A 72,089-nucleotide genomic window follows, 5' to 3' on the forward strand; every position below is an offset into this window, starting at 1 on the left:
ATGGTGATTTGGGACTACGCTACCCAAATCCTAATCGAATACAAAAGCAAGATCTTCTAAGCAACCTAGCCAAGATCTCTAATCCCCAAGCTTACCCGAGCCGCCAAGCATGCGATCCTATAAAAATATCAACAACGAGAGGGTAAGCTAATGCTTAGTGAATGATAATATACTACATACATATATATGTATAAAATGGACACGCCACACAAATATCAAATACCGCATACCGAAACATCCAAGTGTAAAGGCAAGCTAAGCTAGGCATACCATACGATCACTAAGCAACAAGTTAAAGATATCAACAAAGTATAAGTTCACCAACGACGATGTGAACAACGCCAATAAGCTACACCCAGAGGGTTAGCTACAACACAACATTACATTAATATATATATATAACAATATACAACGAATAAGGTTAACCCCTTAACCCATTACCGAATACCAAACGCCACAATGAAGATTGGCCGAACTACACGAGCCTTAGTAATCCGAACCCACACGAGATTACTATTTTCACAACATCGAGGTTGGCCGAACTACACGAGCCTTAGTAATCCGAAACCACACGAGATTACTACCTCAATAAGATGACCGAACTACACGAGTCATCGTGAATCCGAACTACACGCGATTCACTTCTCAACATCAAAACCCATGGTCACGGGATTATAAAATCCACCACATCGGGGTCATCCACATCACAACCAAGTGTGATGACGTACACATATAGTGTGCACCTCGCCAAAGGTAGTCAACCAAAACGCACAACCGTGCCAATTGGACCTATACACAAGTCCATCAAAACCACCTATATGTGAAGTGAGCTCTATAACCGAGAACTACTTCACCCGACCCGCACCCATCCTACACATACATATGCATATAGGATATTAACACTCACCTTGTCGCCTTGATGAATGCTTCCAAGTAATCCGCAACTCGTCAATGGAAAGTACCTAATCCATTATCACAAATTCAACAACACACTTAGATTGGATCTACAAACCAACCCAATTAGACACTTAGTGCAATTTCGACCCAAATGCACTTCCAAGGACAAACCGCGCCCAAACTACCCAATAATCACTAATCACAAGTGATAATGGTCCTAATATGCCAATTAAACCCGAACACAAGTGTTAAACACTTATCGTTCTCAAAATTGCCCATAAACCTTAATTTTGACCCATAAGGTCAAAATCTCACCATTTACAAGTTTTGACACCAAAACATGTTTAACTCAGTTTTATACTTCAACTTAATCCATTTTAAGTTTACAAACCTCATAAAATCGACATTCGGGTCATAATCCTCAACAAACCCTAATTTTGACTCTAGTCAAAATTAGTCAACCACGAAAACCCTAAAAGTCTCCAAAACACCAATAATCACTAATGCTAGTGATTGTACACCATTTACAAGTCTTAAACATGGTTAAATCATTGACCAACCCAAAACCCGCCTTTAACAACAATAAACCCGAATATTGGTGTTAATCTCCAATTAACAACTAAATGGGTTTCACCTATGAATCATACAATCAAAAGCCCCAAATTTGAATGATGAACACGAAAATGAAATTCGGAGTTAGTGCTTACCACTAGTATCACCGTGTAGCTACGAACGAGGAGAACAACCTAGTCAACTACGCCAAAGATCAGATCCTGCTTCTTCCTTTCCAAAAATCCCTTTGAAATCAAATGGGTGTTTGAGTTTTGAGAGAAAAATGAAAAGAAAAGGAAAATGAAATTAGGAAAATGAATGAGTGGATGAGGTTAAAGCCTCAAATCTGGCTCAAATGTGAAAAGACCAAAATGCCCTTGCTTCTCATGTAATATTACAAAAATCTGGTGCCAGTTCGTGCAGTATGCCGCGCCGCGGCATTAATGGTCGCGTCGCGACCGTTGCCTGAGTCTGGTGCCTTCTTTACCGCACTTTCTGATCTGAATTCTAGTTGATTGCCACCGCGACCTCATTTGTCGCGCCGCGACACACGGCGTGATCTGAGTCATTTTCTTGCATACAAGACCTCAACACCCGAACATGTCCCGAACCCTTCATACGCCTATCGTACATACACAATACACCTATAAATCATGTACGGAGAAAAACGGGGTGTTACAACTCTCCCCCACTTAGATTCGATTACGTCCTCGTGATCCTAGTCACGAACCCAAACGGACCCACACTCAATTGTCGTCGAATCATGCATTTCAAACCGACTTCTACCACAAATTCGCTAACCCGATGGTTAATCCAATGACAAATTACACACTTGATCGCATCCCGAGACGTACTATACACGCAACAACCGAAGTCTACAACGATCCCTTAGACAATTCTTCTCAAAGAGTTACCCTTAACAGCTAAATCGTCACCCGCGATTTATCAAATTCTACAATTTTCGAGCATTAACACTAACTCAATCCCTCATAGCGGGAAAACTCAACCAATCTCGTATCGAGATATCAATTCTTTAGCATACCCTTACCGAGTACGACGCTAAAAACAACCAAGTCTCAACCTAAGGTCAACAACTCGAAGCGATGAAGACCGAACCAAACGAATCCTTACGGATAACACCAATCACTATACATCCATTGTAATGCGCAATACGACCAATACGCAACTACCGTAACATCATAATCCAATGGCTAAAACCGATAGCGCCCAAACGACTATGGAAACGCAAATCCCAAGGTGTACCAAATCGACTATTGTCACACCCGTAACAACATGTGAGCGAAACATGTAAAGACCCGTCCTAATCCATCCGGACGAAGTCCATACGATTATAAACGATTCACAACAGTTGATTACATCGCGAGATACTTGACCTCTATATGATACATTTTACAAACATTGCATTCATTTTTGAAAAGACAATCTTTCATTACATCGAAAGTTGACAGGCATGCATACCATTTCATAATATATCCAACTATAATTGACTTGATAATAATCTTGATGAACTCGACGACTTGAATGCAACGTCTTTTGAAATATGCCATGAATGACTCCAAGTAATATCTTGGGCATATTCGATTTCGATAATTCAACCATATAATGTAGTTTCGATTACTTTGGTCTATTTCGTAAAACATTTATAAAAGCAGCGCATGTATTCTCAGCCCAAAAATATAAAGGGTAAAAAGGCAAATGAAACTCACGCGTATAAATATTGTAAAACAGTTAATAAAGCATTTGCATGTATTCTCAGCCCAAAAATGTAATGAGTAAAGAGGGATTAAATGAAACTCACAATACTGTATTTTGTACTAAAAATACATATGACGACTTTGAACAATTGAACAATGCAGGGTTGGCCTCAGATTCATGAACCTATATCATTTGTATATATATTAATATACATAGTTGTAATTGGACAAATATATATATATATATATATATATATATATATATATATATATATATATATATAAATTTATTAGTTATATCCTTTTTATATTAATAATTTATATATGTTTCATATATTCAATTTGCTATATACAAATATTAATTTTTGTTATGTTATATGTATTATATATATATATATATATATATATATATATATAAATAAATATATGTACATCATTTGTACATTAATAATAGTAGTTATAATAATACCAACATAATACTAATAATGGTAAATATAGTAATAGTTATAATACTTAATATTACTTAATAAGGTGATAATAATAATAATAATGATATTAATATTTATAGTCGTAAAAATATTAAATTTTTCTGTTAAAGACAGTTTTGATAATGATTTTTGGTAATTATGTAATAGTAATACTCATGTTAATATTATTAGTTATACTTATGTCAATATTAACAATACTGAATATTATAAAATGATACAAATACTAATAATAATAAATTGTATTACTTTAGTAATAATAATGATAATAATACTATAATGGTAAGATTTATATTTTTAGTAGTACTATTATTAATAATAATATTAGTAATAATTATTCTTACATAATCCTAAAAATAATAATAAGTGATAACTAATAATAATAATTATAATACGATTTGATATTACAGATAATAAATGATATTCATGATATCTATTAATAATAATAATACCAATAATAACACTAGTACTTATTATTAATACTAATAATAACAATAACAATAATAATAAGAACAATAATTGATAATAATAATAATAATAATAATAATAATAATAATAATAATAATAATAATAATAATAATAATAATAATAAAAATATTAATGATAATAAAATTGATTACTACCTTTATAAAGCTATTTTAAAAAATAATTGCACCAAGCCGGGATCGAACCCGAGACCACTCGCTAACCAACAAACAACCTAGACCATCCCTCCGGTTCTGCGTTTCTGCTTAAATTCTCCAGTTTAGTTTATATAACCCGTATTCTTTATATCTTTTTCTTCTTCAAAACATAACGACCGGAATCAATACAAATTCAAAACAGTAATTGCCATTTTGATTTTTTTTTTTTGGACTTGGAACCTAAATATAATCAGTCTATTTTAAATCTTGAGGTAATTAAAAGCTAAAAAAAATATAGAAAAAGAAACAGCAGGCTGTGTGCCGTCGCTGATTACATAAAAAAAATTGATTTCATTTTTGAGAACTTTTTAGAACATACCTATAACATAAAAGAAGTTGTAATTAACTCCTTGAAACTATTGGTGTCATTAATTGCAGTTTATTCGTAACAACAAACTCGAATTTCCCTCAAGAACGAATCTGTAGACTTTTGAATTTTATCTTTGACTACTAAATTCGAATTGAATATTATGAATTGAAAGACAAGATTTTGCAGAAAGATTAGGTAGAGGATTCCTAACAACTTTGCTTTAACAAATTTTGAAATTTGAATCAAATTCGAGTTTTGGTTAAAAAGTGGATGAACAGGGCTTATCGAGCTGTTACCTTCATAATCCTGTTTAATTCACTATTTGAATTATTTAAAATTGATAATTGATACTGATGAATAAATATTTGACTGGTTCCTCCCTAATAACGTGTACAATTGAATTGTTTTATAGTGAAGACTTCAACAGATTAAATGAATCAGATAAAGAAATAAACAAAATAAAATGAAAAGTGGATATGGACTACTAACAGAATCGTACAATTAATTGTTGTTGATTGTTGACAAAATCATACAAGAACAAAATTAAAATATGGATAGAAAGGAACTAGCAATTTACTCTGATTTCTTAGTTTAAATAAACAATTTTATTTATAAAACTTAATTTTAATAAAAATAACTCTATCATTATTAAATAATAAAAATTCAGATTATTAATAATAATATTATTATAATAATAATAATATTAATAACAATTATCCTAATAATAACAATTTTAAAATAATAATACTAATAGTTATAATAATGTTCTTAATAGTATTGTTAATAATAATATTAATAATGATTTTATTAATATAAATAAAATTATTACTACTGAGTTTGATAACAATTATAATAACATGTATAACAATAATATTGCTAGTAACAATAATGCTAATATTAATTAATATTATTAATAATAATATTGATAATAGTAATACTATATCAATATATATATATCAAATTCATATCATTAGATTATATTTTAATAATATTAATAACACTAATACTGATATCATTATTGGAATAACAATATTTATATAACAATTATATTCATACTTATATTATATATATGTATCATTTCTTATTTTATATATCATCTTTTGTTGAATATTTATTTCTTATCAATTTTATTTATCTTATCATATATATATATATATATATATATATATATATATATATACATATATATATATATACATATATATATATATATACATATATATATATATACATATATATATATATATATATATATATATATATATATATATATATATATATATATATATAATAGTAATTATCTACAGAATCATATATTTAATATATATTCCTATTAAGTACTAATTAACGATTTTATGTTTTATTTTACATATTTAGTTTTTAATGTTTAAATTATATTTTAAAATTTAAAGTTATTATGTATATACTTACATTTATATATAATTACATATTTATTTACAATCATTGGTTCGTGAATCGTCGGGATTAGTCAAGGTCAATTATATACATGAATATAGTTCAAAGTTTTCGAGACTCAACATTATAGACTTTGTTTATCGTGTCGCAAACATATAAAGATTAAGTTTAAATTTGGTCGGAAATTCCCGGGTCATCACAGTACCTACCCGTTAAAGAAAATCTTCGAAATCTAAAAGATTTGATTCTTCGGCGAGTAAGGAAATTAAGAACTCTATAATTAAATACGGTGATCTGCCTCGATTACTCTGTCTGATATTTCCATTATAAATTAAACTCTTCCGTTCCATTATTTTCCACCACTTCCCTACCTTCTTTCTCAGTTCCTATATCCAAAAGGTTATAATAATGCTTAATCCGGTTCTAATCCTTATTCTTATTCTGATTATCGCAATGATCGTTCTTCTTTTCCAACTCCCACCAGAAAGATTTTTTTACTTCTACTATTACCTTGAAATGATACTATTCTTAATTCTACTGTGTCTTTATATTGCTATTCGTATTAATATCCACGGTTTGTAATTTCTGAGTTGTTGGATTTTATATTTTCCTTTATACTTTGAAGTCCCCGCTTCCGTCTTCTATAATCATCGTCATTCACAGTTAATGCTCTCTCTTTTTGCTGCGATTTATACCCCCATTCTATTTCGGGGCTTCATGCTTTTGTTTTCTTTTCGCAAGTAATGGTCCAGAATTCATAGGTATGGAGTTTCGAATGAACTTAATGTTCTAACCAAGAAAGAATGAAATCGTACGATTTGATTTCTCAAATTATTAGAATCATTGAGAATAGAACTATCAAGAATATACTTTCTTGATATGTTCAGAAGTTAAACAGAATGAAAAAGTTATGTAACATGACACATGATGACGTTATAATCTGTGAATCATCATGTTCCATTTAGAAACTTAGCATGACTTACTGTAATATAATCACGTTGATCAAGTGTCATTATATTATACTAACTCATACATCAATTTCCAACACTACTTCAAAATCATTCATAATTTAAACTTGAAGGTTTACAGAATATAGAAACTAACAGTTTCTATATGATGTAACACTGATAGCACGAAGAGATTAATGATTTCCGATAAGATTAGTTATGAAAATATATTCAGAAATATCGAGGATATTTATAATGAGAGATACGATAATATCTCAGAATATCTAAGATCAGAGGATGATAGAACTATTGTCCGCAAGGGTTTAGAGTAAGGAGCAAGATATTCACTAAAGACTTTAGCAGACATTGAATCATTTGAATTCTTTGAAGTCAAACCTATTCTTTGTTATTTGTCCACTGCTTTCTTCATAGTTTTGCATAATCTGCTTTTCGGTACTAAATTTTCTATTGAATGTTTCCAACATAATGATACACAGGAAGCACGAAGAGGTATATAATTTCAGACGAGAATATTTATGAAAATATCCTCTGAAATATCGAAGATATTGATGATGATATTTTGGAATTTCTAAGTTCGATGGTTGATGAGGAAAATTTTCCGCAAGATTTTAACATGAGTACAGAGCAAGATATTCGTTGAAGGTTTCATCGGATCTATAATTACCTAGATTCTTTGAATATATGGTATGGTCCTTGTATTTGGCCTTGGTCTCCTTCATGGTTTGCTCAATCTGTTTTCCAGTACCAAATTTTCTATCGAGCGTTCCTAACACTCTCTTCTTTATCATCAAACTTTTGACCGTTTAGACCATCTACAACTTTTCTGCTTCCTCTGCATTTAATGCTACGATATCTGAATCATCAGTTATTATTCCGAAGTGGTTTTAAGAGAATTGTGTTTTTAGATGATTAAACGCTGATGGTAACATGGTGGAATATGAAAGGTTCCCTGGTAACAATAAAAGAGCACGCATATATATCAAGGTTATAATAAGGTTGTTTTGAACGAAAAGTCAAAGTTGACTTGCTGGAGCTGTGACAAAATTTGCTACTTTGAAAGGGATTACCAAGTTATTTTGGGTAATAATAACACTAAGAAATTAGCACAGCTACATGTTAAATATTTACTCCATTGCCGAGAGTTTCTCAGGTGCATAACTATATGCATAAATCTTTCCTTCTTTAGATGAAGTGCGGTTGGTTCATCCTCTCGATTGAGGTGTTTTCAAGAATCATGAAAGGTTTGAACGTAGATTGGAATCGTCAAGATACAAATGAGGTTTAAGATGAAATCAAGTGGCAAACTTGAAGAAATGTTTAGTTTCATATGTTATAATCAATATTTTAATTCATTTTAATTGTCCAATGTCATTAGTCCACACTCGATATCCACAGTTAACAGTCCAATAATTCATATATAATTTAATATATAGTATTCGAATTAATTAATACGTGTCGTGACCCGTATACGTCTCAGACTCGATCACAACTCAAAGTATATATATTATTATAGAATCAACCTCAACCCTGTATAGAGAACTCGATCATTACTACATATAGAGTGTCTATGGTGATTCCAAATAATATATATAGATGCGTCGATATGATATGTCAAAACCTTGTATGCGTGTCCCGATATTTAAAGTACGTAAAATAAATAACAGAAATTAAATGACGATAGATTAAATGCGTAAATTAAATGATAGAAATTAAATGACGATAAATAAAATTGCGAGAATATAAATTGCGATAAATAAACTGCGATAATAAATTGCGATAATTAAATTACGATAAATAAATTACGATAAAATAAAATGTAATACGGAATTAACAGTTAACTAGGAAAAGTTAGCTAGGATCTTGTTAGCGTGGTTTCTTAACAAAATTTCATATTGTTAATTAGTCTGTTTCTAATCAAATTTTATTGTGTCCATTATTTCTTCATTATGCCACTTGTTGGATTCTGATAAGTCAAAATCCAAATATGAAATTGAATTTAAATGAAAATAGTTATTCTTCGGTGAACGAATACGTATATCGGTGGTTGTAAATAGGATAGTAAATGACTGTTGAATCAGATTCGAAGAATGTACAGTGTAACTTATTAATGCGAAATCCAAATATTTCTAGGGTATTACCTACCCGTTAAAATATTTTTTTTTACCATTAACAGTTTGTACAAAAGAATTTTTAGTAACAATCTTTATGAAAATATACTTACATAAATATATTTTCTTCAGATGTAATATAGATTTAATGAGTTATTATGATATTAAACTCATTTGATTTACTGTTAGAACTAGAATATATAATCTCTAAAATATTTAGAGATTACTTAATCGCCATGAAGAATGAAGATAATCGATGTAGAATGATACGTAGAACGATGATTATACTCGAGGTACAAAATGAGATATTGAGGCATGGATTGTTGATGGCACTGGTGCTGTTACTGATGGTACTGTTGGTGCCGGTGATGTTGCTGAAGCTGGTAAATTTTGCACCACGTTTTCCAAATTGATTTACTCGAGCGTGAATTTCGTTGACTTCTTTGATTACTCCGGGATGATTGTCGGTAAGAACGAGCGAATGAATGAGACCCAAAATTTGAGATAGTATATAATCATGACAAGATACTATGGAAATGAGAGTGAAAATGATGTTTCGGACTAGTTTACCGGTAAGTGTGTCAGGTTCTTCGCCAAGAGAGAAATGTGCGGGATGGAAGGGATCGCCTTCTTCGCGTCTCCATTAATTAAGTCGACTACAAACTCATCATATAATTTAGGGATGAATGATTGGTCGATTCATTCTAGTGACGCATGCTTTCGGAACTCAGGTGGATATCCATATCGAAATAGCTGTCGGAATAACTATCAGAATAGTTATCGAAATCTGAGGGACTCGAACTGGTTGAGGGATTCATCTCGTACGATCAGATGAAGGATTTTCGATAAGAAATATATTATAGGATGTAGATTAGTACCCTGCAATACATAATTTACATATGCATGTATCATACTAAAATCCCATAAGTTACGGAGGAATCTACGGAAGCTGTCAGGCAAAGGTAACAATAACAGATACGCTAAGATATGAATTTATCTATACACTGTCTATGCAATAGAGGCAGTAAGACGTGTCTAGACTTTAAGGATGATAAGCAAATAATTTTCGACACTAATGATAAGCAAAACTTTTGACATGCAGACACGGTCGAAGTCCAGACTCACTAATGTATCTTAATGACTTATCAGTTATACACACTAATGCAGACCTGGTTCGCTAAGACCACCGCTCTGATACCAACTGTGAAGACCCATCCTAATCCATACGAAAGAAGTCCATATCGATTATAAACGATTCACAACAGTTGATTACATCGCGAGGTACTTGACCTCTATATGATACATTTTACAAACATTGCATTCGTTTTTGAAAAGACAATCTTTCATTACATCAAAAGTTGACAGGCATGCATACCATTTCATAATATATCCAACTATAATTGACTTAATAATCTTGATGAACTCGATGACTCGAATGCAACGTCTTTTGAAATATGCCATGAATGACTCCAAGTAATATCTATAAAATGAGCAAATGCACAGCGGAAGATTTCCTTCGTACCTGAGAATAAACATGCTTTAAAGTGTCAACCAAAAGGTTGGTGAGTTCATTAGTTTATCATAACAATCATTTCCATTATTTTATGGATTGAACACCTGGTAACCGACATTCACAAGATGCATATAAGAATATCCCCTATCATTCCGGGATCCTCCTTCGGACATGATATAAATTTCGAAGTACTAAAGCATCCGGTACTTTGGATGGGGCTTGTTGGGCCCGATAGATCTATCTTTAGACTTCGTGTCAATTAGGGTGTCTGTTCCCTAATTCTTAGATTACCAGACTTAATAAAAAGGGGCATATTCAATTTCGATAATTCAACCATATAATGTAGTTTTGATTACTTGTGTCTATTTCGTAAACATTTATAAAAGCAGTGCATGTATTCTCAGCTCAAAAATATAAAGGGTAAAAAGGCAAATGAAACTCACGCGTATAAATATTGTAAAACAGTTAATAAAGCATTTGCATGTATTCTCAGCCCAAAAATGTAATGAGTAAAGAGGGATTAAATGAAACTCACAATACTGTATTTTGTAGTAAAAATACATATGACGACTTTGAACAATTGAACAATGCAGGGTTGGCCTCGGATTCATGAACCTATATCATTTGTATATATATTAATATACATAGTTGTAATTGGACATATATATATATATATATATATATATATATATATATATATATATATATATATATATATATATATATATATAAATTTATTAGTTATATCCTTTTTATATTAATAATTAATATATGTTTCATATATTCAATTTGCTATATACAAATATTAATTTTTGTTATGTTATATGTATTAAATATATATATATATATATATATATATATATATATATATATATATATATATATATATATATATATATATATATATATATATATATATATATATATATATATATATATATATATATATATATTTATATAAATATATGTACATCATTTGTACATTAATAATAGTAGTTATAATAATACCAAAATAATACTAATAATGGTAAAAATAGTAATAGTTATAATACTTAATATTACTTAATAAGGTGATAATAATAATAATAATGATATTAATATTTATAGTCGTAAAAATATTAAATTTTTCTGTTAAAGACAGTTTTGATAATGATTTTTGGTAATTATGTAATAGTAATACTCATGTTAATATTATTGGTTATACTTATGTCAATATTAACAATACTGAATATTATAAAATGATACAAATACTAATAATAATAAATTGTATTACTTTAGTAATAATAATGATAATAATACTATAATGGTAAGATTTATATTTTTAGTAGTACTATTATTAATAATAATATTAGTAATAATTATTCTTACATAATCCTAAAAATAATAATAAGTGATAACTAATAATAATAATTATAATACGATTTAATATTACAGATAATAAATGATATTCATGATATCTATTAATAATAATAATATCAATAACAACATTAGTACTTATTATTAATACTAATAATAACAATAACAATAATAATAAGAACAATAATTGATAATAATAATAATAATAATAAAAATATTAATGATAATAAAATTGATTACTACCTTTATAAAGATATTTTAAAAAAAGAATTGCACCAAGCCGGGATCGAACTCGAGACCACTAACTCACCAACAAACAACCTAGACCATCCCTCCGGTTCTGCTTTTCTGCTTAAATTCTCCAGTTTAGTTTATATAACCCGTATTCTTTATATCTTCTTCTTCTTCAAAACATAACGACCGGAATCAATACAAATTCAAAACAGTAATTGCCATTTTGATTTTTTTTTTTTTGGACTTGCAACCTAAATATAATCAGTCTATTTTAAATCTTGAGGTAATTAAAAGCTAAAAAAAATATAGAAATAGAAACAGCAGGCTGTGTGCCGTCGCTGATTACATAAAAAAAAATTGATTTCATTTTTGAGAACTTTTTAGAACATACCTATAACATAAAAGAAGTTGAAATTCACTCCTTGAAACTATTGGTGTCGTTAATTGCAGTTTATTCGTAACAACAAACTCGAATTTCCCTCAAGAACGAATCTGTTGACTTTTGAATTTTATCTTTGAATACGAAATTCGAATTGAATATTATGAATTGAAAGACAAGATTTTGCAGAAAGATTAGGTAGAGAATTCCTAACAACTTTGCTTTAACAAATTTTGAAATTTGAATCAAATTCGAGTTTTGGTTAAAAAGTGGATGAACAGTTCTTATCGAGCTGTTACCTTCATAATCCTGTTTAATTCACTGATTTAAAGTATTTAAAATTGATAATTGATACTGATGAATAAATATTTGACTGGTTCCTCCCTAATAACGTGTACAATTGAATTGTTTTATAGTGAAGACTTCAACAGATTAAATGAATCAGATAAAGAAATAAACAAACTAAAATGAAAAGTGGATATGGACTACTAACAGAATCGTACAATTAACTGTTGTTGATTGTTGACAAAATCATACAAGAACAAAATTCAAATATGGATAGAAAGGAACTAGCAATTTACTCTGATTTCTTAGTTTAAATCAACAATTTTATTTATAAAACTTAATTTTAATAAAAATAACTCTATTATTATTAAATAATAAAAATTCAGATTATTAATAATAATATTATTATAATAATAATAATATTAATAACAATTATCCTAATAATAACAATTTTAAAATAATAATACTAATAGTTATAATAATGTTCTTAATGGTATTGTTAAAAATAATATTAATAATGATTTTATTAATATAAATAAAATTATTACTACTGAGTTTGATAACAATTATATTAACATGTATAAAAATAATATTGCTAATAACAATAATGCTAATATTAATTAATATTATTAGTAATAATATTGATAATAGTAATACTATATCAATATATATATATCAAATTCATATCATTAGATTATATTTTAATAATATTAATAACACTAATACTGATATCATTATTGGAATAACAATATTTATATAACAACTATATTCATACTTATATTATATATATGTATCATTTCTTAGTTTATATATCATCTTTTGTTGAATATTTATTTCTTATCAATTTTATTTATCTTATCATATATATATATATATATATATATATATATATATATATATATATATATATATATATATATATATATATATATATATATATATATATATATATATATATATATATATATATATATATATATGATAGTAATTATCTACAGAATCATATATTTAATATATATTCCTATTAAGTACTACTTAACGATTTTATGTTTTATTTTACATATTTAGTTTTTAATGTTTAAATTATATTTTAAAATTTAAAGTTATTATGTATATACTTACATTTATATATAATTACATATTTATTTACAATCATTGGTTCGTGAATCGTCGGGATTAGTCAAGGTCAATTATATACATGAATATAGTTCAAAGTTTTCGAGACTCAACATTATAGACTTTGTTTATCGTGTCGCAAACATATAAAGATTAAGTTTAAATTTGGTCGGAAATTCCCGGGTCATCACAAAACACGGCTATCGCATCACTAATCAGACAACACGGTCCTCACGACCCCACCATCGGCGTATAAAACAACCGATAGTTCACACAACATGGTCCTTACGACCCCACCATTGGTGTATCAAACAACCAATAGATCACACGACATGAAGGCTGGCCAAAAACACACGCGCCTTAGTGAATCCGAACTACACGCGACTCACTACCTTCACCACAACAACAATTGGGATTGGCCGAACTACACGCGCCTTAGTGAATCCGAACTACACGAGAGTCACAATCCCAGAGGAATGACCGAACTACACGAGTCATTTGTGAATCCGAACTACACGAGACTCACTCCTCAATACAATGACCGAAACCACACGAGTCATTTGTGAATCCGAACTACAAGCGAGTCACTTCCACAATAAGATGACCGAAACCACACGCGTCATCGTGAATCCGAAACCACACGCGATCCACTACCATGATGAAGTCAGCGGACCCGAAGATCATGCTTCACCAATCTCAACACCGGATGAAGTCAGCGGACCCCGTCAACGGTCATGCTTCACCGATATTACACCTCGCTCATGATGAAGTCAGCGGACCCCGAAGGTCATGCTTCACCAATCACATACTCCCATGATGAAGTCAGCGGACTCGAAAGTCATGTTCCACCAATTAATAACCATGATGAAGTCAGCGGACCCCGAAGGTCATGCTTCACCAATCAACGCCCTTTTGGCCTCGAACAACGAGTAGCGAAACATCGCGCTCTGCTACACTATAGTGAACCCTAACGGATACCACTAATCATCCACATAATCGAGCAAGAACCACCTATATCAAACATAGGCACATAACAAAAGTTCTCTAGAAGAGAATCTGATACGCACATCCCTTAATTGAGGGATTTCACCTTTCTCGTCAAACACGTCCATTATCTCTCAACGAGATTTATCACATTACCACATCTGATGTTTTAGCAGAGTAGTATATAAAATAGCTTATATTTTTGCAGGAAAATACTATTAAATACGATACAATTTTACACAAGATATTTATTTATTTAGAGAACGGATATACTTAAACCTTGCTACAACACTTATAGGCAGTGTACCTAATCGTACAGTAGTGTAGTTTTTAGTAAGTCCGGTTCGTTCCACAGGGAATCTTTTTAAACAAAGATTAACGCTATATTAGTTTACTTTTATAGAAATACAAATATATATAAGTAATATTATTATTATAAAGGGGGGTTTTTACCGTTTAATGACCGGTTTGTCGATTTTAAAACTTTAATCGCAGTTAAAACCTAATGTAAAATATTAAATAAATAAAAGACTTAATTTAAAGTGTAAAATAAATAACGATAATGAAATTGCAATAAATAAAAGTGCGATAAAATAAAATTGCGATAATAAAAAAGTACGATAATTAAAAGTGCGATTAAATAACAATAAATAAAAGTGCGATAATTAGAAGTGCAATTAAATATAAAATAAAGGAAATTAAATATGAAATAAAAGAATTATGCTTATTTAAACTTCCGTAATCATGATGTTTGACGTGTTGATTTTAGTTTTATGCCCATGGGTTAATTGTCCTTTGTCCTGGATTATTTAATATGTCCGTCTGGTTTTTGTCCATAACAGTCCATCAGTCATAAATATAAAGTGCGAGTGTCCTCGTCAAATTATTCTTATACCCGAAGTTAAATATTCCAACTAATTGGGGATTCGAATTGTAACAAGGTTTTAATACTTTGTTTAATGAATACACCAGGTTATCGACTGCGTGTAAACCAAGGTTTTACTACTTTGTTAACAATTACACCAATTACCCTTGAATGTAATTCACCCCTGTTTCAACAAGTTTATTAACTATTAATCCAGTTCCGTATCCGGTAAAATGAATAATTATTGGTATTTATAGATATCCCGCCCACCGTACCCAGTCAAGCGTATGTGGTTATATATAAATACGTCAAATTATAAGTTTGTATATTAAATTAACAAGGTATTGTTTAGTTAATATAAAACTCATTAATAGCCCATAGTCTAATTTCCACAAGTGTCGTTCTTTTGTCCAAACCCCAATGATGGTACAAAGCCCAATTACCCAATTTTAGTAATTAGCCCAACATCATGATTACTTTGGATTAAATAAGCATAATAATAACTTAGCTACGAGACATTAATATAAAAAGTTTGAACATAACTTACAATGATTAAAAATAGCGTAGCGTTACACGGACAGAATTTCGACTTACACCCTTATAACATTCGCTAACATACCCTTATTATTAGGATTAAAATTAAAATTAAAATTAAAACTAAAATATAAATATAAATATATACGATATAGATAGAGAGATGGATGGATTTTTTTTGGTCATTTTTGCGATCAGAATTCGTTTGCTTTTATAGGGATTTTTGACTTTTGAGGCTCCGCGACTCGCGGCATTTTTGCCTTCAAACTCCGCGAGTCGCAGAGTTTGAAATTACAGCTCAGAGGAGTTTGGCTCTTTGTTTACCGACGGTTTTAAATAAATATAATATATTAAATAATTATAAGAATTATTTAAATATTATATTATATTTATGTGCATAGTTAACTTGTAATTTTTAGTCCGTTGCGTCGAGCGTTGAGAGTTGACTCTGGTCCCGGTTCCGGATTTTCGAACGTCCTTGCGTACAATTTTATATTTTGTACTTTGCGTTTTGAATCTTGTACTCTTGTAATTTCGAGACGTTTCTTATCAATAATTGGAACCTCTTTGATTGTCTTTTGTACTTTTGAGCTTTTTGGTCGTTTACGTCTTCAATTCGTCGAATCTGTCTTTTGTCTTCACATTTTATTATTTAAACGAATATCACTTTTAAATAGAACAATTGCAACTAAAAGCTTGTCTTTCTTGAGGAATAATGCTATGAAATATATGTTCGTTTTTAGCATTATCAAATATTCACACACTTGAGCGTTGCTTGTCCTCAAGCAATATCGTCTTGAAATACTAGAATCACTTCTTTATTCTTCACACTTTGTACATCAGTGATTTCTATACGGTGGTATGAACAATGGTAGTAACGATATGGTTTACAGTCCCACATGACTATAAAAATTTAGATCCATTAAGGAAATTGGATCTTTATGAAAACATTTGATCTTTTAAAAATTAAATCTAGTTTTTACCCTAGATAAGTTTTCCGGAATAACCCTTTACCGGTGTTTGCAAAATATTTTTGTGGGTTTGGTGGGTTTCAGATTTGAAAATTTTAGCTCAAAACTTATGGTTTTGTGTCACCCACTTGCTAACCTTGTATTTGGAAAGCAACACGTCCAGTTTACTTGTCCCGTATATTACCTTTCGGTAAACTACCGTCCGGTTGAAAAGGAAAGCGTTGAACAAGCAACTGTTAAGGCAATGTCCCCTGACATGCTTTTAATTATGGTCTATAACGTGTCGGACGCAATTACTATCCTTGGTAGGAGCAATAGTAAAGCTCACCCTTATAATTTTTCGGTCTGGCATAAGGTCCTGTCTTCGACCACTATGCAACCACCGTTCTTACGGTTGACACCCGATTTAGTTCAGGTGACCTGATGAATTCCAGGTGAATTCCTAGGATTTTACGTTCAATGGTAATGAATGCATTGAAAATAGGGTTTTCAGAAAACAAATCGGTTTGTAATTTTTGATCAAAATATTTTCTCGTTCAAGCTCGAGTTTAGATATCATTGAATTCCATGAGTTTGTAATTCTCAATCTTTAAGGTCAATCTCAAGGATTGAGTAATATCAGTCTTAAAAGCTGATTTTTAATCTTTAAGGAGATTATCCTTTCTGGGGATCTGATTCATTAGTCTTATCCAGCTAATTTGCATGGTACCCCCCCATTGTACAAGATAAATCCTTCTCATGGTTAGGATAAATCTGACCACTTGGCGACCCTGTTTAATGCTGAGGTCCGTGGATTTCCTGCTGATTTTAGTGATGACTTTTCTAGATTTTTCGTCAACCTACAACTGGTCTGGACGACAACTTCATGACCTAAATCAAGAAGCGCGTTTCTTTTTCGGAAGACTTTACTTCCTTTTAATGATGGAATTGATTCATCGTGTAGATCCATCTCTTCTTTTCTTTCATCGGGTAAAACAGTTTAGTTTAGTCCAAAGCAAAAGTATTTTCAGTTATTTGTTACAGATATATGTGACATATGTTTAAGATAACTTGGTAAATATTCCCACACTTGGCTTTTATTTTCCTTTTTATCGTCCTCTATTCCATTTTAAATGAATTTTAACATTTTGGTTTGTTTCTCAATTTATGTCCTTTTTGAGGTAACAATAATTTCGGTGTTAAAACCTAGTTTTATCGTTCATAAATATGTATAAACATGATTTTGAGTTCATTTAATTGAAAATTTTTAAAAATTTTACTAGAATTGGGTAGTCAGTATATAAGACTAGGGCTGTTCTTTATTATCAGAGAGCACTAGATTCTAATACAACTACTGCTTTACTAGTATTTTTAATGGTAACCAAGTGTATAAAGTAAAAAATTTTAAAATCCGAAAGAATTTAACCCCTTCCCACACTTAAGATCTTGCAATGCCCTCATTTGCAAGAAATCAGTAACAATTTAAATTATTGAGGGTGATTTGTGTGAAATTGATTAAATTTTACCAAAGTTTCCAAACATATTGGCATTTGTTTGCTGAATGATAAATGGTGCACATCATTTGTTCATTCCGTCTTGTTGTTATTTCACATATATTTTGCATCTTGTCGTCAAAATTAGTTGCTTTTGCTGAACTTAATGCCAGTCTTTGAAAATGCGTTGTTTTACCCTGTTGTGTACATAAGATAAACTGCAAACATATATACATATTTTTGAAGTTTGGTATATTACCCCACATTCAAAAATTATTAAAATCTAAGAATAAAAGTTAGACAATTATAAAAACTATTACAATATTAACAAAAGTATTAAACGTATCAATCATTACAAATTACAAAATAAAAAAAACTAAGTATACTAGGGATGATACTGGTACCAATAGGGGTTCCAGGCATAACCATAGGTGCTATAGAATGCTTCGGCAGGGTTATACGTAGGATACGGTAGCTGCATCTCTATAGACCAGGGAGGGAAGATGGGTTTTGGTGTAGGAATATAGTTTCGACCTATATGTTGGCAATGAGCTATGATTTGGTTCTGATGAACTTGCCAATCTTCAAATGCTCTATGTCTAGCATTTTCGTATTCCTGAGAAGCTATAAACCTTTGCATTTCTTGCATCTCATTCCCCCCTCCTACATTACCTTGCTGTTGGTTTCTCTCAACCTGTGGATGTCTACCATGGTATTGTACTGCGGCGTTATTTCGCCTTTTCAAAACTTTCGCACCATGGTATACATTTAAACCTATAGTATCGCGGGGTTCTGGTTCTTCTACTAATAATCCCCCCCGACTTATATCCACACCGAGATATTCACCAATCAAAGTAATAAAAATAGGGTCAATCACCAAAATACCCATTTTTTTGGCCTTTTCTGAGCTAGAACCCCCTTTTTTTTTTTGAGAATTTGCCCGCGCAAGGCGCAAGTATCTTTAGACCTTGCGACCTTGCGGCTTGCGCCTTTGCGTGTAAACGCAAGGCGCAAGGATAAGGGCTTGCGTCCTTGCGTCCTTGCGCCTTGCGCCTTATCAGAATGGATTTTTCCTGATTTCTGGATAAGATTTTTTTGGATTCTTTGTACCTTTACGGATAAGATTATGTACCTGTCTATTTAATGAGGCTAGAACTCCAGATTAATAATTTTATTTTACTTCATTTTCAAAAAGATCAAGTCATTAGAGCATCGTTAAGGTACCAACTTTTATCTATTTTTTCACTAATTTGTGTCTTAATGAGCTGTAGTAATAATGAAGCATTTGTTGTTCATGTATGTTGTGGAGGTAATTTTGAATTTGTTAACAACATACCTATGTATCTGCCTCTTGACTGTTTTAGAACCAGATTAAAACTACCACTTGCTCCACAAAAACCAATAAATCGAAGAGTATTGTTAAGGAAAATTCTCAAAAAAATTGAATTGCCACCTAATGCACCTGTTTCGCTAAGATATATTGATAATAATCATATTTTTGATATTACTGATGATCATGAAGATTTTTTTGAGTTTTTAAAACACGCTGTCACAAACGAGCCTATTGATATTTATGTTGTCGACAAAGTTAGAATGCTTCAACCCGGACAAAATTCACAAACACACCAGCCCCAACAAAATCCACAAACACACCATCTCCAACAAAACCTCCGGATTCTCGAGTCTCAACCAAACAAACAAACTCACCATCTGCAAAAAGAACAGGATGAAATACACAATTCCGAACCAAACCTCGAAACACACTATTCAGAAGAAAAACAGGCTGAAATACCACCTCCAAACATAGAAGAATTTGACTTCTTCAACCATGGCGCCGAGAACGTGTGTAAAATAAAAAAAATAGAGAACCCGTTTATACCTGTTGTTGGGTCTAGTGAATCGGATGAAGCAAGTGACGAGGAAGATGAAGATGAAGAAGATGAAGAAAAACAAGATGTATTCTGGAATATGCCAACTCTACACAGTCAGCAAGATGAAGAAAACCCAGAATTTACGACCCCAATTCCAACCACGTATCAGGTATCTGATTTGGTCAAAGTTCGTCAAACGTTTTCGAACAAGGAAGAATTCCTAAACCAGCTATTTACAAAATGCCTTGAAGAAAACTTTCAAATAAAGCCTGTAAAGTCAGACAAATCTCGGTACACCGCTAAATGTGTGTTGCCAAATTGTGAGTGGAAATGTAGTGCATACAAAATAAGACACACTGAAAACTTTATGGTTAAAAAGTTGCATGACGTACACACTTGCTCACGCACACAAATTATGGGAAACAATAAACATGCTACTAAAAAGGTGTTGGGTAGTATTCTTATGGATTCGTTCAAGGCTGCTAATCGAGAGTATAAACCAAAAGATATACGTGATGATGTAGCTAATCGGTTTAGAGTGAGTGTATCATACAATCAAGCATGGAGGGCCAAGTGTCAAGCAATAGAGATGTTACGTGGCAGTAGTGATGACTCCTTTAGAATGCTTCCCATTTACCTTCATAACCTTAAGATCCACAACCCGGGGACCATCACCAATTTGGTTACCGATAAAGAAAATAAATTTGTGATGTGTTACATGTCCATTGGAGTAGTTGTAAGTAAATATATTTTAGCAAAAACCACCTTTTAATATGTACACCATACGCAAAGGCGCAAGGGTCACCTTGCGCCAACTAATACGCAATGACGCAATAAAAACCTTGCGCCTTGCGTATGGTGTATGAGGTCTTTATTAATAATATTTGATTTACTGTGAAAATTTCATGCAGATTCGATCATTTGTGCAACATGTCCGCCCGATAATCATCGTCGATGCTGCACATTTAAAGGGTGGGTACCTGGGTACTAATTTAGTTGCTGTTGCGATGGATGGCAATAATGGAATTTTGCCATTGGCTTATGGAATTGGTGAAGGCGAGACAAAAGTGTTTGGTCATGGTTTTTTGGTAACCTAAGAGATCATTTAATGAGTTATGGTATGGTTGATCGTATGTCAGAGATTACTTTTATTTCTGATCGTGCTGCTTCAATAGCACACGGCATTGCAAACGTGTTTCCGGAAGCGTTTCACGCTCATTTTGCACGTCATTTATTCATGAACATCAAAACTAAATCCAACAAGATGAAATTCTTCGAATGGCACTTTTGGAAAATGGTTAAGGCGTACCGTGCGTCGGATTTTCATGATCATCTGGATGTATTTCGAAGGAGATTGAAAGCGTCTTATAAAGTTCTATGTGAGGATGGTATCAATAGATGGTCCAGAAGTCAATCTACTCATATTAGGTATTCATACCTTACAAGCAACAGTGTAGAGTCTATAAACTCTCTATCAAGACATGCTCGTAAACTACCCGTTTGCATGTTGTTCGAATTTTTTCATTGTTCAATACAGGATTGGTATTTCAAACATCGCAACAAATCAGTTAGTCTTACTTCACCGGTTACTCCATATGTTGAACGTAAGCTAGCTAAGAGGACGGACAAATCAAGAAGATGGCGAGCATTTCCATCGACAAATGATCTAATAGAGGTACATGATGGACGAAAAAATAGGTTGGTTAATCTACAAGATAGAACTTGTTCATGTGGTCAATGGCAATTATCAGGCATACCCTGCGGTCATGTGATTGCATCAGCACGACACTTCGGAGTGGAGGATATTAGTTGTTATGTATCACATTGGTTCAGCACTCAAACATACATAAATACGTATTCCGAACACATTCTTCCTCTCCCCCATCGGTCTGAATGGTCGGATCTGGTTCCCGGGATTTTGCAACTTGTACACCCCCCAGTTCTAAAGAAAAGACAACCTGGACGTCCTAAAGGTAAAAAACGCATTCCTTCAAAAGGTGAAGAAACTTCAAAAAAAGTAAGAACTTGTAGTCGTTGCAAAGAACCAGGTCATTCTCGATCAACATGCCCAGCTGCTTATGACCGAACAGGTGAATCAACTTCTCAACGGGCAAGAAACACAACCTCGAAGGCGAAAGAGACAGTCGAACCATCTCAAGCTTATCAATCTCAGTTTTATCCAACGTACAATTTAGGTAGTAATTAGTTCCTAGAATACGTTTATTTTCAGGAACAAATTAAGGTGTGATGTCTTCCATTGTTGTAATATTTTTTAATTAGTATTTTATGATGTGGTTTCGTGTGTTACTTCATATGTTATAATATTGAATGCACAAGCTAGTGTTACAAGAATAATAAAAATTTTGTGGCGCAAGGTCGCAAGATGAACCTTGCGTATGTTTCAAAAATAGGCGCAAGGACGCAAGAAGAACCTTGCGCCTGCTTAATAAAAAGGCGCAAAGACGCAAGAATCACCTTGCGCCTGCTTCTAAATACGAGGCGTAAGGCCGCAAGAAGGACCTTGCGTCTACGGCTATTACGGGACGCAAGGTCGCAAGGTCTGATTACACGCCTTTGCGCCTTCAAAAATACAGTTACGGACCTGTTCACAGTTTACAACATTTACAGTTTTATACACAAATTACATAATTAACTACAGTTTTCAAAATAAAACCTCAGTTACCAACTTTTGCTTTCTCTTTTGGTGGGGGTTCCTGGGTATCAAAGCGTGCACGAAAGAAGGTCTTGGCCATTCTCACTCTGTAGTCTTCTGCGGCCTTTTTAGGATCTCCAATGTTTGGGATTTCATCCCACCCAAAGATCACCCTCTCCATATGGATGCAGACCCAAACACCACAGTCCCCATTACTTCCACCTTGCACCGGCACGACTGGTGCTGCCTCGGTCATGAACTCGATGCTCTCCTTGTTTTCCAAGTAGTCAACAATCTGGGAGTCTTGCTTTTGGTTAAAGTAATCAATTGCTCTTAAGTATACAGGCAATTGATCTCCCAGATCTTTGGTGAGCTTGACAATTTCTTGATCAACATGACCGGGCAAACTATCGTACACCAATATCTTCTGTTCCTCCAAGTTCAACACAATCAGAATAAAGTGTTGAGCATCGTAAAAGTGAACGGGGATCAAAATCTGCAAAAAACATACACAATATTAGCTAAACTGTAATAGGCGCAAGGACGCAAGACCATACCTTACGCCTGCAGAATGGAAGCAAGGACGCAAGACTAAAGGGCGCAAGGATGCAAGGAAAACCTTGCGTCAACCAGAAACAACAGGCGCAAGGACGCAGGGACAACCTTGCGTCAAACCTAAAACACAAGGCGCAAAGACGCAAGTCACACCTTGCGCCTGTGCCAGAACACCTAAAAACACCAGGCGCAAAGACGCAAGACTGAACTTTGCGCCTGTGCCAGAACACCTCAAAACACCAGACGCAAAGACGCAAGGACAACCTTGCGTCCAACCTAAAACACCAGGCGCAAGAACGCAAGACTTAACCTTGCGCCTGTTCCAGAACACTTCAAAACCTAAAATTTGTATTGGGAATTAAAACATACCTTATCACAATAGGCCCAGGATGGATATAGCTCATCACTACCATCCCCTAATCCAATCAAATACATATAATCAGGTGGATTCTCCCCTGTGATTGCTACTTCTCCTCTTTTCTCCGCTTCTTTCCGTTTCTCTTCCTCCCTTTGTGTATCATCATAATAGGACTGAAACGCTGCAAGGCTAGAAAGGAAACCCAATGGCATGACAGTCCATCGAGAACTACACGCAAACGAGTCGGTCGGGATAATAGGAGTGGAATACTGGCTTGCTCGGGGGAGAACCCTCTGACGATATCTCAACATAAGTGTAGCCCATCCATCAATATGCTACAATTGTGATAAAACAAATAAGCATGAAACTTACTTAGTTTTCCAAGAATGGAAACAAATAAGCGAGCAACTTACTAAGTTTTCCAAGTATCCGGAATATCCAAGACCAAGTAACCTGATCCAAAACTCAGGTGTGAGGTATATAAAATTTTCGTTCTGAAAAATGAACATGCACCGCGTTTCTTGCTTACTATCCACCATACTCTTCGGATCTTTTGCAGGCCCAACGTGCTTTCTACTGTCTCTCCAAGCATTGGGTGGTGGTGGTAGTAGAGTTCCTTGATCATTCACTAGCCTGTCTACCATCGACCAAATTTCCTCGTCATTAACCCAATCCTTTTGCGACCGTATACGCTTTTTCACAATCGGAGCAACAACATCTTCTTCAACAATAGGGTGGGGTTCTTCTTCAACAACACCCTGTTCTTCAGTATCGAGATTAACAACCTCCTCAGCCTCAGACACCCTCAGCCTTTTCACTTTGCGAGCAACATCATCTGATAGCTGTGAATTATAGAAAGTCAGGAAAAAAGGCGCAAGGGCGCAAGATAACCCTTGCGACACACGCAAGGACGCAAGGTATGACCTTGCGCCATTTATGTAACATAGGCGCAAGGTCGCAAGACCATACCTTGAGCCTGTTTGTCAAAACAAGCGCAAGGACGCAAGACATGACCTTGCGCCTACTTTTAACAAACACAGCCTGTTTATTCTCGATAATTAATGACAAAACTGCAAGTTTAAGGTAAAAAAAATGTAATTAAAGATATACCTTCTCGATTGGTTTTCTGTATCCCGGTGTTGTGAAAGGGGAGCTTAGTACACGCGTTGGTCGTCGATCTCTCATTCCACGTCTAATCCGTTGAGCTGATTTGTCGTTTTCATTGTCTGAGAAGGATCGACCAAGTAACTCCTCATCTTGATTTTGCTCTTGTTCTGATATTCGTTTCTCTTGTTCAGATATACATCTCTCGTGATCATTTATTTGCGTTCTACACTCTTGAAGCTCCTTCTCTTGCCTATCCATCCGTTTCACCAAAGACATGTATAATTCCTTTGCATCAGTAGATAAGTTTGATTGAGTCTGAGATTGAGACTGAGATTGAGATTGAGATTGAGACTGTTCTCCACCACCATGTTCCTCATTGACAGGTTCATCTTCAACAGGTTCTTCAACTTCCTCATCCACTTCCGTCCCATCAAAGTATTGGCAACTTTTTAACCACCATTGACATCCACTCTCAACATCAGTGGGATGCAGAGTACGAAAAGGTCGTTTATTCTTCGGACAATCATCCTGTACAACAGCAGCAAAAGTTAAATCCAAAGGCGCAAGGACACAAGACCAACCTTGCGCCTCGTAAATGATGACGCAAGACTACTCTTGCGTTGACCATAAGACATTAGCTGAAGGCGCAAGGACCCAAGGACAAACCTTGCGTCCCGGAAACAAACACGCAAGCCGTGAACCTTGCGTGTTACGTCATCAGTAACCAAGCGCAAGGTTGGTCTTGCGTCCTTGCGCCTAATTACTGATGACGCATGACTACTCTTGCGTTGGCGATATGACGTAAGGTGCAGGCGCAAGGTCGCAAGAACGAACCTTGCGCCTTGGTCACGCAAGGACGCAAGATATATCTTGCGCCCATCACAGAACCCATTTTATCCTAAATCCTTACTCTGTATTCTTCCAGCACCAACAAAACTTTTATGTTAAAAACAACACTTACCATAACGTTTAGTAGATGCAGGTAATCAGTGACTGAAAAAGTCTCAGCCGATGAACGTTTCCAAAATAAGGCCCTCGGTACTCCATTTTTGTCTGTCTTGTGGGCAAAACTTTTAATTGTTCGTCGATATGCCTCGCGAATCCAAATCTACAAAATTAGTTAAATAAATAAGGACGCATAAAAAAATAATATACGATTCAAATGTAGAGGTATTAACCAAATCTACCAAACTTGTTTATTTTTACCTTAAATGACCACATAAAACCGACCAAAGTATAACCCTTTCCCACCTCTAACTGACTTTCCCGAGCTTGAAATCCATATTTAACTACGGGGTAAGTGGCATCCCAAATACGATTACCCCACGGGTAGTCATTCAATTTAGCAAAGTCTTCGACTAGCCATAGGTATTTTTTGCTCACCACATGAATCCCTTGCTTACCCATAAACGCTCTCTCCACAATCAAAATAATGGCTAGTCGCACGACATCATCATCACTAACCACAAAATCAGCACCATCATATAAAAGCTTTTGGATATCGGTAATTGTAATGTTTGAATTAACTTTACGATTTGGGAAACAACGTCGTCTAATCGGTGGTGTTTCTACATCATAACTTCTGGGAATGTAATGTGCCATGTCCGTGCGACGACTAAACTTAAACCCCGTGATGAGACAAAATTCCCGCCTACTAAATCTAATTTTGAAATTCGGACGGAAACTAAACCATATTTCCTCATCATCAGCAGGGTACTTTTCATCTATTCCTATCGGTCGCTCACTCTTTCTTTGGAGCATTGCATGTACAAGGCCCGGATCATTGCCGGTGTAAGAAAGATCTAGCCAAGGACCAAAACAAGTTCCCCTAAAAATTTTTTGTTGATTCTCAGTCATTGATGCCTTTAGTTGAGGTATAACATTAAGCATATTCTTCATCGTCAACTTCGCCTCAACATATCCCTGAAACAGACAGTTTTTCAGAAGAAAAATACAGGCGCAAGGACGCAAGTCGCACCTTGCGTCTCGTGTATCACACAGGCGCAAGGACGCAAGACGTGCCTTGCGCCAGCTACTAGGGACAAAACGCAAGGACGCAAGACTTTCCTTGCGCCTATACCAGATTCTAGTTTTAAGCCCTAAAACAATCGTGTTCCAGTTTTTATAAAATGTTAGCTTCCAAATACTGTAACTTTAACAAATCTAGCAACACTATAAGTGAGTTTTGCATCACCAAGCTCGTTGAAGCATTTCATCGAACACATGGTGTGCAACAAAAATTATATATCATTTTCGACATAGAAATGGAGTAATCGAACGGAGATAGTTGAAAGGAAACACTTACCTGTTCTTGTGACATATTGATCACGTTTTTTGTCGGTTTTTTTTCTCTTCCTTTTTCTCAATCGTGGTGGTGATGGTGATGCTAATGGAGGCGGTGATGGTAATGGTGGTGAGATGTACTGATGGCGGTGGTGCTGGCGATGGTGGTGGTGGTGGTGGTGATGTGGTGAGTCTCAGAAGAAAGGTCGCAAGGGTAGACGGGTCGCAAGGGGGTCGCAAGTGCAAGGTTCTTTGTAATCGCCGTCGGTCGCAAAGTGGTCGCAAGAGCTGAGTGTCGGGGTGTGTGTGTGTATGTGGTGTCTGATTTCTATATTTGACCTAATTTTTTAACACAAGGACGCAAGGCGCAAGGACGCAAGGCGCAAGGAAGCAAGTCGCAAGGTCGCAAGGTCTCTTGCGCCTTGCGCGGGCATTTTGTCAAGGTTTTTTTTTTTTTGGGTACCAGCTCAGAAAAGACTAAAAAAATGGGTATTTTGGTGATTGACCCATAAAAATACCACCTCCTATTATGCTATGCGGTCGCATCCCCCTAACCATAGCTGATAAATAATAACCCATACAATACGGTATACTTACAGCGCTTTGTGGGTCTCGAATACACATATGGTAAAACAAATCCTGTTCATTTACTTTTTCCTTGTTCTTACCCCTTTGTGTAATCGAATTAGCTAAAAACCTATGAATTACTCTTAATTCAGCTCTATCTATGTCCAAATAAGAGTAATTTCCCCCTTTGAAACGGTGATGGCTTGTCATTTGACTCCACACACCGTGTGTATCAAAATTTTCATCTATCTTTCTACCGTTTAGTATCAACCCTCTACAATCAGCAGATGCTAACTCCTCAGGCGTATATATACGTAAAGCCTGAGCCATGTCTAGTAAAGACATGTGGCGCATCGAACCGCCTAACAAAAATCTAATAAAAGAACGATCGGTTAAACTAGCTACCCGATCATTCAACTCTATACAACATAACAATTCTTCACACCATACTTTATATACAGGTCTACGCATGGTGAATAAACGTACCCAGTCATTAAAAGTAGAATTACCATACCTCTGTACAAGTAATTCTCTAATTGGCCCGGCCAATTCTCAGCTTCTAAGGGTCCCCATTCTATGACCCTTGGTACCTCAACAACCTTAGAATGAAGAGTATGCAAACCCCTTTGATATTTTGGATAATCTATCCAAAGTCTGTCAAATCTCAGGTTCGGGTGCAACTCTTCCAAGTGCATATCAGAAAAGGTCATGACTGGATGAGGTATATCCTGCTTGTAGTAGTTATCCACCTCCTGTTGTTCTGCATTCTCAGCAAGAGCATTGCGAGCTTGGGATGAAGATTCACCCCTTTCAGTCTGCAAAACACATCAAACACAATTTTTGTGCATCCAAATATGCATTAGTGTCAGCAAAATCATCAATCAAAATAATTACAATGACATGATCAATTTATATCAAACTTAAGCTTATTTTCATATTTTCATCAAATTTACACTTTTTCAAATAAGCATATACGAAAATGTTCGCCAAGTTCATAAGCATTCAACTCAAATAACATGTCAAAATAATCATTACTAGTAATTAAACAAGTTTCAAATGGCATTATCTTTCAAAAATCAAGTTCATGAATTTTAGACTTGAAAAAGTCCACTTTAATTCTCAAAATCATGTTTAGGCTCAAAGTTTTGATCATTTAACTACCTAGACATGTTACACTACTCAATTTAGCAACAATTCATGACAAAAATCGGCCATAACCTGTTTATATCAAAAAGCCTCAAATTTGCTCAAGAACACAAACCTTAGATTACTCTAAATTTGAAGTTTAAGGCTTCTAATCATGTTAAATAGCATCAATCTAGGTTATACAAGCATAATACATAAACAATTTAAGCATAATTACACTAAAAAGCATCAAAATCAAATTGGGGAAAAAAATTGCTCAAGAACACCAAATTTCGAATTAAATGGTGTTTAGGTGTAGAAATTTACCGTTTTTCTTGAGTAATTCCTAGATAGCATCCTTCTCAACATGATTTTAGTAAAAAATTTGGTGATTAACGGTTAAAAATTGTGATTTTGGGGTGTATTTTTCGGGTTTTTGCGGCAGTATGTTCGCAGTTTTTTCTGTGGGTTTTGTGTGGAATGAGCTGTTTCAGCTCTTATTTTTTTCTGTAATCCGACCCCTCCGCGACTCGCGGTGTTTGGACACTTCAAACTCCGCGAGTCGCGGAGTTTGGTTTTTTTTTTTTTTTTTTTATAATCTTTAACTTATAAAACAATTAAGTAATTAATTTTAAAATTTTGTTTCCCTTGTTATTTAGGACGAGGTCGTTTCGGATCGATGTCCTAGTCCGTCCTTCGACAAAATTTTAAAATTTGTCTTTTTGTAGCGATTGTTTTAAAAGCTAAAATTTTTAGGTTTTTTTTTTTAATGTTTTTGGCATACTTTAATTCAATAAGATTAAAAATAATGATAATAAAAGTTCTCGTCCCTCCCTCGGGTAAAGCAATTTCAGTTCAAAGACCTAGTCTTCAACTTACGACGAATTTTAAAAATCATATTTTTAACTTAATGAGATAAAGTAAATTTTTGTTTTTAAATTCACACAATTTAAATATAAAATTCAAAATTAATATTAAAAATTCACACCAAACTTAAAATTTGAAATGCATAAAATTAAAATTTCATATTTTAAAAATTAAAAATTCACACCAAACTTAATTTAAAAATTTATAAATTCATACCAAACTTATATTAATTTTTCAAATATTTACAATTTTAAATATATTGTTTTTACAAAGTTTACAATATTAATTTATATATTAATTTTAAAAACATGGTAAAAATAAAATTAAAAATCTTTTTGGCTTTTTATCCCACTTTAATCAGTCAAATATTATCAAAAATATGCGCCCCTCTTTTCGGTAAAGTAATTTCTGTTCAAAGACCTAATTTAACTCATGACGAATTTTTGAAATATTTTGGGTTGATTGATTAAAGATATTTATACCTTAAGAATAAACGTTAAATTTCGCAGTGATGTAATAAATTTTTGAATGATATCAATAATTTCGGTCGCCAAACCTAATTTTATTTAATACCAATTTAATACTTTTTAGCGAACAAATTAGCGTTTATTATCAAAAGGTTAAAAATAAAATAAAAAATAAAAACTGTACAGACTTACCTGTGAAATAGATTTCTTAGTTATATGATCTATCCCATTCATAAGATAGTCGGTTTAATTGGTTTTTCATAGCTACATAGGCGTAACCTCGAGCATTCAGTGTCTTTTCTTCTAAACATATGAATGGTCCGTCTCTGCATAAAGTAACAAATTCGGTATTTGAATAGGTTTGATTATTTGAACATTTACCTCCATGTGACCATTTTCCGCATTTGTGACATCTTTCTAGGTGTCGTGCTCTTCTTTTCGCTGCGGATTTTGATTTTCCTTTACCAAATTGTAACTTATTATCTTCGCATCTGGATTCTTTTCTAACTCCGTCCATTCTTTCTCTGATTACTGATACTAATTCACTCGGTAGTATGTCATTATTACGTTTAGTGATCAAAGCATGTAGCATTAGACCATGGTTTAGTTCACAGGCAGTCTTCATTTTGTAAAAACCTAAAAAATAAAAAATTCAGAATGGGGGGAGAAGACTAGTTCTTTAGGGTTTGCTAGGGAAAGACCATTCGGGTTCCATTTTCGAGAACTACACGAAAACAGACAATCTAACTCTAACAGAAATACATATTATCCTTTAAAGACTTGATTCTCCCCACACTTAGTTAGTTGTGGTGTCGAAATTGTGATTAACTTCGTTGTCGACTTCCATCGGACCATGTATGTAATGTTTAACTCTGTGACCATTAACTTTAAATTCAATCCCATTTGAATTTATTAATTCTATCGTTCCGTATGGAAAAACTCTTTTGACTATGAATGGTCCAGACCATCTTGATTTCAATTTTCCAGGAAATAGCTTGAATCGTGAATTGAAAAGAAGAACTCTGTCTCCTTCTTTAAATTCTTTTGAACTTCTAATTCTTTTATCATGCCATTTCTTCGTTCTTTCCTTATAGATTAACGAATTTTCGTATGCTTCATGTCTTAGTTCTTCTAATTCGTTTAGTTGACTTAATCGTAGACATCCAGCTTCATGTAAATCAAGATTACATGTTTTCAAAGCCCAAAATGCTTTGTGTTCAATTTCTACTGGAAGATGACATGCTTTTCCATGAACAAGTCTAAAAGGTGTAGTTCCAATTGGAGTTTTGTAGGCTGTTCTAAAAGCCCAGAGTGCATCCTCCAATTTAATGGACCATTCCTTTGGATTTGATCCTACGGTTTTCTCTAGAATACGTTTTAAAGCTCGGTTGGTATTTTCAACTTGTCCACTTGTTTGTGGATGATATGCGGTGGAGATTTTATGAGTTACTCCATATCTTTTAAGAACTTTCTCAAGTTGATTATTACAGAAATGAGTACCCCGATCACTTATTAAAGCTTTCGGTGTTCCAAACCTTGCAAAAAGACGTTTTAAAAAGTTGACTACAACTCGTGCATCGTTAGTTGGGAGAGCTTGTGCTTTCGCCCATTTAGATACATAATCAATGGCTACGAGTATATATAGATTATTATGAGATTTTGGAAATGGACCCATAAAGTCAATACCCCAAATGTCAAATACTTCGCATACTTGGATGACATTTTGTGGCATTTCATCACGTTGACTTATTTTTCCGGCCCTTTGACAAGCATCACAGGATTTGCAAAGTAGGTGTGCGTCTTTGTAAATTGTAGGCCAATAGAATCCAGCTTCATAAACTTTTCTTGCTGTTAGTTGAGGCCCATAATGCCCTCCTGTTGGTCCTGTGTGACAATGGTTTAAAATTTTACTAGCTTCATCTCCAAATACACATCGGCGTATTATTCCATCTGGACAACTTTTAAACAGATGTGGATCTTCCCAGAAATAGTGTTTTATATCACTGAAGAATTTCTTTCGTTTTTGGTACGATAATCCCTTCTCAAGGAATCCACAAACTAAGTAGTTTGCATAGTCTGCAAACCATGGGATTTCATTATAATCTATCTTCAATAGATATTCATCAGGAAAGTTGTCTTGTATGGCCGATTCATTTAGAACTTCTAACTCAGGATTTTCAAGACGAGAAAGATGATCAGCGGCGAGATTTTCTGCTCCTCTTTTATCTCGGATTTCAATATCAAACTCTTGTAAGAGTAAGATCCAACGGATTAATCTTGGTTTAGCATCTTGTTTTGAAAATAAGTATCTAAGAGCAGAATGGTCAGTATAGACCACCGTTTTTGCTAGAACGAGATATGATCGAAATTTGTCAAAAGCAAAGACAATAGCAAGGAGTTCTTTTTCAGTAGTTGTATAGTTCGTTTGTGCTCCTTGTAATGTCTTACTAGCATAATATATAGGTTGAAATCGTTTTTCAATCCTTTGTCCTAAAACGGCTCCCATTGCAAAATCACTTGCATCGCACATTAGTTCAAATGGTAGATTCCAATTTGGTGTTATCATGATCGGCGCATTAGTGAGTTTTTCTTTAAGAATATTAAAAGATTTGATACACTCATCTGAAAAGATGAATGGAGCATCCTTTTCTAGGAGTTTATTCATAGGAGTGGCAATTTTAGAAAAATCTTTTATGAAACGTCGGTAAAAACCGGCATGCCCTAGAAAACTCCTAACTCCTCTAACATTGGTGGGATGTGGAAGTTTAGCAATTACATCTACTTTAGCTCTATCCACTTCAATTCCTTCTTTTGAAATTTTATGACCAAGAACGATGCCTTCTTTAACCATGAAATGGCATTTCTCCCAATTAAGAACTAGATTTGATTGTTCGCATCTAATAAGTATTCGTCCCAGATTAACTAGACATGATTCAAATGTATCACCGAAGACTGAAAAGTTATCCATGAATACTTCCATGCATTCTTCTATCATGTTATGAAAAATCGCCATCATACACCTTTGAAAGGTTGCAGGGGCGTTACAAAGTCCAAATGGCATGCGTTTGTAAGCAAAAGTACCATAAGGGCACGTGAATGTGGTTTTCTCTTGATCTTCGGGTGCTATTGGAATTTGAAAATATCCGGAAAATCCATCTAGGAAACAATAGTAACTATTTTCGGCTAATCTTTCCAACATTTGATCTATGAAAGGTAAGAGAAAGTGATCTTTTCTGGTGGCATCATTTAATTTTCTATAATCAATACATACACGCCATCCTGTTACAGTCCTAGTAGGAATAAGCTCATTTTTCTCATTTGTAATGACAGTCATGCCACCCTTCTTAGGCACGCATTGAACTGGGCTTACCCATGGACTATCAGAAATTGGATAAATTAAACCTGCATCTAGCAGTTTAATAATCTCTTTCTTAACTACATCTTGCATATTAGGATTTAGTCTTCGTTGGCGTTGCACATACGTTTTATGACCTTCTTCCATAAGGATTTTATGTGTGCAATACGAAGGACTTATTCCTTTAATATCATGAATCTTCCATGCAATGGCTGGTTTATGAGCTTTCAACACAGAAATGAGTTGTGATTTCTCATTTTCAGTAAGAGAAGACGATATTATTACAGGTAATTCAGATTCACCATGTAAATAAGCGTATTCCAAATGGTTTGGAAGTGGCTTTAACTCTAATTTTGGAGGTTCTTCTATCGATGATTTGTATCGATATCTGTCTTCTTCTTTTAGCATTTGAATTTCTTCTGTTGTTGGTTCATATCCATTAGCTATAAGTGTAGCTAACATTTCAGCTTCATCAATTGGTTCATTACCTTCTCCTAAAGAACATTCTCCTGTTCCTTGTAGTTCTGGAAATTCTTCTAATAATTCTGTACGTGCATCTATAGTTTGAATATAATAACATGTATCATCTGCAGATTGTGGTTGTTGCATTGCTCTATCAACTGAAAAGGTAACACTCTCATCCTCTATACTTAGGGTCAATTTCTTACCGAACACGTCTATCATTGCTTTAGCCGTGTTTAAGAATGGTCTTCCTAATATGAGAGGAACTTGAGAATCTTCTTCCATGTCCAGAACAACAAAATCTACTGGAAATACTAAAGTACCAACTTTAACTAGCATGTTCTCCATTATCCCTCTAGGATATTTTATTGATCTATCGGCTAGTTGTATGCTTATTCTGGTTGGTTTCAATTCTCCAAGGTCTAGTTTAGCGTATAGTGAATACGGCATTAGATTTATACTAGCACCTAAGTCTGCCAATGCTTCTATTGAACTAAGACTACCCAGAAAACATGGAATTGTGAAACTTCCTGGATCAGATAGTTTTTCTGGTATCTTATTCAACATCACTGCTGAACAATTAGCATTCATAGTAACAGCCGAGAGTTCTTCCATTTTCTTTCTATTTGAAATTAGATCTTTCAAGAATTTAGCATATCTAGGCATTCCTGAAATCACATCAATGAAAGGAAGATTTACATTTATCTGTTTAAACATATCCAAGAATTTGGATTGCTCGGCTTCAAGTTTCTCTTTCTTCATTTTACTCGGGTAAGGAAGTGGTGGTTGGTATGGTTTAACATAAGGTTTAGCCTTAACTGTGTTATCTTCATTAACCTTTTCAACCACCGGTTCTTTTTCCTTATCTTGATCAGGTTGTGGTTCTTGTGGAGTAGGAATAGCTTCATCAGAAGTTACAAGTATTTCCGGTGGTTTAAGCGTTGTACCACTTCTTGTGGTAATGGCTTTAGCTGTTTCATTCCGGGGGTTAGCATTTGTATCACTAGGTAGACTTCCTGGTTTTCTTTCACCTATTAACCTTGCTAGGTTACTTACTTCTTGTTCCAGATTTTGAATAGAAGCTTGTTGATTTCTAAATGCTTGAGCATTTTGTTCATTGGTTTGTTTTAGAGATGTGAAAAACTGCGTTTGAGTTTCAACTAGCTTTGTCATCATATCTTCTAAATTCGGCTTTTTATCATCGGTTTGTTGTGGTGGTTTGTTTTGAAAATTAGGTCTTTCCTGATTGTAAGTATTATTGGATACTTGTTGATTGCTAGGACCTTGTTGGTTGTTGTATGGAATATTTCGGTTATAATTCTGGTTTTGATTGTAAATCGGTCTTGGCGGTTGATAATTATTCTGATAATTATTTCCAGGCCTTTGGTTTATGTATGAAATATTCTCTCTTTGTTCCATTGTTAATTCAATACTGAGACAATCTTTTGTCAAATGTGGTCCTCCACACTGCTCACAACTAATTCGTATTGAGTGAATATCCTTAGTCATCTTTTCCATTCGTCTTTCCACAGCATCTATCTTTACGGAAATGGAATCTAAGTCATGGCTAGAATCGGCTCTAGCTGCTTTAGATGATCTAACGATATCTTTTTCTTGGTGCCACTCATGTGAGTGGGAAGCAGTGTTATCAATAATTTTGTAAGCATCAGTTTCGGTTTTCTTCATAATAGAACCACCAGCTGCTATATCTATGTCTTTCCTTATAGTGATGTCGCATCCTTGGTAGAATATTTGTACTATTTGACAGGTGTCTAAACCATGTTGCGGACATCCTCTTAATAACTTTCCATATCTTGTCCACGCCTCATATAGAGTTTCATTCGGTTTCTGTGTGAACGTAACAATTTCTGCTTGAAGTCTTGCGGCTTTAGATGCAGGAAAGAATTGTTTAAGAAATTTTTCAACTAAAACGTCCCATGTATCGATCGCCCCTTCAGGTAACGATTCTAACCAATCTTTGGCTTCTCCCTTTAAAGTCCAGGGAAATAACATGAGATATATCTGTTCATCCTCCACTTCTCGGATTTTAAATAGTGTGCAGATCCTATTAAAGGTACGTAAATGTTCATTTGGATCTTCCTTCGGCGCACCACTAAATTGGCATTGATTAGTCACCATGTGTAGAATTTGTCCTTTGATTTCATAATCTGGCGCATTAATGTCTGGATGAGTAATTGCGTGACCTTGGCCAGTGCGTTTAGCTCTCATTCGGTCTTCCATACTTAAAGGTTCCAGATTCTCCATAATTGAATTTGTTGAATCGGAATCACTAGAGGATTCTGATTTAATGGTTCGTTCCTCAACAATCTCTGTTTGAATGATTGGTGGTTCCGGAGGAAAGTTTAGTGGTTCAGGATCTACGAATCATTCCTGAATATTCTCCGGATTCTCAATTATGAGGTCGGGTTCAAAAAATGGATTATCGGAAATTTGAACTGAAGTACTTGGTCGACTGGATGACGATTCTAAAGAAAAATCAACGGCAGTAATATTTGCTAAATGTCTTGATCTAGTTACAGGTGGTGAACGTACAAAAGGTGGTGAACGTCTTGCTCGGTGCATTCACTGAATATCCTATTAGTTTTTTTTTTTTTTAAAGAAAGAAAAATTATAATAAGTTATCCAATCAATAGACTTTTCTGATTTTGCCCACGTTTCGAATAGCCAAAAGATGCAGCAGAGGAGCAGGATTCGTTTGGTCTCAATATAATTGAGGACTGTTTGGCTCCAATAACCCGGTCCACGTACAAATCCAACTATTACTACGAACCAGAAAATTTTTATGTCTATCAATTTAACCACTTAAAATAAATTTTCGTAATTTTAAGAAATTTAGATAAGAAGTAGAATAAAAATCTATGTCCTAAAAACTAGAATAGCGAGAAATAAGAAAGAAAAAGAGTTCGTCGAAAAAGGTCGAAAAAGAAAAATGGTTGAAAAATAAAAGGTGACGGAAAAATAAAAGAAACTTATAAAACTTAAAAATACTTGACTAACCTAACCTTATTACTACAACTAACTTAAAATTATAATCGCAAATTGAGATTACTAATTGAAATGATAATTGATACATAGGTAAAAGGTGTCTAAAAATATTAAAGCTTACAGGAAAAACCATATCCCAAATGGAAATAACTTAAAAAGAAACTAAAACTTAAAAAGGCGTCGCAAAATTCTAAAGCACCTAAATCTTAGTCTAAAGAAAAAGCACTTAAGGAATTCTACGGCAAAGACTAAAAATCTAGGAGTAAAAATAACTATGGCAAAATCTAAGTTTAAAACTAAATATGAGCTAAAAATACAAATATTACGCTAAAACAATTAAAAATGGACAAAATATAAAAATATACAAAAAGTTATAAAAATTACAATTTTTATAAAAATATTATTATTATATTATTTATTTTATAAAACTACTAATTTTATAATTTAATTAAACTAATTTAACAAATAAAACAAATTAAATTAATAAACTAAACTAATTAATAAATAAATAAAACCTATTTAGGGTTTTTAATTAAATAATAATAATAATAATAATTACACCGTGATTAATGCCTGATTAGGGCTTCTGTCGCGTGTCAGGTTTTCTCCGCGAGTTGCGGTATTTAATGCATCAAACCCCGCGAGTCGCGGGGTTCAAAAATTCAACTCTGGTACAGTTTGAATTTGACGCGTTTTTTTTTTCTTTTTTAATTTTTTTTTCTGTTTTTAATTTTTCTGTTTATATATTTAAAAAAAATATGTGTATAATAAAAACTTATATTTTAAAAACTTAAATAAAATAGAACTACTTTATAATTTTAATAAATAAAATGCTTAAAACTAGATTTATATATATATATTTTTTTATGTTTTTAAATAAAAACAAAATACTTAAATAAAACTTATGTTTTTATAAAATAAAAATAAAGAAACTTTATAAAACTTAAATATTTAACAAAATCTTAAAAATACATAATTTTTTTTTATATTAGCGTTGCGCTTCCGGCTTTTAAGAGACTCCCCGGCAGCGGCGCCAAAAATACTTGATGTTTTAGCAGAGTAGTATATAAAATAGCTTATATTTTTGCAGGAAAATACTATTAAATACGATACAATTTTACACAAGATATTTATTTATTTAGAGAACGGATATACTTAAACCTTGCTACAACACTTATAGACAGTGTACCTAATCGTACAGTAGTGTAGTTTTTAGTAAGTCCGATTCGTTCCACAGGGAATCTTTTTAAACAAAGCTTAACGCTATATTAGTTTACTTTTATAGAAATACAAATATATATATAAGTAATATTATTATTATAAAGGGGGTTTTTACCGTTTAATGACCGGTTTGTCGATTTTAAAACTTTAATCGCAGTTAAAACCTAATGTAAAATATTAAATAAATAAAAGACTTAATTTAAAGCGTAAAATAAATAACGATAATGAAATTGCAATAAATAAAAGTGCGATAAAATAAAATTGCGATAATAAAAAAGTACGATAATTAAAAGTGCGATTAAATAACAATAAATAAAAGTGCGATAATTAGAAGTGCAATTAAATATAAAATAAAGGAAATTAAATATGAAATAAAAGAATTATGCTTATTTAAACTTCCGTAATCATGATGTTTGACGTGTTGATTTTAGTTTTATGCCCATGGGTTAATTGTCCTTTGTCCTGGATTATTTAATATGTCCGTCTGGTTTTTGTCCATAACAGTCCATCAGTCATAAATATAAAGTGCGAGTGTCCTCGTCAAATTATTCTTATACCCGAAGTTAAATATTCCAACTAATTGGGGATTCGAATTATAACAAGGTTTTAATACTTTGTTTAATGAATACACCAGGTTATCGATTGCGTGTAAACCAAGGTTTTACTACTTTGTTAACAATTACACCAATTATCCTTGAATGTAATTCACCCCTGTTTCAACAAGTTTATTAACTATTAATCCAGTTCCGTATCCGGTAAAATGAATAATTATTGGTATTTATAGATATCCCGCCCACCGTACCCAGTCAAGCGTATGTGGTTATATATAAATACGTCAAATTATAAGTTTGTATATTAAATTAACAAGGTATTGTTTAGTTAATATAAAACCCATTAATAGCCCATAGTCTAATTTCCACAAGTGTCGTTCTTTTGTCCAAACCCCAATTATGGTACAAAGCCCAATTACCCAATTTTAGTAATTAGCCCAACATCATGATTACTTTGGATTAAATAAGCATAATAATAACTTAGCTACGAGACATTAATATAAAAAGGTTGAACATAACTTACAATGATTAAAAATAGCGTAGCGTTACACGGACAGAATTTCGACTTACACCCTTATAACATTCGCTAACATACCCTTATTATTAGGATTAAAATTAAAATTAAAATTAAAATTAAAATTAAAATATAAATATAAATATATACGATATAGATAGAGAGATGGATGGATTTTTTTTGGTCATTTTTGCGATCAGAATTCGTTTGCTTTTATAGGAATTTTCGACTTTTGGGGCTCCGCGACTCGCGGCATTTGAAATTACAGCTCAGAGGAGTTTGGCTCTTTGTTTACCGACGGTTTTAAATAAATATAATATATTAAATAATTATAAGAATTATTTAAATATTATATTATATTTATGTGCATAGTTAACTTGTAATTTTTAGTCCGTTGCGTCGAGCGTTGAGAGTTGACTCTGGTCCCGGTTCCGGATTTTCGAACGTCCTTGCGTACAATTTTATATTTTGTATTTTGCGTTTTGAATCTTGTACTCTTGTAATTTCGAGACGTTTCTTATCAATAATTGGAACCTCTTTGATTGTCTTTTGTACTTTTGAGCTTTTTGGTCGTTTGCGTCTTCAATTCGTCGAATCTGTCTTTTGTCTTCACCTTTTATTATTTAAACGAATATCACTTTTAAATAGAACAATTGCAACTAAAAGCTTGTCTTTCTTGAGGAATAATGCTATGAAATATATGTTCGTTTTTAGCATTATCAACATCGGTGATAATTCAAATCCAAAATCATAAGTACAATTTATCCGAAATTGTAATCTACCACAAATCGATCAAAATCAGGTCTCGACAACATTTTCCGGATCTACCAAAAGCATCATCCGAAAACTCACACTAAAACTTCCTCGTGCGGAAGTGTAACTCCCCCATTTGGAACTACGTCTCATAACCGCATCTCGTACAACTGTACCATGCTACCAAAGGTAGACTTTACCAACAATTGGGTTCACACGACCCATCACCATATCTTGCTCCCACCTTGAGCATACGAAGGATTTCAACCAAATCCTTAAACACTTCGAACGAAAAGTGTACCGCAAATTACACCACTCTACTCTCGCAATCATCCAATTGCTTTAGTTTGTCAAATTTCACCTAGTCACTCATGTACCTAAGGGTTTCACTCCGGTACCCTAAGTACAATGTAACCACAACACAATCGGAGTCGAACACTACGCTAGTAGGTATAAAAGAGGCACCTAATGTCGGGTCATGTAGACTCCTTTACCAACATACATCGAACTCCAAAACACTCGATCTCAAGGGTTTCAATCCTCCCGACGAACCTCATGGTTCATCAACTCCAACATACAAGCGAACACGCGCTTAACAATCGGACACCAAAACCCATTTCCATGGCTTGGTAGAAACATTTCCCAAATACTAAGGAATGCTTGGTTACGCTAAGTCTTACGCCCTTCGCCCGACAATCAACGTCACCATTGGGTACTTCCATTAGAAATGTCACCCATAACAGCAATATGCACAACACAAGGCATTTAACAGTTCAAACTCAAACGGCACTTAATAAATAATCGAAGGACATATTTATTAAAATGAAACGTACCTTAACGTCTCCTTTCCGCACCCGTCCCCGCTAGCTTGGGACATTCCGACTTACGATGTCCTTCTTCTTGGCAATTGAAGCACACCATACCATCACCCTTTGGTACCGAACATTCCCAAGACTTGTGACCCCTCACGCCACAATTGTAACATCGAGACGTACTAGAATCCGGTATACCCGTCCGCGTACCATCCGTGCTCACACTCAGACCCTTAGTAATCTTACTCGGAGCACCATACGAAACAACCCTTCTATCACTTGAAGGTTCACCAATCTTTGATCGCGTATACGACTCGAAACCTCTAGCCACGGCGAATAATTCCGCAAACGATTTCGCGTGATCCCGGCTAATCTTATTCTTCAAGTCATCATTCAAGGTTCGATAGAAATCTTGCATCAACAAATTATCATTCCCCAAATACTCCGGGCAAAAACGAGCCTTCGCCATAAAGGTCGTCTTGAGAGTATTCAAATCCAAAGAACCCTGTTGCAAATTTCGCAACTCATTACGCATTTCTGACAAATCGTCTGAAGTCCGGAACTCCTCGAAGAATTCCTTCTTAAACCCGTCCCACGATAACGCCATAAACGGTTCACCACCGACAAGATCAATCTTACCATCTAACCAATCCTTCGCCCTACCCCGCAACAAACTAGTAGCGAGTCTCGTCTTCTTCTCAGGAGGGCATTCAATAGTACGAAAACACCCTTCGACATTCGAGATCCAAGTTGTGCTTATCAAAGGATCCAGTTTTCCGTCGTACATAGGGGTTTAGTCCTCATGAAGGTCTTAAGACAACGCTCCATTTCACCACTACTTTGAAGCTCGGAATACTTCCTATCCATTTCTTCTCGTAATGCACCCACTTGCTCCGCAACGGCGGCCGCAACTCTAGCGTTAAACTCCAAATCGTTCATCTCGATCCCGTTTCCCGTCGCCATTCTAAGGAATGCAAAGCGATTAGATCACGAACGTATAAAGCACACACACAACACCGCCCCATCTTGCTAAACACTCGTCGTACATCACTTGTTTCACACGATTTGCACCCGTAATAAGGTTTGCAAGTCCTTATTACGCACACACGTCGTCTCAACTCGTTAGTACAACGACCGCCTCGCTCGATGATATAAACAAACACAAACGAAATTCTACGCGATATAAACACACGCGAGAATTATCATCACAACACAATCATATATTAATAATATCCACATTACTAATATAAACGTTAGTCAACCTATAAACAAGGCACTAACTAAACCCATTCCGACCCGTAATCCTACAAGTTCCGCAACAAATTAAGCACACACAAAAGTCTAAGTCTAGGCACCTATCTCAAGTCACCTAAATACCTTAGACCATGCTCTGATACCCCTTGAAATAGCCCAACCCGTATTAAAACTGGCCCATAAAATTTTTTTCCTTTTAATACGCGTTAAATAATACATTAGGTCCCAATTGTGTTTCCATAAACATCTTTAATACAATAGAAGGTTTAATAAACCTTAAAACATTTAATACATTGATTAATTGTCCAAACGGACATACACGACCCGACTAGTTTAGTTTCCAACCAAAACCGAGCATGGTGATTTGGGACTACGCTACCCAAATCCTAATCGAATACAAAAGCAAGATCTTCTAAGCAACCTAGCCAAGATCTCTAATCCCCAAGCTTACCCGAGCCGCCAAGCATGCGATCCTATAAAAATATCAACAACGAGAGGGTAAGCTAACGCTTAGTGAATGATAATATACTACATACATATATATGTATAAAATGGACACGCCACACAAATATCAAATACCACATACCGAAACATCCAAGTGTAAAGGCAAGCTAAGCTAGGCATACCATACGATCACTAAGCAACAAGTTAAAGATATCAACAAAGTATAAGTTCACCAACGACGATGTGAACAACGCCAATAAGCTACACCCTGAGGGTTAGCTACAACACAACATTACATTAATATATATAACAATATACAACGAATAAGGTTAACCCCTTAACCCATTACCGAATACCAAACGCCACAATGAAGATTGGCCGAACTACACGCACCTTAGTAATTCGAACCCACACGAGATTACTATTTTCACAACATCGAGGTTGGCCGAACTACACGAGCCTTAGTAATCCGAAACCACACGAGATTACTACCTCAATAAGATGACCGAACTACACGAGTCATCGTGAATCCGAACTACACGCGATTCACTTCTCAACATCAAAACTCACGGTCACGGGATTATAAAATCCACCACATCGGGGTCATCCACATCACAACCAAGTGTGATGACGTACACACATAGTGTGCACCTCGCCAAAGGTAGTCAACCAAAATGCACAACCGTGCTAATTGGACCTATACACAAGTCCATCAAAACCACCTATATGTGAAGTGAGCTCTATAACCGAGAACCACTTCACCCGACCCGCACCCATCCTACACATACATATGCATATAGGATATTAACACTCACCTTGTCGCCTTGATGTATGCTTCCAAGTAATCCGCAACTCGTCAATGGAAATTACCTAATCCATTATCACAAATTCAACAACACACTTAGATTGGATCTACAAACCAACCCAATTCGACACTTAGTGCAATTTCGACCCAAATGCACTTCCAAGGACAAACCGCGCTCAAACTACCCAATAATCACTAATCACAAGTGATAATGGTCCTAATATGCCAATTAAACCCGAACACAAGTGTTAAACACTTATCGTTCTCAAAATCGCCCATAAACCCTAATTTTGACCCATAAGGTCAAAATCTCACCATTTACAAGTTTTGACACCAAAACATGTTTAACTCGGTTTTATACTTCAACTTAATCCATTTTAAGTTTACAAACCTCATCGAATCGACATTCGGGTCATAATCCTCAACAAACCCTAATTTTGACTCTAGTCAAAATTAGTCAACCACGAAAACCCTAAAAGTCTCCAAAACACCAATAATCACTAATACTAGTGATCGTACACCATTTACAAGTCTTAAACATGGTTAAATCATTAACCAACCCAAAACTAGCCTTTAACTACAATAAACCCGAATATTAGTGTTAATCTCCAATTAACAACTAAATGGGTTTCACCTATGAATCATACAATCAAAAGCCCCAAATTTGAATGATGAACACGAAAATGAAATTCGGAGTTAGAGCTTACCACTAGTATCACCGTGTAGCTACGAACGAGGAGAACAACGTAGTCAACTACGCCAAAGATCAGATCCCGCTTCTTCCTTTCCAAAAATCCCTTTGAAATCAAATGGGTGTTTGAGTTTTGAGAGAAAAATGAAAAGAAAAGGAAAATGAAATTAGGAAAATGAATGAGTGGATGAGGTTAAAGCCTCAAATCTGGCTCAAACGTGAAAAGACCAAAATGCCCTTGCATCTCATGTAATATTACAAAAATCTGGTGCCAGTTCGTGCAGTATGCCGCGCCGCGGCATTAATGGTCGCGCCGCGACCGTTGCCTGAGTCTGGTGCCTTCTTTACCACACTTTCTGATCTGAATTCTAGTTGATTGCCGCACCGCGGCCTCATTTGTCGCGCCGCGACACACGGTGTGATCTGAGTCATTTTCTTGCATACAAGACCTCAACACCCGAACATGTCCCGAACCCTTCAAACGCCTATCGTACATACACAATACACCTATAAATCATGTACGGAGAAAAACGGGGTGTTACACCCTGATTGGTTACTTCCCTCTTGATTCTACCACTATATATATATATATATATATATATATATATATATATATATATATATATATATATATATATATATATATTTGAAAGGCAAGTTGTCGGCATCACCCATAGGAGACTTAACCACCTTTATTCCGGTTGTTATAGTACATGTCAACGTCCATGTAAAATACCAAAGGTTCTCTTAACATCTTTGGGTGCAGAAACTTGTTTCTTTGAAATACTTAACTCACTGTGAGCATCAAGCATTCGATGAACTAATTAAAATAATAGGGTTAAGGTTATGCAGAGTAATTGAGAATATCGTCCATAATTTGGAGAAATGCACGCTGCCTCGTGGGAAATCGTCGTTTGAATTACACATCAAGAATTTTTGAGTTTCCGACAAAATAGTCATCCATTAGCCGTTGGTGTGCAAGATGGTGCTCACGACTGATATAACGACGAATAAATTGTGCGTTTGAACTTTTCGCCTCATTGTCAAGTTGATTTAAAATATCAGCAGCAACAAACGTATATTCGTTGTCGAAAGAAAGTGGTGAACTCGCCATTTTTTGTTAATATTTGATTGTGTTTTTGTAGTATATAAAGAGAAAAGCTTTACTATGGTAGATAAAAAGTATATGGTTGTATTTAACATAAAAAGGAATAAATTCGGTTTGCAACGAATATAATTTTTAAATGGACCCACGTCAAACGGCTATCACCAGCGTTGTTTCCACGATTTGAAATTCTCAATTTTTTAAAGCCCGTTTGAAATTCTTTTGCACCTAGTGTGCGCTACAACATATTATTATTATTATTATTGCTATTATTATTTATATATATATAATAATTGGCGTAATTAGTGCTGCAATCCTATTGGCTAAAAGGACCCCTTTAACTGTTATACTGTTACATTTTTTTCCCGTACAAAATACACCACATACCCACATAAAAAAAACAAACACACACCCTCTATCTTCTTCCACAAACCCCCATCATTTTAGAATCAAGGTTTCTTAATATTCTTGTAAAACTAAGCAACACCGCCACCACCATTAAACCTGAAATACTTTTCCGAATCAACCATGACTAATTTCACCTCAGAAGTACTTCTGACGCGCTCCTGTTACGATGGTTACTGGTGGTGACGACGATGGTAACGACGGTGGCTATCGAGCCGGTGGTATGGAGATGGTGGTAAAAGAGATTGGAAGAGAAATGTGACTGCGATTTAGCTGTAGGGTTTTGAATTTGGTGCTTTTATGTTGACAACTCAGCCGAGTTGGGAGAAAAAAATTAGGGTTACATTTTATTGCGATTTACCTCAAACCGTCATCATCAAGGTTGTGGTCGCTATCTCTGTTGTCTCAATCGGCACCACCATCGGTCTGGATTTGAAGCCGATTGTTAGTGGTTACACCTGCAAGGTAGAGTACTGTGTGATCGGTCCTTATTTGACACGATCGTTTATGCTTAACAACGTGAAAGTAACCATATTTGATTGAAAAATGAGATACTTTGATGTGGTTTTGTGTTTTATAGGTGATAAAAGAAGTTAGTGCAAAAAGGTGCGAAAAACGGCATTTGAAGTCGAGTTGTGAAAAAAGTTGAAATATCAGTATTTTTACACTGGAGTAAAATACGCCAACTTTCAAGTTTTTTACGCCAGCTTTTACGCCAGTGTTAATATGGGCGTAAATTACGCCAATACAAGTTGCAAAATCAGGGAAAAAATCATTTTTGGGCGTACAATTACGCCAGTGCAAATATGGGCATAAATTACGCCAGACATGGCGTAAAATACGCCAATGCAATTTCGCTGATGCCGGATTTTGAGATATTTTTGCTTTGGGAACAAGTTATCCATTCCCTATATAAGGGAAACCCTTAGCCACGAATTGGGGATCTTTTTTTTCAGTTTTAGAGCCCTAATCACATATAAAAACATCACAAAACATCATCAATCAAGGATTCAAGTCAAGATAAAAGGCGCGTTCATCATGATTCATCCTTCTATCATCATGTTCTTCATCATCATCATGCTCGGCTAAGTTTTATTCTTTATTTCTTCCATTGAACAATTTGGTATTTATGATTTCATTCAAGTATTATGTAATTCATGATTTGTAATGAGAATTGATTTATGATTTATGAATTGATTAAGTAATTGTTTAATGCAAGTTTATTGATCTTTATTATTATAAGACAAGTTATTGTGATTTCATAATTGTTCTAAGTCCACATAGTGTTAATTTAGTTAGGGATAAAGACATTTGTATAAAATGCATAACTTGTGCTCATGATAATGTTTTTGATGAACCTAAGAACTCATGTCTATGTGACTTAAACGAAGCTTGATAAACATAGTGCTTGTTTGAATGAATTATACCAATTGAGATTTGGAAGGGATAAAGTTCTTTACCTATTGATCACAACACATCACTTTTAATTACTAGTTTCAAGCTCTTTTCTTAAACTTCATAAAGTTTAAGTCTTTTTCATTTAAAGTCTTTTAATTAGTTTGAATTTAGTTTTAAATTGCAAAACCAACTCCTGAAAATTGCTTGCTTTTAACCACAATCTCCCGTGGAACGAACCTTACTTGCCCTAACTAGTTTAAGGTAATTAAGTTATTTTTGGTTGGCCCTTCGACACCGATCAAATTTTGGCGATTCCAACCCCGATGAACTTTATATGTATCGACAACATCCGTATTTTCTAAAATGTAACAATGACCCGGGAACCTCTAAACCACCAGATTTTTCTAAACCATTATGGAAAATGACGGCTCGTATTAGAGGAACACTTTCCACGTATCGAATTTGAAGAAATATTTTACTAAAGAAGATCTCACTATTCTGTTAGACGAAATCCAAATCAATGAAAAACTTTATATGTATCGACAAGATCCGTATTTCCTAAAATGTAACAATGACCCGGGAACCTCTAAACCCCCAGGTTTTTCTAAACCATTATGGAAAACGACAGCTCGTATTAGAGGAACACTTTCCACGTCTCGAATTTGAAGAAATATTTTGCTAAAGAAGATCTCACTATTCCATTAGATGAAATCCAAATCAATAAAAAACTTCAATTCATCGAAGAACCCGTCAAAATAATGGATCGTGAGGTTAAAAGACTTAAACAAAACAAGATACCAATTGTTAAGGTTTGATGGAATGCTCGTAGAGGACCCGAGTTCACCTGGGAACGAGAAGATCAGATGAAGAAGAAATACCCGCACTTATTTCCAGAAGATACGTCAACACCTCCACCTGCTTAAAATTTCGGGACGAAATTTATTTAACGGGTAGGTACTGTAGTGACCCGAACTTTTCCATGTTTATATATATTAAATGAAATAGATATTTACATGATTTAGTGTTTCCAACATGTTAAGCAATCAAACTTTTTAAGACTTTATTAATTGAAATAGGTTTCATATAGACATTTGACCACCCAAGTTGACCGGTGATTCACGAACGTTAAAACTTGTAAAAACTATATGATGACATATATATGATTATATATATAGTTAACATGATATTATGATAAGTAAGTATCTCATTAGGTATTTTAACAATGAGTTATATACATAAAATTGAGTTTATTGAATTAAGAAACTCGAAACGATATATATAACGATTATCGTTATAACAACTTCTTACTAAATACATATGAATCATATTAAGATATTGATACACTATGTTTAATCATGATAAATGATAAGTAAACATGTCATTAAGTGTATTAACAATGAACTACATATGTAAAAATAAGACTACTAACTTAATGATTTCGAAACGAGACATATATGTAACGATTATCATTGTATCGACATTTAAATGTATATATATATATCATATTAAGATATATTAATATATCATAATATCATGATAATATAATAATTTAACATCTCATTAGATATAATAAACATTGGGTTAACAACATTTAACAAGATCGTTAACTTAAAGGTTTCAAATCAACATTTACATGTAACGACTAACGATGACTTAACGACTCAGTTAAAATGTATATACATGTAGTGTTTTAATATGTATTTATACACTTTTGAAAGACTTTAAGACACTTATCAAAATACTTCTACTTAACAAAAATGCTTACAATTACATCCTTGTTCAGTTTCATCAACAATTCTACTCGTATGCACCCGTATTCGTACTCGTACAATACATAGCTTTTAGATGTATGTACTATTAGTATATACACTCCAATGATTAGCTCTTAGCAGCCCATGTGAGTCACCTAACACATGTGGGAACCATCATTTGGCAACTAGCATGAAATATCTCATAAAATTACAAAAATATGAGTAATCATTCATGACTTATTTACATAAAAACAAAATTACATATCCTTTATATCTAATCCATATACCAATGACCAAAAACACCTACAAACACTTTAATTCTTCAATTTTATTCATCTAATTAATCTCTCTCAAGTTCCATCTTCAAGTTCTAAGTGTTCTTTATAAATTCTACAAGTTCTAGTTTCATAAAATCAAGAATACTTCCAAGTTTGCTAGCTTACTTCCAATCTTGTAGAGTGATCATCCAACCTCAAGAAATCTTTCTTATTTACAGTAAGATATCTTTCTAATACAAGGTAATACTCATATTCAAACTTTGATTCAATTTCTATAACTATAACAATCCTATTTCGAGTGGAAATCTTACTTGAACTTGTTTTCGTGTCATGATTCTACTTCAAGAACTTTCAAGCCATCCAAGATCCTTTGAAGCTAGATCCATTTGTCTCTTTTTCAGTAGGTTTATCCACAAAACTTGAGGTAGTAATGATGTTCATAACATCATTCGATTCATACATATAAAGCTATCTTATTCGAAGGTTTAAACTTGAAATCACTAGAACATAGTTTAGTTAATTCTAAACTTGTTCGCAAACAAAAGTTAATCCTTCTAACTTGACTTTTAAAATCAAATAAATACATGTTCTATATCTATATGATATGCTAACTTAATGATTTAAAACCGGAAAACACGAAAAACACCGTAAAACCGGATATACGCCGTCGTAGTAACACCGCGGGCTGTTTTGGGTTAGTTAATTAAAAACTATGTTAAACTTTAATTTAAAAGTTGTTCTTCTGGGAAAATGATTTTTCTTATGAACATGAAACTATATCCGAAAATCATGGTTAAACTCAAAGTGTAAGTAAGTTTTCTAAAATGGTTATCTAGACGTCGTTCTTTCGACTGAAATGACTACCTTTACAAAAACGACTTGTAACTTATATTTCCGACTATAAAACTATACTTTTTCTGTTTAGATTCATAAAATAGAGTTCAATATGAAACCATAGCAATTTGATTCACTCAAAACGGATTTAAAATGAAGAAGTTATGGGTAAAACAAGATTGAATAATTTTTCTTGTTGTAGCTACGTGAAAATTGGTAACAAATCTATATTAATCATATCCTAGCTAACCTATATTGTATTATACATGTATTCTAATATATTATGTAATCTTGGGATACCATAGACACGTATGCAAATGTTTTGACATATCATATAGACCCATGTGTATATATTATTTGGAACAACCATAGACACTCTATATGCAGTAATGTGGGAGTTAACTATACAGGGTTGAGGTTGATTCCAAAAATATATATACTTTGAGTTGTGATCTAGCCTGAGACGTGTATACACTGGGTCGTGGATTGATTCAAGATAATATATATCATTTTTTTCTGTACATCTAACTTTGGACAACTAGTTGTAGGTTACTAACGAGGACAGCTAACTTAATAAACTTAAAACATCAAAATGTATTAAAAGTGTTGTAAATATATTTTGAACATACTTTGATATATATGTACATATTTGTTATAGGTTCGTGAATCGACCAGTGGCCAAGTCTTACTTCCCGACGAAGTAAAAATCTGTGAAAGTGAGTTATAGGCCCATTTTTAAAATCTAATATTTTGGGATGAGAATACATGCAGTTTTATAAATGTTTTACGAAATAGACACAAGTAAATGAAACTACATTATATGGGTGAATGATCAAAGCCGAATATGCCCCTTTTGCTTTGTAGCCTAAGAATTAGTAAACCGATCTACTAATTGACGCGAATCCTAAAGATAGATCTATTGGGCCTAACGAATCCCATCTAAAGTACAAGATGCTTTAGTACTTCGAATTCGTTTATATCATGTCCGAAGGATTTCCTGGAATGATAGGGGATATTCTTATATGCATTTTGTTAATGTCAGTTACCAGGTGTTCACCATATGAATGAATTTTATCTCTATGTATGGGATGTATATTGAAATATGAAATCTTGTGGTCTATTATTATGATTTGATAATATATAGGTTAAACCTATAACTCACCAACATTTTTGTTGACGTTTTAAGCATGCTTATTCTCAGGTGATTATTAAGAGCTTCCGCTGTTGCATACTAAAATAAGGACAAGATTTGGAGTCCATGCTTGTATGATATTATGTAAAAACTGCATTCAAGAAAATTATTTTTGATGTAATATATTCTTATTGTAAACCATTATGTAATGGTTGTGTGTAAACTGTATATTTTAGATTATCATTATTTGATAATCTACATAATGCTTTTTAAACCTTTATTGATAAAATAAAGGTTATGGTTGTTTTAAAAATGAATGCAGTCTTTGAAAAACGTCTCATATAAAGGTCAAAACCTCGCGACGAAATCAATTAATATGGAACGTTTATAATCAATATGAACGGGACATTTCACCAATTGTTTATCCCGCTCCGAATGCGAATAACAACAGAAGATTTGAGGTTCGCCCTCAATTGATTTCTATTTTGCCAAACTACCGAGGTATGGCAATGGAAGAACCTTATGAGCATATCACCGAGTTTAATGAGATTTGTGCTACAAATCAGGTAAAAGGGTTCACGGATGAAGAGGTACGCCTTCGCCTATTTCCTTATTCTTTAAAAGATAAAGCAAAACATTGGTTTTTGTCTTTACCCGCCCGGAGTATCACTACTTGGGCGGTGATGAAAAAGAAATTCCTTGAGGAATTCTACCGGATAAGTAAAACTTCGGATATGCGCATGCAAATAAAATCTTTTAGACAATTTCCAGGTGAACTTTTTCATGAAGCATACGAACGTCTGAAGGAATTACTTCGATCTTGTCCTCACCATGAAATACCAAAATGGGAGCTTGTTAAAGTTTTTTATGATGGTCTTGACTCACAAAATAGACAATTCCTATTAGCGGCTAGTGGTGGTGTGTTTATGACTCGAAGTAGTGAGGATGAGTGGGCATTTTTCGAGCAATTGAGCAAGGGTTCAAAAACCCAAGCTTCGGTTGCACGGCAAACTCACAATCCTTCCCATGTTAACCACGTTTCTAACTCGGGAGGTTTGACTAGGAATTTAGAAAAGGAATTAGATGAGATAAAGATGTTTCTTCCCATGTTTAACAACCCGAGCCAGGGTGGTAGTGTTAATTCTGTGCAGGTTCGGGATGTGTGCTCAAATTGTGGAGATCCATCTCATTATGCAAACGGTTGCAAAAAGGTGATAACATTAGGGATGGATGAGCAAGTGAACGAGATTCAAGGGTGAAAATATGATCCATATTCCAACACCTACAACCAAGGATGGAGAAATCATCCAAACTTTAGCTCGGACAACAACCAATTCCAAAGGCAAAACCAAAACTTGGATCAACCAGGCTAGCATTCCTGTAGTAGAGCGCGGGGAGAGTGACCATCATGGCCCGATCAAAGAGCTGACGAAGGGGATGAGCGGAACAGGGAGTCTACTGGACGCGGTTCAACTAGCGGACGCGAGAGTCTCACGTACGGTTCCTTTGAGAAGGGTGTGATACCACCACCTATCAAGCCCGACGAGCGGTCCACGGAGCTGCACCGATCGATCTAGTGATATGCGGGACAAACATCGTTAGAATTTGTCCAGATCGCCCGAGAGGGGGCCACTAAATGCTAAATCGGAGACTGTCTCCGAAGATAAATAACTAGGCTTTTCGATTCTCAAAATAATCAACAAAGTCAATCCTCAAGCACAGATGCTAGGATGGAGTCATTCATGGAAGAGATGAAGAAGACCTTGGAAATTCAAAATAAGTCAATTGCGGCATTGGGTAAGCAAATTGGTCAAGTCGCGGAGAAAAAGGCAACACGAGAATCGGATACAATTCCGAGTTATACATTGCTTAACCCGAATCATGAATCACAAGTAATAGGACATGAAGTGAACATGGTAGGCACTTTAAGAAATGGAAAGGCATATGATAACAAAATAAAAATGCCCAGGAAATCAGAAATCAAGTATGGTCCAGGTAAGTCTCCTACTTTACATGATTTGAGTAATAATGCTAATGAAGTTCCGGTGGATTTTGGGGTTGGGTTAAATGTTGAAAAACCGGTAGTTGAAAAGTTTGAGGAAACGGATATGGAGCTTGACACTATTCCATTTCCTAAGGCTTTGGAGTCCCCTCACCAATTCCCTTATGGGAAAAAGGGAACAAAAATAGATGATATGTGGGAAACGTTTAAACAAGTAAAAATCAATATTCCACTTATTGATGCAATCAAACAAATTCCTGCATATGCTAAGTTTTTAAAAGATTTGTGTGTTCAAAAACGGAAACTCAATGCATCATTACCCAAAAAGGTAAAATTAACTGAAAAAGTGAGTGCGGTCATTTCTGGTTCACTTCCACCGAAGTTTAAGGACCCGGGGACACCATTAATTTCGGTTACGGTGGGTAATGTTAATGTCAAAAAGGTTTTATTGGATTTGGGGGCTAGTATTAACATACTTCCATCAAGTTTTGTTGACCGGTACGAGTTGGGAACTTTAAAACAAACTAATATTCTCATCCAACTTGCAGATCGGTCAATGAGAACTCCAAGGGGTATGTTAGAGAATGTGATTGTGAAAGTTGAGGACTTTTATTACCCCATAGATTTTATAGTCATGGACATTGAGACCACTTTTAGGGAGACCCAACCAACGATCATTCTTGATCGTCCATTTTTGGCCACAATTGATGCTCTCATCAATTGTAGAACCGGGGTTATGGACATTTCTTTTGGTAATAAGAGATCACGAATTAATATCTTTAATTCATTAAATACACCGGATGTCCAGGATTGTTTTTTGTTGGATACTAACCATGAACAGGTTCAAAAGTATGCACCAGATGTGAAAGAGAAAGAGGAGGTAAGAAAATTTAGTGAAGAGAGTATGACGAGTGAATTCATGGAATCTCAAATAAGAACTAATGCAGAAATTTTGATGAGTCAACAAGAGTCGATCCAAAATCTTGAGCGCGAGTTGAAAAATCTGAGTCAAGTTCTTGAAACCAAGTTGAGTTCGTCTATTACTACCACTTGTTCATTGCCAGTGAAGGAAATCGTAATGGCAGTATCCACATTTGTTGGGGTAGATGAAAAAGTTTCTAAATGCGAAGAGGATGAACAATTGGTAACTCTGAAGATGATTAAGCAAGTATCTAGTGATAACAAAATGACGAATATGTGTGTTCGGAATGGGTTTGTTGGTGCACTTGAAGAATCTAAAGAGTTCGATGGGAAGGTAGTCAAAGTAATGGGAGGAACCGTAGAAAATCTTGTTGAAAGGTTTAGAGGTCAGAAGATAAAAATGTATAAGAATGTAAAAGTGAATCCTCAATTTAATTATGAGGTGTCTTCCAAATTAGACGATCTTGAAGAGCCTAAGTGTGGGGGAGATAATGTAAACCCCCCACATAGTTCTGTGAGGCATGATAGTGAGTGTAAGGAATATGGGGATGACCAGGTGATTGATCGTTCTATGTGGAAATTACATAGAAGGGTCCATGATGCTAGGAGTAGAGGAGACGAAAGTTTGAGTAACCGTCTTGTGTGTAATTTGTCTCCTAAAGAAAAAGATAAATTATTTGAGTTAATGCAAGTCACTAAGGAAGATGATGCATGGTTGGAGTTAAAGTTGAGAAAAGTTAGAGTTAATGAAGATTCTCATAAAGTGAGAGAAGGAGGAATCTTCTACAGTCCCGGAATTAGCTGAGGTAGAGAACGAGTCACGTGCACGACTCAGGAATAAAAACTGCACGAACTATGTGTAGAGTTTGTAAGTCTCCTTTATTTTAATTTTACTTTATTTCTAATTTATTTATTTAGTTAAATGAACTTTGTGGATATGTTCACTGCAAGCCTTCACGAGACAAAACTCGTCCACCCGAGGGAATCGGGTGGTTTAAAGGCTTCTTGCACATGCTAAGTGCAAACGGGATCCCTACGAAAGTGGGCTAGTTAGATTTTATGTATTCTTTTGTTTTTGTTTTGTAAGAATAAAGTTAGATGGAAGGAAACATGTATGTGATGAAATGGGGAGTCAGTGTGCTTGTTACGGTTGTTATGGAAGTTGATTTTATCCCAGGGTAATATTGTTCTTTTTCTTCTTCTTTTTGTTTAATTTCCTCACTTTTTCAATAGAATTAATTTAACATGCATACAAGGACGTCGCATGGTTTAAGTGTGGGGGGAGGAAGGAAATTTCACATTTGGCTTAACTTGAAAAAGTTTGTTGTTCGAAGGTTTTATGAAATAAATGGTTTTAAATTGCCTAGGTGGTCGATTTTTTTTTGTTTTAATGCTATAATTGAGATGTTGACCCATGAGAGTACCCATAGTGATTAAGAATTAACTTGGAGTTTTTGGACTTGGCCGGTGAGGAATGATAGTATTAGGCAATCTATTGAATGCATTTGACCTTATTGACCTCGGCTAGTTAACTTTAAGAAATTTTATTTTCATGGAGAAAAGAAAGGATGAAAATGAGATCCCATTGTTATATTCTAGGTAACATGAATGATAAAGAAACACCTTAGGATTAACTTGGTAAACCATTTTTTTATTTTACACCTTTTTTAAGCCAGTCCACCCAGGTTGTTAGTACACAATTGTGTACTAGAATCAATTAGTTACCACTAGCAGCCTGAGCCTTTAGAATGAAAGCCAAAGAAAAACTAACTTCCCAATCCTACCCTTAATTTTTGGTTATTGATGTCAAATTTAATCCTACTTTATCTTGTTTAGATTTGGTAACATTAGGTGGCAACGCAACTCATTTTTACTAAGACATAATTAATTTAAATTAGCATAGCAATTATAACTAGCTATCATACTATAGTGTTTGTGGCTTTTTGATTAGTTTGACTTAGTGTGGGTTTCTAGGTTCCACATTGGATTCCACGATTTACTCACTAGTATGAAGGTGCATAATAATGATGATTGTCACCAATGCAACACTTGTAGAGTTTAATCTTCCCCAGGCAAAGGTCGAAAGGAAGTACTTTATATCACAAGCTTTGACAATGATATTCACCACACCCAACACCCATCATCTACATCCTACATATATCTATATATCATTGTCACCACCACCACACATTCACCGTTACATCCTAAATGTTCTTAATATGTTATATGTTGTGTGCTATCATGAAGAAAAAAAAAAGAAAAAAAGAGGAGGAAGTGGAAGAGACGAATTTAAAAAAAAATATGCCAAAAATTGTGAAACGATTGCCCTAAAAAGCATGGACCACTGAGGCATATAAAGAAAAAATGAATGATGAAAAAGAGAGTAGAAGAAGAGTATGCCAAAAATTGTGAAACGAGTGCCTTATAAAGCATGGACCACTGAGGCATAAAATTCGTTCTCGTTGAAATGTCAAGTCAAAAAATACAAGACTTCTTATAACCTCACAAAAGTACCTACACCTTTCATGTGATGCCTCGTACAAATGGACAATGTAACCAAAATCCACTTCATCGAGCTTGTGGTTTGGGTATTTCCAATTAGACTTAGGGGGTTCATTGGTGTCGGGACTTAGAACCTATGCACTTAGTACTAGTGTAGACAAGGGCATGAGTTTGGCTAGTTGAAAAGTTAAGGAGGACAAAAACACAAACATCTGCATGATTCTAGTTATAGTTGACGTTTCGATTTAAATTAATTTATCTTTGTATGAATGAGAGTCACGTTAAAATTTCTAAACCTTATAAAGTTTGATTGGTTCGACATTCGTAACCGTTCTATACCAATTTTTATTTGAGTCATGGCCAACCCGATAAACTGAACCAGATGTAATTTGACCCATTTTGTGTTTCTTTTGACATGTTACTTAGGTACATTTGTATTTATTGTCTAAAAGATTAAGTATGGATTATGAGAAAGTTGTGGAGAATATTTGTTTTAGTTTAGTTCTAAGTGTTGATCCATTTGATGATTTGGGAAATGATTGAGGCTTATAATGTTATGCATAGCGTTGGAATTAGTAAGTTAAGGAAATGTCCTATGAGGAAAAGTTTTGTGATTGATGCATTGGAGGTTGAAAAATTGTTTGAGGTATTGAGTGATTGACCCGTATTACCTTTACATCTCAATTAATAGTTAAAATTGTCTTGCGAAAAGTTATTTGAATTAAGATCACCTAAGTATTGTTATCTTATAGTTAAAAAACAGATTTGGTTGAGGACAAGCAAAAGCCAAGTGTGGGGGGTTTGATCGGTCCTTATTTGACACGATCGTTTATGCTTAACAACGTGAAAGTAACCATATTTGATTGAAAAATGAGATACTTTGATGTGGTTTTGTGTTTTATAGGTGAGAAAAGAAGTTAGTGCAAAAAGGTGCGAAAAACGGCATTTGAAGTCGAGTTGTGAAAAAAGTTGGAAAAATCAGAATTTTTACACTGGAGTAAAATACGCCAGCTTTCAAGTTTTTTACGCCAGCTTTTACGCCAGTGTTAATATGGGCGTAAATTACGCCATCCCGGCGTAAATTACGCCAATGCAAGTTGCAAAATCAGGGGAAAAATCATTTTTGGGCGTACAATTACGGCAAGTTTTTACGCCAGTGCAAATATGTACGTAAATTACGTCAGACATGGCGTAAAATACGCCAATGCAATTTCGCTGATACCGGATTTTGAGATATTTTTGCTTTGGGAACAAGTTATCCATTCCCTATATAAGGGAAACCCTTAGCCACGAATTGGGGATCTTTTTCCTCAGTTTTAGAGCCCTAATCACATACAAAAACATCACAAAACATCATCAATTAAGGATTCAAGTCAAGATAAAAGGCGCGTTCATCATGATTCATCCTTCTATCATCATGTTCTTCATCATCATCATGCTCGGCTAAGTTTTATTCTTTATTCCTTCCATTGAACAATTTTGTATTTATGATTTCATTCAAATATTATGTAATTCATGATTTGTAATGAGAATTGATTTATGATTTATGAATTGATTAAGTAATTGTTTAATGCAAGTTTATTGATCTTTATTATTACAAGACAAGTTATTGTGATTTCATAATTGTTCTAAGTCTACATAGTGTTAATTTAGTTAGGGATAAAGACATTTGTATAAATTGCATAACTTGTGCTCATGATAATGTTTTTAATGAACCTAAGAACTCATGTCTATGTCACTTAAACGAAGCTTGATAAACATAGTGCTTGTTTGAATGAATTATACCAATTGAGATTTGGAAGGGATAAAGTTCTTTACCTATTGATCACAACACATCACTTTTAATTACTAGTTTCAAGCTCTTTTCTTAAACTTCATAAAGTTTAAGTCTTTTTCATTTAAAGTCTTTTAATTAGTTTGAATTTAGTTTTAAATTGCAAAACCAACTCCTAAAAATTGCTTGCTTTTAACCACGATCTCCCGTGGAACGAACCTTATTTTTGGTTGACCCTTCGACACCGATCACTGTGACCGACATATAGGAGATCATCGACGGAGATCGATGGCGGAGGAAGCGTCAGAAGTGATGACGGTAGAGGCGACCGAGGTTGTAGTAGTTGGGCAGGGGAGGCGGTGGCGTGGAAGAAAAATCAGCTTCGCCACCATATTCCTCTATTTGTGTTTGTTTTGAGAGGAAGTACTTTCATATTCCTCGATTTGTGTTTGTGACCTATAAGAGTAAAGAAATACGTAGTATACTGGTAGGTGGGAAAGTAATATTAGTGGTGGGAAAGTAATAGACCAATCATTTAATAAAGATTGTGATGTGATGCGGGTGGGTGACTTTGTAAGATACTACTCCCTAGTATATCATTTTATTTTCCATGTAGTATATGGAGTATTCTTGATCCAATAAAAAAAATGCTTTGATCTAATTAAATAAACCAAAAAAAAATGAATGCTATATAACTCTACAAAAATTCGTTTACTTAGAAAATATTATAGATGCAAATAGTCGCATAGTTAAGTTTTTTTTCCCCTTAAACGTTAACCGATTCTTTTACCTTTTTTACGTTCAGTTAACCGACCAAAATCAACCTGCAGCGAAACGTGAGTAAAATGGTGGCAAGATTTCATTGGTCCAAAGCCCCTGAATAAGAATAAGACGACCTGCCCAATCCGCCCCGGTACTGTAGCAATATTTATTTATTTTTTTTATTTTTTTTGTTTCCTTTATATTTTCTCATTCCGCGGCGAAGCGCGGACCAAAAAACTAGTTATTATTATTATATGATGATGATATGATGATTTTGATGGCGTATGCACCGACATACATTAATGTGCATAACTCGAAATTTTTATATTATAAATATTATTATTATTATTATTATTATTATTATTATTTGTATATAATACTCATTAATTAAAATCTAAAAATTTCCATTATTTATTATTATTTTTAATAATAATTAATAATAATTATTATTATTACGGATTATATGCTAATTCATAGATCCTGCACACATATATATATTACTATTTATTTGTTCTTTCAACGATTACAACCTCTAAATTGCAATCAAAAGAAAAAAATGATCAAAAACTTCACAATTTAAATAATGATTAGAACAAAAAATAATGTAATTTCGTAATGTTAAATCCACCAAGCTGTAGTTGAAATGAATCAATGAAAAAGTGCATTCAGATCATGAGATATCAGTCCAGAATATTAAGGTTGGCAATGGACATCCGATCCGATGGAGATCCATTTGATCCGATCCGCTTAGAGCGGATATGGATGATCTTAAATGGATATGAATACGGATATGGATGAACCTAAATGGATATGAATACGGATATGGATGAAAAATTTCATCCATTGATATATCCATTTACACTCGAAATGCATATAAAAATACATATCGATATATACATACACAATAACTATTACAAATGTATTTAGCATTACACATACATTTTATTTTCACCATATAATGAATTCACTATGAATACTCACAATAAAACATATATATGTCATATAATAAACATAAAAATTACACATATAATTTATCATAATCTATGTTTGATGGTAAATTTAATAAATTATATTTAATTTTAGACAAAATTACACATTCTTGTAGACGAATTTTGATTTATGCCACGTTATATTTATTTTTATTGTATTACGTTTTTGTTTTCATTGCATGTTTGAAAATAGTATAACATTTCTTAAATATCCAATGGATATTCATTAACCCGCTTAATCCATTGGATATGGATATAGATGGATGAACTGAATTTAAATGGATATGGATGAGCAAAAATTAAATATATATGAATATAGATATAGCCTCACCCGATCCATATCCGATCCATTATCATCCCTAGTCCAGATTCGGGTGAAAGTATTTAGGAGTTGTGGGAAGGTTGAAGAAAGATCTTAGAATAAATAGTGTGGTGTCCTTTTGTTATAACTTGTAAGTTTTAATTTTTTTTGCCAAAAAAAAAATTAAAAATTGAAAAAAAAAGAGTTTGGTGTTAAATGTTTGTGTGATACAGTATGATTGTTCAAAGATTGGCGGTGTAACCCCCACCAGGGCACCAAACTAATACGAAGTATTTTTTTTTTTCCATTTCAATTTAATTATTTTTGGACAAATAAATATACTATTTAAAAATATAATTATCACCTGTAAGTTTTTGTTAGAGTTATTGGACCGAACATAAAAGTGATTCCAGAAATCACTCTTCGTACAATAGACAAACGAAGACAAAAAAAAAAAAATAAGAACGCGAAAAATTAACGTGGTTATATGTAATCAACGGATTGATTACTTTAATCCACGGACCAAACTAGAGAGATTTTATTGATAATTTTCGTGATACAATGTATGGGTTACAATAGAGTGTTTATATAGGCAAAACTCAACAAGGAAACGACTTAGGGAGCAAGCTGTAATGACCCGTCCTAATCCATAAGAATGAATGCAATAACATTTGGTTACATCGCGAGGTACTTGACCTCTATATGATACATTTTACAAACACTGCATTCGTTTTTAGAAGACAAACTTTCATTACATCAAAAGTTGACAGCATGCATACCATTTCATAATATATCCAACTATAATTGACTTAATAATAATCTTGATGAACTCAATGACTCGAATGCAACGTCTTTTGAAATATGTCATGAATGACTCCAAGTAATATCTCTAAAATGAGCAAATGCACAGCGGAAGATTTCTTTCATACTTGAGAATAAACATGCTTTAAAGTGTCAACCAAAAGGTTGGTGAGTTCATTAGTTTATCATAATCGATCATTTTCATCATTTTAATAGACCACAAGATTTTCATTTCCATTTCTCATAAATATACGTCCCATGCATAGAGACAAAAATCATTCATATGGATTGAACACCTGGTAACCGATATTAACAAGATGCATATAAGAATATCCCCTATCATTCCGGGAAATCCTTCGGACATGATAAAAACGAATTCGAAGTACTAAAGCATCCGGTAATTTGGATGGGGTTTGTTAGGACCAATATATCTATCTTTAGGATTCGCGTTAATTAGGCGTGCACTAATTCTCAAAATTAGTGATGTTCCCTAATTCTTAGGCTACCAAGCAAAAAGGGGCATATTCGACTTCGATCATTCAATCATATAATGTAGTTTCGATTACTTGTGTCTATTTCGTAAAACAGTTATAAAAGCGCATATATTCTCAGTCCTAAAAATATATATTGCAAAAGCATTTAAAAAGGGAGCAAATGAAACTCACAATACTGTATTTTGTAGTAAAAATACATATGACGATATTGAACAATGCAGGGTTGGTCTTGGATTCACGAACCGATATCATTTATATATACATTAACACATATACTCATAATCGAACAAGTTATATATTATTATATATATTATTTCAATTGGTTATATTTTTATATATGTTTTATATAAGTATTTTAATAACAAATTTTATTGTAATAATAATAATAATATTAATGTTAAAAGTTATAATAATAATAATAATAATAATATTGATGATGATAAAATAATACTAATTTTGATAAACTCATGATAATTCTTAATAATAATAGTAATAATAATTTCAATAGTAAATTGATAATTTTGATAAAAATATTAATTTCAATGGTGATACTAATTTTAACAAAAATTGTAACTTTAAAAATAATGATACATTTAGTAATAATGATAATAATAATAATAATAATAATAATAATAATAATAATAATAATAATAAACCCATTATTTTTATTAATAATAATAATACATATATTAGTAATACTAATTATAATACATATATTAGTAATACTAATAATAATTATTATTATAATACTTATGATGATAATAATAATAGTAATAGTCATGATACTGATAACTATGATAATAATAATAATTACATTACCAATTATAATACTAGTAATAATAATAATAATAATAATAATAATAGTAATAATAATAATAATAATAATAATAATAATAATAATAATAATAATAATAATAATAATAATAATACTTGTAACAATAACAATAATTAATACTAATAATGATAATTTTAATAATCTTAATACTTATCATACTTAATAATAATACTAACAATGACGATAATACATACTAATACTTAATTGTAATAATAATAATAATAATAATAATAATAATAATAATAATAATAATAATAATAATAATAATAATAATAATAATAATAATAATAGTTATAATTGTAAATATAATAATAATAATAATAATAATAATAATAATAATAATAATAATATTTGATAGTATATACATTTATTAGTAATGATAATATTAATATTAGTTATAATACTAATAATAATAATAATAATTAAAATCATAATAATGATAATTATAATTATAACAATAATAATTATACTCATAATAATAACAATAACAAGCATAATAATAATAATAATAATAATAATAATAATAATAATAATAATAATAATAATAATAATAATAATAATAATAATAATAAAAGAAAAGAAAACTACCTTAGAAATAAAAAGAATGCAACAAGCAAGGATCGAACCCAAGACCTCACGCTAACCCGACACTCTCCCAAACCATTCATCTGCCATCAATCTTTCTGATTTATCCCACACCCAATATTATTTAATCCCTTTCTGTTTAATTCCCTTCTCCTTCATCTTCTCAAAAAAAATTAAAGTCGACCAGGAAATAAAAAAAATAAACAGAGACTTAATTTGTTTATTTTAGAATGTGAAATCGATTCATAAATGTTTTATAATTGAGATACAGAATTAACGAACGCAAAAAGAAAAAAATAAAAAAAATCAAGAACAGCAAGAACTGGTTCACGTAAAAAAAATTTAAACTCCAATATCAAACTTGATTTTCAAGAACGTTTTAGATAAAAGTTACTACATGAAATAGTTTGTAAATGACTCCTAGAAACTTTCTTGATCATCAATTCCATCAGAAACATCAATATGATTATGAATTTTTATGAAGAACAAAAGGTTGACTTTTCTAAATTTAAACTTTGACCTTGAAATTCATCCTAGTTTTATCGAGTTAAAATCTAAAATTGAGCGTACACATTCACGACAGGAATAAGAAAAGATTTGTATTCTTACTTTTCTTCAATTTGATCCGAATCAGATCAAATGTTAAATGGTTTTTGCGAATTTTTTTTTTTTTTGACAGGAAGAAAATAAATATAAAGACTCTGCTTTCTTTATCAATTCGCAGAGTGGATTATATGATGCGGTTTGATTGATTGTTTCCACGATAATAATTGATCAAGGTCATAGGGTAGGGTCGATGAACGTCGACAGCTTCACGGGTTTAACAGAAATACAGTTAAGAAGAAGGAAATATTGAATCTGGAGGTGATATCTAATTACGCGTATAAATCTGTATTATATATAAATAACTGGATTTTCTTTTATATTTGTTTAGATATTTATTTATATAGCTGTATTTTATATAATTGTATATATGTGTATATATATATATTTATATATATAATTAAATTTTGTAATATTAGTTATTAATATAATTCTATTAGTAATTTTAATAAGAATTCTAATAATATTAGAAATTTAATGTTGATAATATTAATAATAATAATAATAGATAATAATAAAGATAATAAATATTATAAGAAATGAATTTATTGATGAATATAATAACTTTTAAATAAAAATGATTGTTTCTACTAATAATATTAATAATAAACATAATAACCAAAATTATAATTTTTACTACTAATTATAATAATAATGATATTAATAATAATAATCTTGATAAAGTTAATAATAATAATACATAATCATTTGTAGTAACTAAAATTGTAATCTTACAACAAATTACGATATGAATAATGATAACAACAATACTAATAATACTAATAATAATAATAATAATAATAATAATAATAATAATAATAATAATAATAATAATAATAATAATAATAATAATAATAATAATAATAATAATAATAGTAGTAGTAGTAGTAGTTATATAACAATTCCATTATATCAAATTTCATATTTATATATTATATAAATTAATAATAGTAACACTGTTATTAATATTAGATACATATTCTAATAGTAGTAATGAAAGTAATAATAATCTTATTATAACAACTATATTTTAATTTATTAATATATTATTAATTATATAATATTTCATAATCATATAATATTTTATATGGTAACTCTTATTGATTCTTTATTATTTAATTTTTATATATATTATTATACATAGATCTCATATGTCTTTATATATAGATTCATTTTAAATTGTACTTAATTATTTTGTAACTCATTTTACATATCTAATCCCAATGTTTAAATTATATTTTATAATTTCAAATTACTACATATATTTACATTTATATATATATACACATTTATTTACAAACAATTGTTCGTGAATCGTCAAGAATAGTCGAAGGTCAAATGGATATATGATACAGTTCAAAAATTTTACGACTCAACATTACAGATGATGTTATGCGAGGTGTATATGAAATAGCTTTATTTTTACAACGAAATACTATTAAATATGATACAATTTTACACAAGATATTTATTTATTTATAGAATGGATATACCTAAACCTTGCTACAACACTTATAGGCAGTGTACCTAATCGTACAGTAGTGTAGTTTTTAGTAAATCCGGTTCGTTTCACAGGGAAAATCTTTTAAACAAAGCTTAACGCTATATTAGTTTTAATTTAAAAGAAATACAAATATATATAAGTAATATTATTATTATAAAGGGGGTTTTTACCGTTTAATGACCGGTTTGTCGATTTTTAAAACTTTAGTCGCAGTTAAAACCTAATGTAAAATATTAAATAAATAAAAGACTTAATTTAAAGCGTAAAATAAATAATGATAATGAAATTGCGATAAATAAAAGTGCGATAAAATAAACTTGTGATAATTAAAGAGTACGATAATTAAAAGTGCAATTAAATACAATAACAATAAATAAAAGTGCGATAATTAAAAGTGCAATTAAATATAAAATAAAGGAAATTAAATATGAAATAAAGGAATTATGCTTATTTAAACTTCCGTAATCATGATGTTTGACGTGTTGATTTTAGTTTTATGCCCATGTGTTAATTGTCCTTTGTCCTGGATTATTCAATATGTCCGTCTGGTTTTTGTCCATAACAGTCCATCAGTCATAAATATAAAGTGCGAGTATCCTCGTCAAATTATCCTTATACCCGAAGTCAAATATTCCAACTAATTGGGGACTTAAACTGTAACAAGGTTTTAATACTTTGTTTAATAATTACACCAGGTTATCGACTGCGTGTAACGCAAGGTTTTAATACTTTGTTATTAATTATGCCAAGTGTCCTTGTACATAATTTCACCCCTGTTTTAATAATTCCATAGACTATTAATCCATTCCCGTGTCCGGTTAATTGAACGATTATTCGTACATATAAATATCCCGCCCATCGTGTCCGATCGAGTGTATATGGTTATTTATAGGGACGTCCAATTGTAAATCTTTATATTAAAATTAACAAACTATCATTTAGTTAAACAAATATAAAGCCCACTAATAGCCCATAGTCTAATTTCCACAAATGTCGTTCTTTTGTCCAAACCCCAATTATGGTACAAAGCCCAATTACCCAATTTTAGTATTTAGCCCAACATCATGATTACTTCGTTTTAAATAAGCATAATAATAATTTAGCTACGAGACATTAATGTAAAAAGGTTGAACATAACTTACAATGATTAAAAATAACGTAGCGTTACACAGACATAATTTCGACTTACATCCTTACAACATTTGCTAACATACCCTTATTATTAGAATTTAAAATTAAAATTAAAATATAAATATAAATATATATATATATATATATATATATATATATATATATATATATATATATATATATATATATATATATATACGTTTAGATAGAGAGATTGATATATGATATTTTTTATGATGCACCAAAGCTCGATTTTTATAGGCATGTGATCTGGAAAAGAGGCTCATGCGATCGCATGAGCTTTGCCCTTCAAGGCCATGCGATCGCATGGCCAGCTGGGGAGACTCAAAAGTCTTTAAAAACGTGGGCTGCTTATTTATTTATTATATAATACAATATATATAATTAAATTTAATTATATATATATTATATTATATTCTTGTACTCCGTTGACTTGTAATTTTTAGTCCGTTGTGTCGAGCGTTAAGAGTTGACTCTGGTCCCGGTTCCGGATTTTCGAACGTCCTTGCGTACAATTTAATATCTTGTACTTTTCGTTTTGAATCTTGTACTCTTGTAATTCTGAGACGTTTCTTATCAATAATTGGAACCTCTTTGATTGTACTTTGTACTTTTGAGCTTTTTGGTCGTTTGCGTCTTCAATTCGTCGAATCTGTCTTTGGTCTTCACCTTTTATTATTTAAGCGAATATCACTTGTAAATAGAACAATTGCAACTAAAAGCTTGTCTTTCTTGAGGGATAATGCTATGAAATATATGTTCGTTTTTAGCATTATCAACAGACTTTGCTTATCGTATCGAAATCATTTAAAGATAAAGTTTAAATTTGATCGTATATTTTCGGGTCGTCACACAAGCCAAACTCGATTCTAGAAAGTTCTCTCCGTCAGACACGCATCGCGGTCGCGACCCACACATCCCGGTCGCGAAGTGATTCCCAAAATTTGAAGGAGTATTTAATCAAACACAATCTTCGTCAACCCAACACTTCAACAAACTAACCAAGATAATCGAACCACCATACATACCGCCAAAACGCTATTTGGGAGACGCACACTCATCACATACATCGAATGAGTAGACTTTCGATACAAGGTCTTCAACACTTCTTGTTAGAATCGAAACATCAACTTTCTATCTCTCTAGTAGGTCATTTTTTCTCATCAATTCATGAGAATACCGGTTGAGGCAATGCAAAACCTCAACTTGTCCGTCATCACCACCTTAGTAAGCATATCTGCGGGATTCTTCGAACCAAGGAATTTCTTCAAAATTAAAGTACCATCTCTTATATGATGTCGAATGAAATGATACCTCAACTTGATGTGTTTCGTACGACTATGAAACATCGAATTCTTCCCAAGATGAACTGTACTTTGATTATCACAATACAAGACGCAATAGTCTTGTCTTTTACCCAACTCACTCAAGATGTCCTTCAACCACACTAGCTCTTTAGTAGATTTCGCAATAGCCGTGTATTCGGCCTCCGTTGTTGATAAAAAAACACTTCTTTGTAGTCGAGACATCCAACTAATCGCTGTCTTTCCTAATGTTAAAACATAACCCGTAGTGCTTTTCCCCGAATCATCACATCCAGCCAAATTAGCATCCCCATAACCTCTAAGTATCACATTGTTTTTGGCAAAACACGATCCTATATTAGAAGTACCTTTAAAGTAACGAAGCAACCATTTGACCGCTTCCCAATGCTGTTTCCCCTGTTTGGACATATAACAGCTTACTACTCCCACTGAATGGGCAAAATCCGGTCTCGTACAAACCATGACATACATAACACTACCCACGGCCGATGCATACGGAACCTTTTCCATCTCCGCTTTGTCTTCTTTCGTTTTAGATGATTGATGTTTCGATAATGATGTGCGTAGAGGTGTATACGAAATAGTTATATTTTTACTACGAAATACTATTAAATACGATACAATTTTACACATGTTATTTATTTATTTATAGAGTGGATATACCTAAACCTTGCTACAACACTATAGGCAGTGTACCTAATCGTACAGTGGTGTAGTTTTTAGTAAGTCTGGTTCGTTCCACAGGGATCTAGCCAAGTTTAACGCTATATTTTTAAAACTATATTTATAAATATATATATATATATAAGTAGTATTATTATTATAAAAGGGGGTATTTACCGTTTAATAATTGGTTTGTCGATTTTAAAACTTTAGTCGCAGTTAAAATCTAATGTAAAATATTAAAATAAAACTTAATTTAAAGCGTAAAGTAAATGACAATAATTAAAGTGCGATGATAAATAAATTGATAGTAAATAAAAGTGCGATAATTAAAAACTACGATAATTAAAAGTGCAATTAAATAAAATGACAGTAAATAAAAGTGCGATAAAATATGAAATAAAGGAATTATGCTTATTTAAACTTCCGTAATCATGATGTTTGATGTGTTGATTTTAGTTTATTACCATGGGTTAATTGTCCTTTGTCCCGGATTATTCTATATGTCCATCTGGTTTTTGTCCATAACAGTCCATCAGTCATAAATATAAAGTGCGAGTGTCCTCGTCAAATTATTCTTATATCCGAAGTCAAATATTCCCACTAATTGGGGACTTAACCTATAATTACACCAATTTTCCTTGTATATAATTCACCCCTATTTTAATAAGTCCATTAACTATTAATCCATTGCCGTGTCCGTTTAAATGAACGATTATTAGTACTTATAAATATCCCGCCCATCGTGTCCGATCGAGTGTATGTGGTTATTTATAGGTACGTCCAATTGTAAATCTTTATATTAAATTAATGAACTATCATTCAATTAAACAAATATAAAGCCCATTAATAGCCCATAGTCTAATTTCCACAAGTGTCATTCTTTTGTCCAAACCCCAATTACCCCGTCTTTAATATTTAGCCCAACATCACGATTACTTCAATTTAAATAAGCATAAGAATATCTTAGCTACGAGACATTAATTTAAAAAGGTTGAACATAACTTACAATGATTAATAATAGCGTAGCGTTACACGGACAGAATTTCGACTTACACACTTACAACATTCGCTAACATACCCCTATTATTATTAAATTAAAATTAAAATTAAAATTATAATATATATATATATATATATATATATATATATATATATATATATATATATATATATATATATATATATATATATATATATATATATATATATATATATATATATATTACGTGAGAGATAGAGAGGAGAAAAAGATGTTTTACATTCGACCAAAAACTGCGAAATTTATAGGATGTCACCAACATTTTTGCTCCATGCGATCGCATGGCATTATTGCCTTCTGGCCATGCGATCGCATGGCCTGAGAATCCAGCTCACATTTGCTTGTTTTTTTCTTGCCGACGATTTTAATATATAATATAATATATATATATATAACTTTTAAGAATTAATTATATATTATATTATATTCATGTGCATAGTTGACTTGTAATTTTTAGTCCGTTGCGTCGAGCGTTGAGAGTTGACTCTTTCCGGATTTTTGAACGTCCTTTCGTACTATTTAATATCTTGTACTTTGCGTTTTGCGGCTCGTACTCTTGTAACTTTTAGATGTTTCTCATCAATAATTTGAACCATTTGATTGTACTTTGTACTTTTTAGCTTTTTGGTCGTTTGCATCTTCAAATCGTCGAATCTGTCTTTTGTCTTCACCTTTTATTATTTAAACGAATATCACTTGTAAATAGATCAATTGCAACTAAAAGCTTGTCTTTCTTGAGGGATAATGCTATGAAATATATGTTCGTTTTTAACATTATCAAATATTCCCACACTTGAGCGTTGCTTGTCCTCAAGCAATATAGTCTTGAAATAAAAATACTAGAATCACTTCTTTATTCTTCACACTTTGTACATCAGTGATTTCTATACGGCGGTATGAACAATGATAATAACGTTGTGGTTTACAGTCCCACATGACTATAAAAATTTAGATCCTTTAAGGAAATTGGATCTTTATGAAAACATTTGATCTTTTGTAAATTCAATCTAGCTTTTACCCTAGATAAGTTTTCCGGTATAACCCTTCACCGGTGTTTGCAAAATCTTTTTGTGGGTTGTGTGGGTTTCATATTTAAAATTTTAGCTCAAAACTTGCGGTTTTGTGTCACCCACTTGCTAACCTTGTATTAGGAAAGCAACACGTCCAGTATACTTGCTCCGTATATTACCTTTCGGTAAACTACCGTCCGGTTGTAAAGGAAAGCGTTGAACAAGCAACTGTCAAGGCAATTTCCCGTGACATGCTTTTAATTATGGTCTATAATGTGTCGGATGCAATTACTATCCTTTGTAGGAGCAATAGTAAAGATCACCCTATAGTTTTTCGGTCTGGCACAAGGTCCTGTCTTTGACCATGCTATACAACCACCGTTCTTACGGTTGACACCCGATTTGGTTCAGGTGACCTAATGAATTCCAGGTGAATTCATAGGATTTTACGTTCAATGGTAATGAACGAATTGAAAATGGGTTTTCAGAAAACAAATCGATTTGTAATTCTGATCAAAATATTTTCTCGTTCAAGCTCGAGTTTAGATATCATCGAATTCCATGAGTTTGAATTCTCAATCTTTAAGGTCAATCTCAAGGATTGAGTAATATCAGTCTTAAAAGCTGATTTTTTATCTTTAAGGAGATTATCCTTTCTGGGGATCTGATTCATTAGTCTTATAAGCTAAATTGCACGGTTCCCCCATTGTACGAGACATATCCTCTCATGGTTAGGATAAGTCTGACCACTTGGCGACCCTGTTTGATGCCGAGGTCCGTGGATTTCCAGCTGATTTTCGAGAAAACTTTTCAAGGTTTTTCGTAGACTCTACAACTGGTCTGGACGACAATTTCCTAAATCAAGAAGCGCATTTTTTTTCCGGAAGACTTTACTTTCTTTTAATGATGGAATTGATTCATCGTGTAGATCCATCTTTCTTTCAAATATATTATAATTTACTGGGTAAAACGGTTAATTTTGTCCAAAACAAAAGTATCTTCAATTATTTGTACAAAAATATGTGATATATGTTTTAAATAACTTGGTAAATTTTTCCCACACTTTGCTTTTATTTTCCTTTCTTTGCCTTTTTATTGTTCTCTATTCCATTTTAAATAAATTCTAATATTTTGGGTTGTTTCTCAATTTATGTCCTTTTCGAGTTAACAATAATTTCGATGTTAACATCTAGTTTTATCGTTCATAAATATGTATAAACATGATTTTGAATTCATTTATTTGAAAATTTTGAAAAATTTTACTAGAATTGGGTAGTCAGTATATAAGACTAGGGCTGTTCTTTATTATCAGAGAGCACTAGATTCTAATACAACTACTGCGTTACTAGTATTTTTA

At 33.1% G+C, this 72,089-nt stretch overlaps 2 protein-coding genes across 2 annotated transcripts; both read right to left on the minus strand.

Moving 5' to 3' along the window:
• Positions 1 to 23,317: 23,317 nt before the first annotated feature.
• LOC139856818 (uncharacterized) lies at positions 23,318 to 24,799 on the minus strand. Its single transcript, XM_071845525.1, has 3 exons — positions 24,694 to 24,799; positions 24,292 to 24,615; positions 23,318 to 23,863 (listed from the first exon to the last, which is right to left on the minus strand). Exons 1-3 carry the CDS (start codon positions 24,787 to 24,789, stop codon positions 23,390 to 23,392), a joined length of 894 nt encoding a protein of 297 aa, XP_071701626.1. The 5' UTR covers positions 24,790 to 24,799; the 3' UTR covers positions 23,318 to 23,389.
• A 1,761-nt stretch (positions 24,800 to 26,560) lies between these two features.
• LOC139860474 (uncharacterized) lies at positions 26,561 to 28,008 on the minus strand. Its single transcript, XM_071849225.1, has 2 exons — positions 27,693 to 28,008; positions 26,561 to 27,310 (listed from the first exon to the last, which is right to left on the minus strand). The coding sequence occupies exons 1-2, from the start codon at positions 27,705 to 27,707 to the stop codon at positions 26,561 to 26,563; spliced, it is 765 nt and encodes a 254-aa protein (XP_071705326.1). The 5' UTR covers positions 27,708 to 28,008.
• Positions 28,009 to 72,089: the final 44,081 nt, after the last annotated feature.

Source organism: Rutidosis leptorrhynchoides, chromosome 7, assembly GCF_046630445.1.
Source record: "Rutidosis leptorrhynchoides isolate AG116_Rl617_1_P2 chromosome 7, CSIRO_AGI_Rlap_v1, whole genome shotgun sequence".
NCBI classification, from domain to species: domain Eukaryota; kingdom Viridiplantae; phylum Streptophyta; class Magnoliopsida; order Asterales; family Asteraceae; genus Rutidosis; species Rutidosis leptorrhynchoides.

Bases quoted from the DNA above. Each gene is read 5' to 3' on its own strand.
- LOC139856818 (XM_071845525.1), bottom strand. From the start codon at position 24,789: ATGTTCATTTTTCAGAACGAAAATTTTATATACCTCACACCTGAGTTT. The intron at 24,616-24,693 runs GTAAGTTGCTCG...TCACAATTGTAG, and splicing joins CCGGATACTTGGAAAACTTA to CATATTGATGGATGGGCTAC. The intron at 23,864-24,291 runs GTATGTTTTAAT...TGTTTTTTGCAG, and splicing joins CCTGGGCCTATTGTGATAAG to ATTTTGATCCCCGTTCACTT.